At 34.4% G+C, this 72089-nt stretch overlaps 2 protein-coding genes across 3 annotated transcripts; both read left to right on the top strand.

Moving 5' to 3' along the window:
- The first annotated feature begins 20389 nt into the window (after nt 1-20389).
- LOC120075057 (polyadenylate-binding protein 2) lies at nt 20390-23849 on the top strand. 2 transcript variants are annotated; one of them, XM_039028249.1, is made up of 6 exons: nt 20390-20550; nt 20661-20763; nt 21343-21413; nt 22892-23083; nt 23406-23527; nt 23612-23849. In XM_039028249.1, exons 1-6 carry the CDS (start codon nt 20449-20451, stop codon nt 23658-23660), a joined length of 639 nt encoding a protein of 212 aa, XP_038884177.1. In that variant the 5' UTR covers nt 20390-20448; the 3' UTR covers nt 23661-23849. The 2 variants fall into 2 exon arrangements, with proteins under 2 accessions (XP_038884177.1, XP_038884252.1); XM_039028324.1 differs by lacking the exons at nt 20390-20550; nt 20661-20763; nt 21343-21413 and adding an exon at nt 21420-21943.
- Nucleotides 23850-64000: 40151 nt separating this feature from the next.
- LOC120086693 lies at nt 64001-66543 on the top strand. Its single transcript, XM_039043458.1, has 3 exons — nt 64001-64839; nt 65763-65873; nt 66131-66543. The coding sequence occupies exons 1-3, from the start codon at nt 64195-64197 to the stop codon at nt 66284-66286; spliced, it is 912 nt and encodes a 303-aa protein (XP_038899386.1). The 5' UTR covers nt 64001-64194; the 3' UTR covers nt 66287-66543.
- The last annotated feature ends 5546 nt before the right edge of the window (nt 66544-72089 follow it).

Genomic DNA, 72089 nt, shown 5'->3' with positions numbered 1-72089 from the left:
TAGAAGATGACAGCAACGAACGGTCACGAACAATAGTAGTCAGAAAATATAACCTACAAAAAAGAAACCCGTTACAGGATGAGTCGCGGATCTCACTCTCTCTAAGATGTTTCACGACTCTGCCCAAATGTATAAGCAGTTATACAGAATTTTCATGTCGTCCCCAGGATAAAACAATCCAAGAAGAAAAAAAAATTGTATCGATTGGAGTTGTAGGGTAATGGATCAGAAAATTCACACCCTTCAGGACTGATGTGCTCGGAAAACAACACACGTGAAAGAAGAAGAGGAATATAGAGAAGAAGGATTTTGTGAAAATGTGTTGTAAAAAGTTGATGAAAGACTCGCACCTTTTATAGGCCTCGAGGACCAGTTGCGGCGTACAACTAACGAGGAGAGAAGTGAACACAGCCGTGGAACGTGCGCGAGGACCATGCATGAGATGTGGAAGTTCAACGGACCACAAAAGACTGGAACGACTAAAGGACCTTTTCTTTTATTTAACAAAAATTAAAATAATAATTATTTTTGATAAAAAAAAAATAATAATCGCAACATACGCACCTTGCCTCGCCACGCCATGCCTAACTGACCGAATGGATGGTGGCGGTGGTATGGGTATGGGATGTTCACTATACCCACATTAGACTATCTCCTACATATATATATATAGTACTACTAGTGACAGAAGTACAATACTCTTTCTATACACATTATAACTTTGTCTTCATAAATACTAGTAGTTCTCACATTAATGTCATTGCTTTTTGCCCTTTTAAAAAATATGCTCATGCCAATACCTCATGGTTTGAGGTTCGATTCTCCCACCCCACACTTTAATTACAATACCTTTTAATATATATATATATACACACATATACATATGCTCATATGGCACATAATATATGGAGGGAGTGTGAAATTTGTTTTCTATTTTTAAAGCCCTTGGTAACCATTTCGATTTTTGTTTTTGGTTATTTACTCATTTTCTTATCATGGTTTGCATTTTTCTAAGTACAAGAGTTGAATTCTTAACCAAAATCTAAAAACAAAAACAAATTTTTAAAAATTATTTTTTAAATTTTTTAAATTTTGGTTTGACTTTTAAAATATGAATATAAAGTAGATAACGAAATAAGAAACTTAGAAATAAAAGGGATGTTTGTAAATTTAATTTTCAAAAATTAAAAATTAAAAGCCATAGGGTACTAAACCGGTCTGAATTTTTTATACTAGAGATTATCCTATATATAATTCTATAGATGAATATTAAAATTGAGGTTCCATTTACTTTTCTCCAATTGTAATTATGGAATTGATTAATTGTGGGATTCTCCATTATAATTGTGAAGGTGTTAATCTTAATTGATATTTGCAATGGTAATGGAATGTGGCCCCCACAAATTTAGGTTAACTAATCTCAGATTATTGTAATTTTTTATCGGACTTCCTATAAATTTAAAGTAATAGTTAGAAACTTTACATAGAAATTTTTTTTTTTTTTTTCAAAATTTCTGTCGCACTCACCTAGTATGAGTAGATCTCTAGTAAAAAATAAGCTTAATTTAGTTATATTGACATTCATTTCGATCTAAGAGATTCGAGGTTAAATCTCCTCCTTACATGTAAAAGAAAAAAAAAAGCTTATCATCTTTAAATAAAATTAATGACTATATATTATTGAAAATTTTTTACAAATAAAAAAATATCAAACTATTTACAAAAATGACTAGAAAAAATATTGACAGACACTAATAGACTTCTATTAGCATCTATTAATGGTAGACTTCTATCAATTTCTATTATTAGTAGACACTGATAGACTTCTATTCGTCTCTATCAAAGAAGATTAAAATTTTACTATTATATGTAAATACTTTCCCTTATTTTTTATTTTTGAAAATTTTCCTATATTCTTCCTATTAATTCCTATGAGAATCCTATTTAATGAGAATATTCTTAAATATTCAAATAAAAACAAAAGAGTCTTTTCATATAAATCATCTAATATCTATACATAGATATGTGTATAAAATTGTTTGAACATACGGTTTTCACACATCATACAATCCATACGATATCTCATTAAAAAGTTTTGATTCATGTCTTATTTTACAAATTTTTAAATGGGTTATATTTTGATGTCAAAACTTTTAAAATGTTTATTTTGATTTTTAAATTCTTAAATTTGTTTTTGTTTTTCCTCCTAAGCTTTTGAAATATTTGTTTTAGTTTTTAAACATTTAAACAATTTTGATTATTACTACGTTACTTTTCTATTTCAAATATGATTGGTCTAATATTTGTTTCTAACTCATTTAGCTTAAAACCATATTCTTATTTACATATTAGTACACATAATCGAAACTATATCATTAATTTTTTTATTTTTTAAATCTTGAGGACTAAAATACACATTTTAAAAATTTTGAGAACAAAATCATTTAGAAAGTTGAAGGAACTAAAACAGAAAAATAAATATATAAATAAAGTTGGAAAGCTAAAATAGAATTTAAATCATCTAAATTTTAAAATTTATATATAGTACTATATAGAAATGGGACAAAGACAAAAACAGGGACAAAGAAATTTCGCTCACGAAGATTTTTCTCCCGCTCATGGCCAAAAAATGTTTACAGTACTACTGTAGTATGGGGAAGTTTCTAATTTTACCGTAATTTAATTTATTGTTTATCACATCAACGTTTTTCTTAAAAATAGTTTGAAAAAAAAAATATATAATACTCTGTAGTTAGAATTTTTTTCATTCATGGTATCCAATTCTGTTGTTCCTCTACCTAATCAAGGGGCTCTATTGTTGCTTAAGAAATTTATTCTGCATGAAATAAAATATATTCAAACTTGTGTTTTTACCCAAAATGAATTATTAAAAATGGCATATATGTTTTAGTTTTTAAAAGTTACTTATAAGATTTTCATCCATTTTTTTTCTTAAACTTTCAATTTCATTGTACTAACCTTAAATTTAAATATTTGTTATAATTTTTTCACTAAATTCACCCACCAATTTAAAATTCTTTTAAAACACAACAAATTCAACTAATTTTGTCCAAAATTGAGTTAAATTGACGACTTTACTGCAAACGATAAAATAAATCTTTCCATTCATAATTTTCAACAAAAATTTGGTCTTAGTATATTTTTGTTTGGAACTTCATTAGTTTTGTATAAAACAAAAATTTATATCCATGAGATACATATAAATAAATGTCAAATTTATCAAATGGTGGAGATTACAACACTTATTAAACTTAAAGTATATTTTGATGAAATTGAAAGTAAATTCCATAATTAACTATACTTTTAAAATCAAACATAAAGAAGAATAGGAATATTATAAATACATAAAGGTAGAGATTTTAGTTTAGAAGTGTGGAAGAAAGTGAAGTTTGTTGTAAGTGAAGGAAGCATAGCAAAGCAACTGGGCAAAGGAAATTAATGGGAAGTGGGAAGAACCATAATTCACATTTCATGGTAGTGAGTTGATGTGATGTCCACTTTCAAGATTCCTTTTGCCTTTATTGTAAAGGTCAAGGACGATCACATCGGAGTCTAAGATATAGGGCAATAAGTAATATTTACCTTTATACCTAGGTGTATATACTCACCTATACATTTTATGGTGTGTTTGGTGCGTGATAAAAGTAGAGAGTTTAGTTGAGTTGAATTGGTAATTATTATTCGAAAAGTTAAATTATCTGGGGGAGTTAAATTATCTGTGTTTGTTTACAGAGTTGAATTGAATTGGTAATTATCTGTGTTTGTTGTGCAGAGTTGAGTTGGGAGATTTGATGTAGTTTTTTGTGAACGAGATTAGTTCTATTTTTTTCTGTTTGTTTTTTATTTCATTCTTTTATTTTTTTTAGTTTTATATTTTGCAATATTGATTAATTTTCAAATATACACGTATTTTCTCAAATCATTTATGACATAAACTGGACAATCTCAATTTTTTTTTCTCAATTTGTAGAACATAATAGATTATTTTTCATATATTCTTTTCAAAAACTGTAATAATTCTAATTCTCTTCAATCGGTAAAACATACCAACAAAATATATTTCATATTGCTGCTCAATTAATTAGTATATTGTGTATTGTATGTATATATATTGAAGGTAATTATCTCAATTACTAATTGGTATATTGTATGTATATATATTGAATCTTGCTAACTTAACATTATTATTTCACATATCATACAGTTTATTTTTATATAATATGGATAGTATATTTGGAATTGAAATTGTACATAGGATAATTACCTTTCATTTGATTATGATGATGAGAATGTGATGTAGTACAGTAACATTTTTCATAAGATCACAAAAATAATATGAACCGATCGAACATGTGGCCGTTTCCAAAAAAAATTCACAAAATATATGTTCTTTTCGATACTTATAATATCCGTGTCATAATACAAATACAAAAATTACATGTCATGATGTATGCAAAAATTATCATTCTTTTGACGATAAAAGAAAAAAAAAAACAGATTTGGGGAGAATCCAAATGGCAAAGATGAGGGAAGAGAGAAAGAAATGAAAATATCACTGGTTTTTAGGGTTAATTTTGAATGGGTAAAAAATGTGGTTTTAATAACCCACAGTTTTTCTTTATAGGCTTAACAAACATGGGTAATAAATACTCACCCAACCCAACAACTTATACCCATTTATCAAACACTCCCTTAATGTTAAGTTTTAACACTATTCGTATGAGGTTTCAAAAAACAAATTGTTTCGTGGAGTGAAACTTGTGTTAATGTTGATGCGATATGGGTCGATCTCTAATACTTGATTCTCTGATTCTCTCCCAGTTGAATCCGTACGCTTGACTGAAGAAGTTGTGCACGTGATTTTCTTGAAGTTGAAGTTTTGAAAGAGTTCTTGTATCTTCAATAGACTTGTGACTTCAAGAAATGTGCAACTTCGGGAGTCTAGGGGGTATTCTAATTGTTGGGAGAATTCTTTCTAGACTCTCTGGAATTTAGAGTTGTTGATCCCATAAATGAAGAGAGCTCCTCTATTTATAGAATTCGCTAGTGGGTTTTGTGGGCTTGGATTTGGTTGCTAACACTTGAGCCCAATAAGTTGGACTTGGACCTACTTTGGCCTTTGGGCAAAATTAAACTCATTTTTGGGCTCAGGATTTTAGCCTCAATTATAATATCAAATTGGGCCAAATTAATTTGGTTCAATCCAACGTTTGTGATGAAAACACGTGGCATCATCGGACTTTGTCAACATATGTCTTCAACTTCAATTTGAGGACACATGTCAACTTCTAATTGGTCCCAAGTTCAATTATTTGGAGTTTCGTCATTAAATTAGTGAATAACATGATAATTTGGGATTGGTCCAAAATTTTTCTTTCAACAAATGCTCCATTTTCGAGATTTATGCACATATGTGGGTGGATGAATCTCGAAAAATATGAAGTTGGAGTCAAAATACAAGTTATTTGCTCTTGATCTAAACTCCATTTGATGTACCAACCAAATTATGAATTTTGTACTAGAATTTAGGATAAAATTTGCAATATGGCTAAATTTTAATTTGAGATTTTACCTCCAATTTGATTTAGACTGAGGGCAAAAGCTAAACTTGATTTAAATTTGGGATGAATATAGCCAAATTTAATTTGAAAGGAATTTTAGATCTTGCCTGTAATTTGATTTAGAAATAGAGATAAGAACATAAATTTGGATGAATTTGAGATAAAATTTGGAAGATGCCCAAATTTGAATTTTATATCAATTTGAGACTTTATCCTTCATTTAATTTTACTTGAGGATAACAATGTGTAATTTGAATTTTGGATAAATTTTGGAATATAGCCTAATTTTAATTTGAGATGAATTTGAGATAATATCCCTAATTTAATTTGGCTTTGGCCATAGGAAGCTAAATTTGGATGATTTGAATTCGGGGATGAAATTTGAAATATGTCCAAATCTTGCTTGAAAATAAATTTGAGAACAAAATATAAATAAATAAACCTTGACAGTGGTAGAATCCTTAATTTGATTTTTTTTTTTTAAAAAAAATTAATCTGAAATTATGATAAAATTAAATCAGTAAGTCTAATAAAATCTAATAATTGAGACCAAATCTTTATCTCATTTGATTTCCTAATTCGTCATGGAACCTGGTGAATCCTCTATAAATAAGACCTCAAACCCTGCATTCCCAACTTAAGCATCTTTGCACAAAGGTAAAGAAAGAAAAACTCTTTTGTTTTTTCTTTTTTTCAATTTTTTCTTTTCTTTCTTCAATCTTTTTTTTTTCTTAATTTCTATTTTTCATCATTTAGAATTTATTTTTTTTTACTAACTTACCCCCATTTTTTTTACAGGCTACTCGTAACTTGCATTCGAAGGAGTAACTTTTTTTTTAATCATGCCAACTCCTTTTTTCTTTTTGCAAAGAGTGATTTTTTTTTTTATGCAGCAATGCCCTGAATGTGACTGCCGCCTTGACACACATAGGGATGACCTCGAAAAGGTCTAAACAACCCTATTATATTGCCACTTCTTTATCAACATAGGGATGATCCCAGAAAGGTCTAACAACATTATTTGATCAACATAGGGATGACCCAGGAAAGGTCAAAACAACCATATTACATCACTTCTTGATCAACATAGGGATGACCCCGGAAAGGTTTAAATAACCCTATAACATCACTTTTCGATCAACAGAGGGATGACCTCGGAAAGGTCTAAACAACATTATTACATCGTCATTTCTTAATCAACATAGGGATGACCCCGGAAAAGTCTAACAATCTTATTTGATCAACATAGGGATAACCCTGGAAAGGTCTAAGCAACTTTATTACATCATCACTTGTTGATCAACATAGGGATGACCTCGAAAAGTTCTAACAACCCTATTTGATCAATATAGGGATGACCCCAGAAAGGTTTAAACAACCCTATTACATCGTCACTTTTTGATCAACATACGGATGACCCTATAAAGGTCTAACAACCCTATTTGATCAATATAAGGATGATCTCGAAAAGGTTTAAACAACCCTATTACATGACTTCTTGATCCACTATTATATCATGGTTTGGTTCACATAGGGATGATCCCATAAATGTCTAAAAAATCTTATTATGCCACTTCTTGATTTGACTTTGAAGATGAGGCAGATACGCCATTAAGTTTTAAAGATGAGGTGGATAAGGCATCAAGCTTTGAAGGGGAGTTGGGTAGATTAAACTTAATCTCGCATATGAGGTAGAGTCAGGCATACCATACTTAATCTCGTATATGAGGCGAAGAGGCAGACCAGACTTAATACCACATATGAGGCACAACCAGGCAGACCGGATTTGATCTCGTAGATGAGGCAAAACATTACAAACCAGACTTAATCTCGTATATGAGGTAGAACCTAGCAGATCAGACTTGATCTCGCATATGAGGAGGATCTAGTCAGTCTAGACTTGATCTTGCAGATGAAGTAGAGCCATGTAGACTTGACTTAATCTTACATATAAGGTGGAACCAAGCAGACCGAATGTGATCTCGCATATGAGGCAGAACCAGGCAGATCAGACTTGATGAAGTAAAGTCACACCAAACATGTCTTTCTATCAGTTTGCATCAGACGTGATTTTCCACCTTCCACATCGATCTTGACTTTTTGCCTTCCACGTTAAGCTTGACTTCGTGACTTAAGCATATAGATGGCATCACAAAGCCTCAAAACTTAATTATGAAGATGGAACATGGACGAATCCTCCAAACTTCAGCTTGACGAAACATCAGATAGTCCTTCTCACTTGAACTTGAAGAAGCATAGAGGAATCCTTAACACTTGCTTATTAAGAAAGCTTCAGCGAAATCTCCGAGCTTGCATTTGAACAAGCCTAGATGAAACCTTCAAATTTGAATTTTAGGAAGCATCAATGAAACCTCTAAACTTGATTTTGAAGAACTTCTAAACTTGAAGATGAAGTGTTGATCTTTAGTTAAGCAATTCCCTTATAAGCATCTAACTTGTAGTGTCTTGCTCCTAATGCTGCACTTCTTTGATTTTTTGGGTTGCCCTCAATAAGGATGGACATCTTCTATTTGTTGAATTACGTCTATTAGGGTCGCCCTCAATTCTCAGTGACATTCTTTAATACAGATGAACATCATCAATTTTCTAGCATCACACTTTAGGTGGTGACTTATATAGGGGCACGATGAATGGTTCGATAAGCCCACAATGTTTTACCAATATTCTCTTGCCAATCTTTCTTTGACTTAGAGACAATTTTCTTCAATAGGTTTCACAACATTTTGTTGAATGCCTCTGCCAACCCATTGACAGCAACGTTGTACATGGATGACTTGAACTGCTTGAACTTGAGCTTCTCACACAACCTGTCCATCAAGCCACTAGAGAACTGCTTTCCATTATATGTCACAATTCGATAAGGGATACCGTATCGGTAGATGATGTGAGTGTGGATAAATTCCACCGTGTTTTCTTTCTTCGCTTCTCTTAAGGTGATGGCCTCAGCCCACCTTGAAAAGTAATTAGTGGTTGCAATGATGTAAGAATGTCCTACTGATGGCTTAGGTGTTATAGGCCTAATAAAAACAAGTCCCCACGCTTTAAAAGACCACGAAGCTATAGTCGGATGTAGAGGTTTGGGCGATTGATGCATGAAGTTTGCATGGTATTGACAGGCCTCACACTTCTTTGCATACACCATCAAATCTTTGATCATTCTTGGCCAGTAGTAACCCATCCTTTTTAGTTGGAATTGTAGCTTTGGTTCATATTGATGTGCGTCGTAGACGCTTGAATGCGCTTCTTCTAAAGCCTTTGTTGATTCCTTTTTTCCAAGGCATCAAAGAAAGAGTCCTTCAAGGGAGCGACGGTATAAAATCCCTTTGTAATAAATGAAATGAGCAGCTCTTCTTCGGATCTCAATTTTATGGTGGGGGTCATCCGGAAGCCTTCCATGCTCAAGGTAATTTATAATGAATTGTTGCCAATCTTCATTATCAATTAAGCAAACTATTATCACATTTATTTCTTCACATTCAGTCTTGACCGGAGGTATAACCCACCTTCAAAAAAGTGATATACTTGGGGATACATCATCTAGAACTGTCAGGGCAGTATCTAAGTTTGCCAAGGCTTCCACCTTCTTATTTTCTGACCTCGGGACATGCTCCAATGTCATGCTGTCAAATTTCTCCATCAACTATCTGGCATAAATGAAGAAAGGCTTCAAGTCATCATGTTTCACACCATACTAGAGTGAGAGCTGATTGATTATCAACTTTGAGTCATAAAAAATCTCTATGCATGATACCCATCTCCAAAGCCATTTGGAGGCCGATTATCAAGGTCTGGTATTCAGCGACATTGTTCAAGCATAATTCAGTAAGTGTACAACTATAGGGCATCAAGTGTTTCTCCGGTGAAATGAGGTTTATGCCTATCCCCGCACCACTCCTTCGTGTTGCACCATCGAAAAACATGATCCAAGGTTCCGTGATTTCTGTGAAGAGAACTTCATCATCAGGCAAGTTTTCTCGCAACTTCCAATCTGATGGAATTAGGTGATCTGCTAAGAAGTCAGGCAATGCTTGTCCTTTGATCACCTTTCGTGGCACATAGACAATGTCGTATTACTAAAGCATGATTGCCCATTTGGCCAAATGTACAGAGATGATTGGCCTAGATAGGACGTACTTGATGGGGTCAACTTTCACAATTAGATGAACAGTGAAGGCCTGCATATAGTGTCTTAGCTTATCAATAGCGAAAAAGAGTGCAAGACAACGTTTTCTCAATAAGAGAGTAATTGATTTCAACTCCAGTCAAAGTTCTGCTTAGATAGTAGAGAACACGCTCTTTTCCCTTTTCCTCTTCTTGCACCAACATTGCTCCCAATGATCTTTCTTGTATGGCAATGTACAATATCAATGACTTGCCTACTACGGAAGCGCCTAAGATAGGAGGGCTAAGTAAGTACTTCTTTATGCTATCAAAAGCATTCTAACAGCCCTCATCAACCAGCCAAATTGGAAATAAACCTTTGGATGTAAGCTAGATGTCCCTGAAGACTTCGTAACTCATGTAAATTCTTTAGCCTCGACATCTTCTGAATGGCATCGATCTTGGATTGATCTATCTCGATCCCCCGATGCCTTACAATGAAACCAAGAAACTTCCATGAGGTTACACTGAACGTGTACTTGAGAGAGTTCATCCTCAACTTGTATTTTCACAGGAGATCGAACACAACTTTCAAATCCTTCAAATGATCTTGTTGTTTTTTGAACTTGACCACGAGATCAGCAACATAACATTCTACATGTTTGTGCAACATGTAGTCAAACACCTTATACATGGCGCATTGATAAGTAGCGTTAGCATTCTTCAACACGAAGGGAATTAACTTGTAATAATATATTCCTTTTGGAGTTCGAAAGACCGTCATTTCCTCATTAGCGGGAGCCATTCATATTTGGTTGTACCCAGACGATCCATCCATAAAAGATAGGGCCTCGTGCCCTGCTGCTACATCAACCATGATCTCTGTGATGGGCAATGAAAAATCGTCTTTTGGGCATGCATTTTTTAGATCACAAAAGTCTACACAAACACGAAGTTGCCCGTTCTTATTTCTAACAGGGACAATGTTGGCTACCCATGTTGGGTATTTGACTTCACAAATAAACCCTACTTCAATCAACTTATTAACTTCAGCTTCAATCTAGAGAATAAGTTCTGGTCGAAAGCATCGTTGAGCTTACTTAACTGGCCGACACCTCTGTTTGATTGCGAGATAGTGAATTGCTACCTTTGGATCAAGCCCTGACATTTCTTTGTACTACCAAGCGAAAACGTCCTTGTATTCTGTGAGAACACTCATATATTTGCCTTATTTCTCTCCAAAGAGAGCTGCACTGATGAAAGTCAGGCCTAGCTCCTTTACTGTTCCAAGATTCATCTCTTTAAAATCGTCCACCGTGGATTGACCACCATCCTCCAAACCTAGTGAAACATTTTCCACCTCCTCTTCGATCATTTCATCTTTAGACTCTTCGATGATGGTAATGTGGTGACATGAAGTTTCACCTTCCTTATGCTCTAAGCTTCCATTTTGAGGGTTAGTGAAGACAACATCGTGCCTCTTCATCTTTAAAAAGATTTTTCTCTTCATTCGTGAAGGAGCGGTACTACAAAGTTCCCTATCACTTCTTGCTTTACAAGATGATTTCTCACCTAATAGACTTTCAGTATCCTTATGGTTAAAGCACCGCCAGGTAGAGATGTTCAATTTTCCCATAGGGACGGGGCCTTGCCTCGAACAGAGTGGGGATTCCCTGATTAGACAAGGAATGTGGGAGGGAGTGGGGAAAAAATTCCCCGTGAGCTAAACGGGACGGGGAATTCATTCCCCGTCCCCGCCCCGACCTTCGCCCCGTCCCGTTCCTCGTCCTCGTCCGATTAACTTTATATATTTATTTAGTATAACTATTTAATGTTTGTTATTATATTATTATATAAATATTACATTTAAAATTTCAAATTGATTATTTATTAGGAAAGATAATGAATATGTTTAAATTTAGATTATACATGTGAATAATTTAATTTATATTTATTCTTTCTACTAAAAAAATTAATTAGCTTTTTAGGCCAAAATTTGAGTAATTTATCTTTAAATTCAATTGTCATATAAAAATAACATAATAAAAAATTTAGTGATAAAGTTAATTATTTAATACTCACATTAGTAATTTAAATTAATTGGCTTTTTACAAAGAAAAAAAAGAAGGTAACAGGGAAAAATTCCCTGTGGGAAACTCGATCCTTGCGATTTCCCTCGGGAATCCTCACCCCGATCCCCGTGGGAAATTTTACCGGGATGGGGAATGAATGAGGAGCGGGGATGGGAATGGCATCCCCGGCCCCGCCCCGCCCCATGGACATCTCTACCGCCAGGTTGACGCGTGATCGACTTTTTCTTTCTTATGGCTATATTGGGGATGACACTGCAAGTTTCTCCTTTAACCTTTATCTCACTAGAAACACGCTTGCTGAAGTGATCCTCAACACTCTCATGCTTAAGGTGACAAAAAATGGACACACGAGATTTTCCTTCGCTTTTCTTTGAAACTCCACCTAATCTTTCAAAGGTTGCATCACTACCAGAGATTGAAAGATGATTTCCTCTTCTCGTTCGTAAGGCAAAGTCAACCTTTGAAAGGCTTAGTGTCAAGTAGATCCAAGGGTCGTGCGTAGAATTTCTCTTTCTACTTCCGCCATGCTTAATCTCTCAAAGACCAAAGCACGCGCGACAAGCGGTCTGATACAGTCGAAGGCTAAGGTTCTTTTATCCTTGCCCTCATTTTCTCCTACATCATCGACTTCTTCTGTAGTTATATGATTGCTATCGACCACCTTTTCCTTCGGCCTTCTAGTTATGCGAACTGGCTCTAACGACTTATATCCAAGTCCCTTTTCGATGCAGGTACAGCATACCCTTCCCGCAAAAGCTTATTCTGGGTCGAAGAAAGCTCGGGTTACTCATAAATCCTCAAACTCTTAAATTCAGTGTGAGTTGTGAAGTCATACCCTACTTTTTCCAGCAATTTGTAAGCTTTAGGATGGAAGCCGTCTTTCATTTGTGTTTTGGGCAGATTTACCTTTGTCAAGTCTGCCTTAGGTTTATGGATTTCCTGCTTCGTTATCGGCGTATATGATGTAACGAAACTTTCTTTTAAGATCTTAAAATCGGTGTGTTTGTAACTCTGGTGGATGCCTCACCCCCTTTCAAGCTAGAGGCTCATGCCTTATCGCTTGTTTCCTTCCCTGCATCTGCTTGTGATTTCGATTTGGATGCTCCTCCATCCTTTATTAATGAAGTCTCCACAGGCATTAACTCATCAACACCCTCACTCTTCAAATAAAACTTTGGATCTGCAAAGTGAGACTCAACTTCTAAAAAATGGATTAAAGTATGCTTCAACTTTCTTAATCCCGTCTTAATAGAACTTGAAACATTGATGTTGTGTTGACGTTATCACCCCATTTCCATGAATCTAAGGACGTCTCAACAACAACTTATAGGTGGTCTTCAAGTCTATGACATGAAACAATGTGTTGGCCTTCAGGTCACCGATAAAAAGGTCTAAGCATATCATACCTATTGCCTTTTGACTGCCTTGATTAAAATGTTGAATTACCAACTTGCTGTTCGACAATTCTTTCATGAGGATGCCCAATTGCTTCATAGTCCTCTTAGGCATTATATTGATGGCTGATCCATTGTTGATGAGAATTCGTCCAACTCTCTATTCTCGAATGTATCCTGAGACATACAGAGACCTATTATACAGTTTTGATCCCAACAGTAGATCCTCATCTGAGAAATTTATGGACGTACAATAAGAGGCATACACACACGTCGTAAAGTTTGACACACTAGATGTGTTTGATACGATGTGTTGGACACTAACAACGCGTCGATGAGAGTCATCTTAGTTGCTTGAGGGAGTGACAACAGGTCATCTATGTTGGACGATAGTAAGTCTTTTGATTCTTCCATCACTTTCAATAAACTTAGAGAAGTATCCTCTTCTTCTGACGTGCTGACGGCGTGACATGCAACAACCTCTAGTGCTTTCCTCGAATAGTGGTCGTAGAAGTTCTCTGACAGGAAATCTGCTAACGTCACCTGTCGCCTAGGTTGAGGGAAGTCCTCATTTTCCTCCTCAACAAGCTTGGGCTTCAAGGCCTTCTTTTTTCCTTTCCTTTTTCGAGTCTCGTTCCCTCTTCTGTAACTCTGATAGGAGCGCGAATCTTTTTGGGTAGAACTTGAGTTTCTCTTCTTTCGACGTGTTATGAGAGTCCATCACTCATCATCGTCATCATCAACATGTTCTTCTTTATTTTGAAAGTCTCTCATTCGGACCACTTGTTGAAACTGAACGACTACATGTTCAAATGTCCCAAACTGGACTAAACTCTCTTTTTCATCATAACACACATCCGATGTTGGAGCACTCAAAGTTACTGCCACTGCAACATGATTTTTTTTAGCAACCTCGTCCAAATCCAACTCAAATTTTCTATTACGAGCCAACCTTAGAATCAGCTCCTTCAACAAAAAACATTTTTCAATCGAGTGGTTAACGACCTGTGATACTTGCAATAGTTAGGATCATCCATTTTTCCAGCTTGCTCCTGCCGTTTGTATTCCAGTAGTTGAATAAGCTACTTTTCTAGAAGTTACTCAAGCATATCTACAATAATGAGTCAAGAAATGGATAAAATTTTTCCTGCCTCTCCTTCAAACTAGGCAACATCTTTCGCCTCCATTGTATTTCTTCTCAATTTTCTTCTCTTTTTCTTTCGAAGAAAATTTCAGCGGGGTCGTATTAACGACCATTGATTCCTTCGTGATGCTTTTTACAATCTTCTCAGCATCCTTTATCTCTTTCTTGTACTTCTTCATTTTAGGGATCAGGAAATACTTCGTCCCCCTATTGGTGATGCTCAACTCCATATCGTGGATACAAGTTGCCAATTCCTTAAATGTACGGGGTTTTATTCCTTGCAAAATATAAAGAAGTCTCCAGTGCATATCTTGGGTGCACATTTCTATAGCAGACAGTTCGGTGAGTCGGTCTTTGCAGTCCAAGCTTAGAGCTCTCAATCGTTTGTAATCGATCACTGGTTCTCCTTTCCATTGTTTGGCATTTGTCAACTCTATCATACTGACAGTGTGTCTGGTGCTGTAGAAGTGATTCAGGAACTCTCTTTCCAGCTATTCCCAATTGTCGATCACCTCAGGCTATAAATCAGTGTACCAGTAAAAAAACATTTCCTTTCAGGGTTCTGACAAACTATTTGACCAGCATATCTCCTCTGATTCTCGTATTTTAGCATGTTTCAACAAAATGGGCAATGTGTTGTTTCGGGTTACCTTTTCCATCAAATTTTTGGAACTTTAGGGGTTAGTACCTAGCAAGCATCCTCAAGTTGTCAATTCTCTGAGTCGTACGACCTGGAATACATAAAGAAAGTCTGAGATGGGCCTCCATACTGAGCCCTTATGAAGGTCATGATCATATCTTGCAATTGTTGAACCAATAGAGAGGCAACGAAGTTTGATTGCTACAATTGAGCTTCTTTACGCTCTTCCCTTTATTGTTTGCCTTGATAGTAGGGGTTTGACTTGACTCAGTGGTTTCACGAGCCTACACCTGCTCTCTTAAGGCAGCGACCTCATGATCTTGCTCCTTAACAGCTTTCATAAAAAAATTTATCTTTCTTTCCATTTCAGCCATGGCTGCCTTGACTGTCATGTCTGCCATCATGACAGACATCACATCCAGGTATGATTCCCTCTTCGACTTATTAGAGGCAAAAGTAGAGTTGTCAAACAAGGGATTTTTCTTGATGACAACCCTGCCTTTAGAAGACTCTGTCATTTACTTCAGAATGTTATACGCGATGATGGAACTCTGCTCTTGTCCCTGTAAAACCTCCTTTGAGCTATTGCGGGTGATAGGTCCCATGTAGGAGTCACTTGCAGAAGTTACTTTGGATGCAACTTTCTTTGGTGCCATTGATTTGTTTGGATGTTGAAAGGGAGATGAGAGGTAGAGATGTCCCACTAGGCGTGTCAATTTGTCCACACGAGGTTTCTGGAGAAACTTGTTTCGTGGAGTGGAACTTATGTTGATGTTGATGTTAATGCCGATGGATTAAACAAGCATAAAATGGAAGCAAATAGAATTATTAAGTACTCTAATTATACTTAATTTGAGCTACAAAAACATGCTTAAAACAGTTTCAAGGGAAAAAGGGTTTCATATGATGTATACCTTTGAAAAATCTCTCTTGATCCTTGTTGTACTCCACGAATGTATCCTTCAAACCACTAGTAGATCACCAAGAGAGTATTCTCTACTATTCTTAGCCTTGGGTTGAGCGGTGGAAACTCTCAATTGAGAGAGAATTGAAGGGGAAGGAGAGAGATTGAGATAATTTCACAAATTCCCAGTTTTTTCAGAAAAAACAGCATGCAAAACTTACATCCAATATGAAATTGAAGTCTTTTATCAAGCTAAAACATGCAAGAAATCTTTGAGCTAATTGACACCTCAATTAGCACTAAGTGAGTGGGCAATGTATCAAAATATGGAAAACTTCATTACCAACTTCAAAGTTGGGTTTTTCCATTTAAAATAAAAAATCAATTTTTAATTTATATAATTTTAAATCTAATTAATTTTACTTTAAAATTAATTTAGATAAAATTAAAATTCAATTATAAAAATTTAATTTTCATAAATTAAAAATGATTTATTAATTAACTAAACATATTTAATTAATTAAAAAAACAATAATTTAACATCAAATATTAAATTAATAAAACACCTAATTCAAACCTGAATCCTATTCATGTACTAAATATTTAAATATTTTAAACTCTCCAATTATTTTTATTTTGATAAATTTAAACGTCAAATTATATCGAATATAATTATCCAAACCCTAAATTGAATTTGAACATTTCAAATTCAAAACCTTAATTTTGAATTTTGAACACTTCAAATTCGCTCAATTTTTTTAATCCTAGGTGTAATGTTTTATGAGCTAGTAGAGGGACCTTATGGACCTATAGATCATGAGCTCCAATGATTTGAGATTAATTGGTTAAACTCTTTAACTCGAGTTAATCAATATTCGTTAACCACCAAGACATACAGACCATGGCTCGATGGTTACACTCTCCTTGCTGTAGATATATTTTTATCCACTTGATTTAACCATAATTAGTAAGACGATCCTTCACAGGTTGTTCATAATAACGGTTGGGTCAAATGTTGTTTTACCCCCGAAATTGCATATTTCTCCTTAAGTCCCACTGATCCTCTAATGAACAATTAGTGTGTGATCCAATAACTAAACCGAGTCCCTCTCGGGCTAATGAGAGGGTGGAGCCCCTTATTTAAGACCTAAAATCAATACTTAGAAGAACAACCTATCTACTATCCCTAAAACGGGTAGGAATGAATTTCATCTTGCATCCTATGTCCTTAGCTATCTACCCAGTTTTACCCCTAAAATGGGAGGTTTATTGAGCCGGCGCTATTGAGCCAACCCTCACCTATACAAATATAAGGATAATCTCGAATAAATTGGAGTTCATAGTTAGCTCAAGATTTAGGTCGAGTTACCTAGGTCATCTATTTGAAACAGTTAGTCTTAAACAGTAAACAATGTTATAAAGTAAGAGTGACTTATTTCTTGGTCCTAGTCTTATACAAAATCTTTGCATAGGACGCTCCCACTCGCATGTCTCTACATGAATGATTTAGGATCACATCTTTTGTACTATTTACAAAGTGGACCACATTTCATAGTGTTATCAGAACAAGGTACCCAACCTTATTTATATACTATAGACCGTTTTAGTTATTTACTTGAACTTGATCCATCTTTATGTCTCCACATAAAATTTAAGTATTCATGTAATAGCCATGGATCTTAGTTTATTGGATTTAGTCTATGCAAGCACAATTATCTATTCAATAACAATTGAATAAATGTCAATAATATCTTTATTGTAAATAGAATATGTTTAACACTAAAACTACGAGTTTTAGGACATACAACCCAATAGATGCGATGTGGTTTGATCTCTTGTACTTGATCCTCTGATTCTCTCTCAGTTGAATGCGTACGCTTGACTTGAAGAACTGGAACATGTGATTTTCTTGAAGTTGAAGTCTTGGAAGAGTTCTGGAAGAGCCCTTGTATCTTCAGGCTCTCTAGGCTCTTTGGAATGTAGAATTGCTGACCTCTACAAATGAAGAGAACTCCTCAATTTATAGAGTTCTTTAGTGGGCTTCGTAGGCTTGGGCTTGGTTGGCTTATGCCCTGGACCTGGACCTACTTTGGCATTCAATCCAACGTTGTGATGAAAACACGCGACATCATCGGACTTTACCAATTTATGTCTTCAACTTCAATTTGGAGACACATGTCAACTTCTAATTGGTCCGAAGTTCAATTATTTGGAGTTTCATCGTTAATTTAGTAAATGATGTGGTAATTTGTGATTGGTCCAAAATTTCTCCTTCAACAAACACCATTTCGAGTTAATATTAAATAACTAAGTTGATTCCCTGTTTGTTATTCTTATTGTTGGTAGTCAATACACATTTTTATTGTTTAGAGATAGGTTTTATCATTTTTCCTTGTTTCATTGCATATGTTTTATTTATTCATTTATTTATTATTAATTTTTTTTAGTACAAATTAGGAGTGAGGATATGAACCAGGGATTTCTTGGTTCTCAATACATACATATACTATATGAGCTAAGCTCTTATTAGCATGTATTTATTTTTATTTGAGTTTAGGGTTCTATTGGCCTACATGTCAAAACATTCTACAAGTCTTCTGTTTAAAGTATATACTCATATATCCATTTTATGTTACCATTAGTTGTTCCTAGCTATAGATGTCACTTTCTCAATGATTATTGTGAACGTTTCTTTTAGCACAATAATCATAGTGAACGTCACAGGTTTGGTTCTAAAATGAATATTAATATAAATATCCACTTTCACTTAATGTTTGTTATTTAAATTAATTTGTATCAATTTTTTTCTTCCCACAATATGAAATTACTCCCCTAAAATTTGAAATTATATTGATTTAAATCCCAAACTTTCACAAATGTATTAATTTATACTAGTTTCTAGGTTTTCTTCGATCGATATTGTGTAAAACTTATGATTTAAGTTAATTGAACTTCTAAATTTGTAGGATCGTATGACAATACTAGATGTGGATGAATAAGGTTGCTTTCAAAAATTAAAATGAATAAGACTTTTAATTGAACTTCTAAAATCTTTCAAAAATTAAATTTTTTTCGGTAAATTTAATACCAAAATAAAGCAATTTAAATTAATGAAATAATTAGGAACACAAATAAATAAAATTGCATAATTTGAAAGAGTAGAGACAAAAAATGACACCCATAATTTTTGTAGTAGTTTGTAGTAGTTTAGAATGTCTACTCTACTCCTCAAGCTCATTCTTGGATATTTTACCAAACGGATTCTCTTACGGGGGAGAACCAAATTGATTTACCATTTTTTACGGGTTCAAGATTCAAACCATAACCGATTTTTTTGAAGGTTTAGGATCCAACCTATTTCAATACTTTTTGACGGGTTTAAGATCAAACTATTACAATTTTTTTTCTTTTTCAGGTTCAGAATTAAACGATTATGCTCAAATCCTTTTACATATTTAGGATTAAACTACTACGCTCAAATCAAAGTTACACCACACCTTATTACAAAATCCCAATTTGAATGTGTGAAATTGAGAAGAAGAAGAAGAAGAACGGAAAGTAGCCGTTGGCCAAGAAGAAGAAGAAGAAAACGGCCAAGAAGAAGAAGAAGAGAAAGAAGAAGAAGAAGAAGAAGAAGAAGAAGAGAGAACGGAAAGTAGCCGTTGGCCTTTCTTTCTTTCTTTTTTCTTTTTTTTTTTTTAATTATTTTTTCATTTGACCGTTGGTCGAACTTTTCAAAATTCCTTTTCTTTAGTTTTCTTTTTAGAAAATCAATTCTTTTGATTTCTTTTTAATTTTAAAAGGAAATATATGGTTGGTGCCACGTGTCACAATTCCCTTTGGACTTTGATTAATTTGATTCTTTCACAACATGCACACATCAATGTTGTCGATTTTTGTTTTCTGATTGGTCCACGTATGTCGCATCATTGTTATATAGAATTTTTCTTTCAAATATTCTTTTAATCACAACTTCTTTATGTTAAAGTCGGATTTGAGTTATTCAAAATATGTTGAAATCGTCTCTTCGAGTTCTATAGTCTGAAAACTTTAAAAATACTAAAATCATCCGTAAATAAATATTTGTTACCATCAAAACATATGGTAAGATTGGAGCCCATAAAACTAACAAAACTTTCATAAGCCAATCAATTTAAATATTTCATTACGATTACCTCTGAAAATCATCTGACCATTGATTCTCAAAATGTTTGCAGACTTCTTCAAATGTCAATTTTACAAAATAAACAATTATAGTAAATACAAAGATGAATCTACAAGAAAATTTCAAACAAAAGTTTAAATTAATCTATTAATGAAGCATAATAAAAAGTGTAAATTAATATAACTCAGGGTGTAAATTAATATTTTTAGTGGAAAATAAACCTTTTTTTAAACTGCAATACTCTACTAATTTGCCACCATCATTATGCCTAAATGGGCCGCTGAATGTTGTTGGGCCGTGAAGTGGAGTAACGTTTAAGGGCCCAACAATCTGATTCGCTGCAGTTCTACGCATCGAACGAGGAGATTTCTAGAAACGAATGCGAAATTGTGAGTGAACGAGAGATGGAGGAAGAAGAGCACGAGGTATACGGTGGAGAGATCCCAGTTGAAGGGGAGATGGACGGAGACGTTGACATGTCCGGTGCCGACGACGACGCTGTCAAGGTTTCCATTTGTTCTTTCTCTTTCTGTTTCTCGTGCTTGAGTGAAAATGAGAAGAAATGATTCTTATGATTCGTGTCTCTGTTTGAATTGTGATCGTGTATGTGTTTCAGGAGCTTGACGAGATGAAAAAGCGCTTGAAGGAGATGGAGGAGGAAGCAGCAGCTCTCCGAGAAATGCAGGCCAAGGTTGAAAAAGAAATGGGAGCCGTCCAAGGTAGTTTTCTTATGATTTTGTATTATTGTTTTCGTTTATAAGCATGTGGTAATGGAATTTTAAATAATCCATGGAATTTTCTGAATTGAATTGGTTTCGTTGCTGTGATATTTTAAGCGATGGTTTTGTGCTTGAAATTTTGATGTGTTGTTGTGATCTATCTGCTAATATTACCATGTATTATGTTTCTAGCATTAGAATTGTGCATTAAAAAAAGTGGCTACAATATACTGTTTCTGCATAACAGATGCAGATATAGTTACTGTTGCCTTGACATTTTGATTCATAATTGTTAATTTAAATTTTAGAATAGGTTTAAGCAGGGAAGTTTAGTTTTATGTAACCTTCGTAAGCAATAATCGTTTGTGCAAGTGTTTACCTGCCATAGTTTAGCCGATATGGCAAAACAAATTATGATTATGGTTTTTGATAGAAACCAATATTGAATTATTCGATCATGTTGGTTGAAAGTTTCTTAAACTGGGTGAATTTCAAAGTACGCTATCATAGTTTTTTCCTATAACTTTTCTCCAATTTGACCTATTTTATTTATATCTATGGCTGTTATGTTTGATGCAGATCCTGCTGGTACATCAGCTGGTCAAGCAGGCAAGGAGGAGACTGATTCACGATCAGTATTTGTTGGCAATGTGAGAAGACAAATGTCCCTACTGATGTTCTTTAGATTTGAGAAAAACCTTTTAGTTGTTTGATCTTTGAAAAGATGTTATTGAAATGAGGATTTTCTGCAAAAAATTCAAAAAGAAGAAGAAAAAGGAAGAAGAAAAAAAGAAAGAAAAAAAGAAAGAAAGAAAGAAAAAAGAAAATTGTGAATGATAGTTGAAGACTGGTTTAACCGGAAAAAAACAGTGAGAAAAAGAAAGAAAAAAAAAATCTGAAATATCAAAAACCATTAGTGAATTGTTGCATTTAGAAAATAAGGGCCTGTTGCTAGTTGAACTTATGTTGCTGAAAGGCATGCGCTTTTGGAGGCTGGGACCATTAAATGTGGAATAACGATGTCGATGGCTCAACTACAGTGTGCTAGGGGACAATTCAAATGTCTCCGAGGAAGCCAAGGCAAGTCAATTGCATGCAATTTTAGTTGCAGAGCCTTGTCAATGCTCGCACTATTGTCATTTGTGTCTCACAAATGAGACATAAAGAAGGAGGCGAGGGTGTAAGATAATCGCTTCTTTGTGGCATTACTTTCTAGTTTGTGCTTCATTTGACCCAGTTAGACCAACGATTGGATTTTAATGCATGCATTTTGCCTTAACCAGTGACCTCTGAAAGAACAATTGAGCCTTTTCTGCATATTAAGAAAATTTTACTAGATTTACTTATTAATCTAGACTTTTTCTTTTAGTTAGAAACTCAACCTGTCAACTTCCTGCATAAAGTCTGCTTATTTCATTGTGATAATTAGATTGCAAAACTATGTGAACTAGTAAGATTAATGTAGGAAATCCTCTATGTTGAAGAAGAAAAACCTCATTTTCAATCATATCTAATGTAGAACTGTTTTCTACTAGTTGTAATTGATCTCTTAGCAGAGGGAGGCATGCTTGAAAATGCATCTGCTATGTGATTCTGATGCCTCTGATTGACTGATATTCAATCTTACATATGTTCATTTAAACATGAGTTAGATCTTCGTGGTGATTTGGTAATTTTGGTTGGAGTTAATTTTTCTTGGCATAGTTTATGATTCTCTTGCCAGCCCATTGGAAGTTTGTTACTTCTCAATGTTGCTCTGGTGTATCTCATCCCCAAGCTTTGTTGATTAAGTGTGATGAAGTTTGCTTTCTTTTTTGTTTTTGTACAAAGCTTCTTGATATAAAACTTTATAAAGAAACCTAACAATTGACCGAACCATTGGTTCATACTAAAAATGTAGGTAGTATTTATATTAAAGCCAAATGACAATCATAAAACATTTTTCTTAACCATAACGAGGGATATAATACTAGCTTAATTATTGCTATCTGATGTTTTCTCATATGAATTACTTATAAATTTATATAAAGAACAGAGAATACACAGAATTTTCTATTCATTGTTGATAGCACTTTACTATTTTATGCTCAAAGCTCTGCTTCAACAATAAAAAATATTTGTTTTGAAGGTTGACTATGCATGCACACCCGAAGAAGTGCAACAGCATTTCCAATCATGTGGTACTGTCAACAGAGTGACTATTTTAACTGATAAATTTGGTCAGCCGAAGGGCTTTGCCTATGTAGAATTTCTTGAAGCTGAAGCTGTTCAAGAAGCCCTCCTTCTGAATGAATCTGAGCTACATGGACGGCAACTGAAGGTGTGTCTTTCATTTTTCTCGGTTTTCCATAAAGAAAGAAATGGTGCATCAAAAAGAAGAAATTTCTAGGAGATCCTTTCTGATTCATTTGTGTGGTATGAATATAGGCCACATTTACTTTTTAATCAATCAAGTGTAATATGAAAAGTGCGGCCATTTAAATACGTTCCTAAAAGATTAGTTAATAATATTCTGTGAATTATGAATGGTAAAAAAAATCCATTATGATTGTAGCAATTTTTTATTACGGAGTAGGGCATAGATATCAAGCGAACTTCAATGCCACTCTAACTATATTATTTGCTTGGTTGCTCCATACCAGGTTTTGCCCAAGAGAACAAATGTTCCTGGTATGAAGCAGTATCGTCCCCGTCGTTATAACCCATACATGGGATTTAGAAGACCTTATGCCCCACCGTATTTCTATTCACCTTACGGCTACGGGTACAGTTTCTAGTGTCTTAATCTTGCATCATTATGAAATTTTTGAGTCTGCTAATATATTGATCCTTCAATATCCGATGACAGGAAGATGCCTCGGTTTCGAAGGTCGATGAGGTACATGCCGTACTATTAGATGCTAACATTGTTCAGGTTTAATAAATTTTTCCTGAAAGAGTTGGCACATGCGATCCTCGAGAGAATACAGAAAGGACATATGTCTATATTTATGATATCTGCTATTGTTTTTACTATCTCGGATATTTACCATGATCAAATACTTTGCCATTTCAATAAGATTTTGCCCTATGATTCGTTCAGAATACACCGTCCAGTTTTTAGTCAATTTGAGTTTTAAGATAGACGTTTGAGAATGATTCTTCTAAATACTCGTACGAAGAGGTTGGGCCATTTTCTCAATGCATATGCCTATCTATGCTGAAGAAGTTGGAAATTGAACCATAAAATAAGTTTTATGTTTTCATTTATATCACAGCATGTGCACAAGTCTACCACATTTCCATGAAGAAAACTCGTAAGATTCAAAATTTCAACTAATTTTACAGGCTACTTGACCACATTTTCATCCAGAAAACTCATAAGATCTAATTTATTTTATTTAAATTGGTGCTTATTGATCACTATGCCAACATACCAGGGTTGCATGTCTGGTAAAAGGGTTTTTAAATTTCCAAGTAAATTAGGTTTTGTTAGGTACTTAAGCACCTTGGAGAATCACACCTCAAAAGCTAACTATTGAGGTGGGAGAGTCAAATCACTTAAGTATCATACCACATCGATCATCCAATTCTATTAAGTATGGGATAAGACATCTCATACTATCTTGGTTCATAACAGTATCCCATCCCTGAAAAGTTGACGTCTCGATAGATACTTTGATAGTACGTCACTTGGCCACACCTAGTCAGAATTCTCTGTCGATTCTACTCTGGAACGTCAACAACCAACTTTGATACCAAAATAATAGAATTTGATATTATACATTCACTATTTAGGCAAATTAGCCAAGAAAGTTGAGACTTCCTCCCTCAACAAGCTCTCTAAGCTATACTTGATACAATGCAAAAAGATAATCATTCCCCTCCCCCTATTCCTATTTAAGGGAAGAAAATAAATCTAATAACATAAACGATCACAATAAACCCAATAATAGAAAGATCCCTGATCCCCACATAATTCTCTATTTTCATTCTCACGTGGCATCTTTGCTCATTCATCATGCATCACATCATCTTGCCCATTTTGCCACTTCCTTTGCATATTCTTCTTGCGGATGCAAACCTTATTGATTGGGGTTCTTTCACTAGCCGCCTCCAAAAAACCACCTTGTCCTCAAGATGAAAATCAGAGAATTGCTTAGCAATAAGCATGCCATTCTCCCATGTCGCTTGATTTGGTGGCATGTCATCCCACTGAATTAAAACCTCAAAATTGGTAGGAGAGACCATAGTAGTCCCAATCTTACGAATGCCTAATATCACGATTGATTGGGGGGGGGGGGGGCTACGATCCTTGGTAACACAGATCCACTCACCTATAGTAATCGAAACACATGGAAAACAGGATGAATATTCACGTGAACTGACAGATCGAGTTTATACGCCTCGGGACTAACTCGTTTAATAATCTGGAAAGGGCCTATGAAATGAGGGGCCAACTTCAGATGTTTATGGATAAACAAAGTGCTTTTCCGATACGGTTTTAGCTTAACATACACCTAATCAGCAACCCAAATACCACCTCTCGTTGCTTAGCATCTGTGAATGATTTCATCTGTTGTGTTCGTTCCAGCGTGGGTTTCAAATTTCGCAACATTTCATCTTTTTCCTTAAAAAGAACATCAACCTGGGGAACTAGCCGTCCATACACCACTTCATAAGGTGATTTTTTTTTAAGGAAGTATGATAGGATGTATTGTAGTTATATTCCGCCCAAACCAATCATTTTGACCATTTAGCTGGGGTGTCCATTGCAAAACACCGTAGATAGGCCTCCAACCCTATTGACTACCTTCGTTTGGCCATCGCTTTGCGGATGATACGAAGTGCTCAATTTCTGTTGTGTCCCCATCAACTTAAATAATTCTTCCCAGAATATGCTAGTAAATACCTTATCTCTATCCAAAAGAATACTTCAAGGTACTTTGTGCAATCCAAATATCTCTTGAAGAAATACTCCAGCCACAATAGTTGTCGTGAATGGATGTCATAGTGCGATGAAATGAACATATTTTGATAATTGATCCACCACAACTATTATCGAGTTATATTCTTCTGACTTTGGTAGACCATCAATAAAATCCATACTAATGTCATCCCAAATCATCTCAGGTATGGGCAAAGGTTGCAAAAGCCCCACTGGTGCTAAGGACAGGTATTTAACTTACTCACAAACTGAGCAATCTCCCATGAAGGAACATACACTTGGTTTCATTCCTTTCCAAAAAAAAAAAAAAAAAAAAAAAAAAACTCCTTAAGGCGTCAATACATTTTGACCGTTCCATTATGTCCCCCCATCGGGTTGTTATAGAATTCTTAAAGTAGGAGGGGAATTGTAGGGGATGTCGAAGTTAGCACCACTCCTTGTTTATAGTAATAATTCCCCCTTCATAGCATTAGGAAATGGTTCAACAACCACAATAGCCCTTTGAATTTGTCTCAAATCCCCGTCTTGATCAATTTGGCTAAATGAAAACTACTAGATTAACACCGTGTACACAACTCAACACAGTCAACTCCATTGTTGTCGATACATGAGATAGAGCGTTTGTAGTTGAATTTTCAATCCCTTCTTGTATTCAATCATAGAATCGTATCCAATCAGCTTAGCCACCAATTTTTGATATTATATAGCGATTATCCATTGTTCTAACAAAAACTTGAGGTTCTTCTAATCTGTGCACACTATGAATCGACGCCCCAGTAAGTAAGACCTCCACTTTGCCATAGCCAACATAATGGAAATTAATTCGCGCTCATATACGACCTTCAACTAGTGAGTCAAGGGCAAGGCATGGCTAAAAAAGCAAATGGACGACCTTGTTGCATTAATACAACCCATACTCCCATGCCGGATGCATCCATTGTTAGGATTAGTGTCCTAATTCTCCCGAAGTCTCGTAGTTTGTAAACTTTGTACACATTGTTATTGATAAAATAAGTTATTTTATTTTGCATTTACTCATATCCAATAAACAAAGATCCGTGGTTATTGTTGTAAACTCAAGCATGTATATGAGATATACAAGTCATACATTAAATAATAACTTAAAAGGTCTGTAGTATAAAGATAAATAAGGGATACCTTATCCTTATGACACTACGGATACGACCCACTTTGTAGAGTTTTACAACTGTTGTGAACTACTACAAATGGTCTGATCCTGATCATTCATGTGGAGACATGCGAGCGGAGATGTCTTATACAAATAAAGAGTTTGTATAAGATCGGACTACGAGATGATTCGTCTATTTATATAACGTCGTTGATACTTGAGACTTATATCTCATTATAACGTCGTTGATACTTGAGACTTACATCTCATGACCTTAATCTTGAGTGTTTTGGGAACTCTTGCCTATGAGAGCGGTCCTTTGCTTAGTATGGATGAGAGTGGCCAGATTGCCAACTCAATAAGCCTACCTTTTTGGCGATTTGTCTGATTGGGGAGTTGGAAAATAGTTACACAAGATGGAATTCACTCATTCCCCAAAGCAGGGGTAAGTAGATAGATTGCTCCCTTAAGGGTTGATTCCAGGTCTTGAACATAGTGGTCTCATCCTCTCTTCCAAGAGAGGATCCAATCATAGTTCATTAGAGGAATTAATGGTACTTAAGGAGTTAGATGTAACTATAGGGAAAAAACGGTAAATTGGCCCAACTGTACTTATGAGCGATCTGTGAAGGATTATCGCACTGTTGATTGGTTGATATGGACATAGAAATACATTTATAGTGAGAAGAGTGCAACTATCGGTCTTTAATAGAGTGCCCGACAATTAACGGATAGTGAATCTCGTGATTAAAGAGTTTAGTCAGTTATTCATGCTATAGGTCCATAAGGTCCCTTTAGTAGCTCAATGGATTCAAGTTGAGAATAAGTTCTTGGGGTTAGTTTGAAGTATTCAAATTAACAAAAGAAAATTCAATTATATATGATATAATTAGTGTGATGTATGAGATACATCAAGTGGAGGAATGAATGTAAATATGATTTACATTAAGTACCATAAAATAGAAAAAGAACTATGGTTTGTATGTTTCATGAGATGAAATATTAAAACTATACGTTATAAATATAATATGGTAAGTTGGTTATCATATTTATTTATAATATATTAATTATATGATAATTAATTTCTTTTTCTCTAATAACCGATTGAGTGTGAGGTTATTGGTGGTTTTATGATAACCGTGAGATAAAAAGGAAAATTATTTTCCCAAAATTAGAGCGTTGCCTCATTCAGAAAGAGCTCACAGATAAACTATCAAGTGAAAAAGTTTCACTAAGCGATAGTTGTGCAGAGACTAAACAATTGCTTACCTTTAGTCATATGATAATCATTCAGCTGATCATAGCTACATGATCGAGTGGCTAAGTCTATACGATAGGCTACCATTTACTAAACGATCGAGCACATCGTACACGATAGACAGTGTATTATTTCCCACTTGTTCCATCGTCTACTCGATCGTAGACCTCCAGTTTCTTCCTCAAGCCAAGATCATACAGAGTCCACAACTCCTGGATTCTCACATCGAGAATACCAAGGTAACCATTGTGGTGGTGTCCTCACTCAGTTCGTGGATCAAGTTAGACTCGATTGGTTCGTGGAGGTTGTGTTTGTGTTCGTTGGCTGTACCGGTCGTTGTGTTCGAGTGTGTTGTGCTTGGACGCTTGTAGATTGATTGAGAGGCACTTGAAGAATGGTTCTTCAAAGGTATGCATCCTCTATCCCTTGTATCATTGTTTAGCATGTTGTAATTTCTTGTTGTGCATGACCTGTTAGTTTTCGTTTAGACTGTAATTATTTTGTGTTCAATTCAAATGGAATTTGGAACAATTCCTTCCGCTGCTCATAGAAATCCTCGTGCTTGATTTCCTCTATCTATCTCTATCACAAATGGTTGTGTAAGTCTGGCAATCCCAGCACATGAATTTTCGTCATGGCCTTCTTTAATGCCTCAAAATACTTATGAGCCTCATCATTCCAAAGAAATTTATCTAAATTTATCTTTTTTGAGTTTCTCTATGAGTGGGAATGAATGGAGCCGTAGTTGAGCACAAACTTTCAATAATACCCTCTTAATCCAAGGAAGTCTCTCAACTGTTTTATCAAGGTTAGTACTGGCCACTGTATCATAGCGTCAAATTTTAAGGGATCAACTGCTACTCCATCTACCTTTATCACATGACCAAGATATTCAATCTTTGAAGCTGCAAACATACATCTTTTTAAATTGGTCACTAACTGATTCTCAGCCAATAGATGCAGCACCAGAGATAAGTGATCTATATGCTCATGAGCCGAAGAACTATAAATCAATATGTCATCAAAGAAAACCAATAAAAATTTATGCAAATAAGGACGTAAAATATTATTCATTACTGATTGAAATGAGGGGGGCATTCTTCAGATCAAACGACATCACCAAGAACTCATATTGCCCCTTGTGGGTTCGAAAGGCTATTTTTTTAACATCCTTTGATGTGACCCTTATTTGATGATAACCCAATTTCAAGTCAATCTTTGAAAATATTACTACCCATTGGAATGGGATAGTTATCAGGGAAAAGTGCATGATTTAATGCTTAGTAATCGATGCAAAGCCTCTAGCTACCCTCCTTTTTTTTTCTTAACCAACAAAACAGGGCTGGAAAAAGGGCCGATACTCGATTGTATGATTCCCGCTGTCAGCAACTCGCCCACTAGTTGCTTGATTTCGTCCTTTTGAAATCGTGGATATCGATATGGCCATACATTTAATGGTTCCTCCCTTGATTTTGGTTCAATAGAGTAATCATGATGTCGTGTCGGTGGGAGCCCCTCAGTTGGTTTAATCACCGATTGATATCGCTGTAAGACTTCTTTAATTTCAGGATAGCCATTAGCCAGATTATAAATGGGAGATTCTTCTTTTGATTGAACCCCCACGACATTTAGTTCTAGGAGAATTCCTTGGTTCTCTTCCTTTACATATTTCATCATGTACTTTAAGGAAATATGAGATTTCATCAAGTGTTGCCCTTGAGGTGTACCTTCCATTCATCAACTTGAAAGTCCATTTCCAACGAGCTTCAATTACACTCGACATGCCCCAGTGTCATGTGCCGCGCCTAAAACCACATCGGCATTGCCCAGGGGCAAAGGAAAGAAAAATCGTTAATAATAGTCAAATTAGGAAGATTAAGATTGTTTGGTTAAAATATCATATTTTGGTCATGGTACCTTTTTATTGAATAAGATGTTTCTTATTCTGAATCTTTAAGATCCAAATTAGCAATATACCTAGGAAGTTGTTTCAAATACGCACGTTAGTCTAATAAGCTCATGATATGGACTTGTTCTTAATGATTAATGCAGATTACTTGAACTAAAATGGATTATCCAGATTATATATATGTGTATATACACGCTACACTAAAGTGGCAATAAGGGAATAATCTTTGAAAATTCCTATTTTGTCCTCACAACTCTTCATAATGTTTGTAATTATTCCTTAAACGAATACATCTCCAGAAGGAAGGATATCACATCTTTTCGGATTGATGCATCACTTCAATAATAACCAAGTTTTATATAGGCACATCCCTTTACATTATAACTACAAATTTTATAGACATATCCGTTCAAGTTGTAACTACCAGTTTTTCATAGTATAAATACAAACCAAGAAACACAGACACAAACACGGTTACAAGATACGAATACAGACGACGATATGCCAATTTTTAAAAAACTAAAATACGTATATGTTGAAGATATGTTATTATATATGTGTGTGTGTATACATGATAACACCCAATTAATTGTTATAATACTTATTTTAAGTTATATTAAAATAGATTCAAGAAGAGAGTGAAAACTTGAAAAAAAAAATCAATAACATGATTGAACGACTAGAGTAGACGGTAGAAAAAAAGTAGAGGATGAAGATTGAAAAATGAAGTTGAGCATAAAGGGGGTGTAAATCATGATTGGTGTGAGAGAGAAGAATAAAGATTTAATTACGTTTCCGATTTTTTCTTTTAACTTTTTATGTTTTTATCATTTTTAATTTATTTTGTTTTGGATTACTTGATTTAAGTAGACTTTTATGTTTGAGACTGATTTTAAAATGGTTAAAAATCACTTTTGTCATTTTTAAAATCACGGTGAGATATGTTTAATCCTTTAAAACTAATTTTCATGATATGAAAATTGCATTTAGAAGTCTAAAATTGAAAACTAAATTAATGTTGAGCAATTAAAAGTGGTTTTTGAGTGATTTTAAAACTGAAAAAAATGATTTTGATGATTTAAAAATCATTTAGAAACACACACTTAAATAAAATGGGTTATGAGTTAGGCTTTTTAAGTGATTGGGCTTAAATTTGAGGGAAAAAAAAGGACCCAGCTATCTCATTCACCTATTTGGAAGTAGATACTTGTATCTGAAAAGTAAAAAAAAAAAAAAAAAAAAAAAAAATCAGATACTTCACATCACGTATTAGACACATCTATCTGGATGTATTCGTATCTGACACGTATATGGATACTGATTCTCTGCACAATTAGAGGTATCTATGCTTCCTAGAATACAATCTTTTTTGTTATTCTTTGGTCCTATTACCATTTTCAAAATATCTTATGATAGAAAGAATTTTAGAATGATAGTATTGAAGTTTTCATTCTCTATTTTAAGATGGCCACAATCCCCCTCCGTATCTTCGTTTTATTGGTTTTTTCCAGTAGATTTTTGTTGTCACCATCACTCAAGACTCTAACTAGACGGTGAAGTTTCTACGGGAAATCTCTAGAGATCTTCCATTCATAATGGAAATTGGTGAGTCTACTCTCTCTAATTTTTTTTTTTTTTTTTTTTAAGAAAGAGAATATAATATATTAAGTAAAAAAATATTGAAAAGATGGAAAATTTTGAGGAGACCGTTTCTGTATATTATTCCATCAAAATTGAAAACAGATAATATAAAAAAACATAGATAGAAAGATCTAAAATACAAAAAGGAAGATACATGTGTCAAGATGACATTTAAATGATAAATAACGAAACAAAAGAAATCAAATAGTACATTAACTATGAAATAGAGTACAAAAGCAACTTTTATACTATGGTTCAACATTTAGAGATCCTACGGTTGGGTGGTTAAAATAAATTTCTACTTTTAAAATTTTTTTTTTTTATAAAAATTTTGATATAGTTATATACTAATATAAAAGAGTTATGAGAAACTGGGGAGAATCTTTACCTTCCTACTTTATTATTCATTTTAAAATAAATACATATTATATCCTCAATTTTAATTGTTTGTACCTTTTCTTCTCATAATTTTATTTTATTTTATTTACATGTATTCTCTTTAAAGGAGAACAAAAGGAGCATCTTTATGTAGCAAAGAGATGAGATGAAGAAATTAATACAATCATAAGATCAAAAAAATAAAATACAATCACACGTACCTATAAATAAAAACAATATGTGTACTTTTTTTTTTTTTTAGAAGATTGCATACCTTTCCGTTTTATTATTTATTGTAGTTGTTTCTTTACTCTTATTCATGTCAAATATTTAAATCTTACATTTAATTACAAGTGTATTCATTTAAAAATCTTATTTTTGCGTTATCCATTATGTTTCAAAATTTTGTATCACATTTTTTAATTTATATTTTGATTTGAGTGAAGAAGAAATAGTTATATTTAATTTTCACAATTTTACTCTTTTGTTTTAAAATATAGAATCATTATTAGTGGTTATACAAATTATATATATATATATATATTTGTTGTTTTCACCTTCCAATTTATTGAACCAATGATTCGATTGTTTTATTTCTAAGTTAAAATAAAATTCTTGCAAAAATTACATGATATAAATTTTAATATATATATTGTACAATAAACAATAAATATATAATTTTACATTCACAATAAATATATAGTTTTAGGTATTTTTTAAACTTTATTTGATGATAATTATTTACTCATAGAACTCAAAGAAAAATAAATTCTCAATCAAAATTTAAATTTTATCATATGTCAAAAACATTATAAATATTTTATGTCATAAACATTATAAACATTTTAAGCCACGTACATCGCACATATCTCTAACTAGCATATATATATATATACACACGCACGCGCGCAAACACACGTATATATGTGTCTTTGTAGTTTATAAACACATCCTATATATGTGTGTGTATGCACGCACGTATATATGGGTCTTTGTAGTTTATAAATACATCCGGTTTTCAATTAATTTCTTGAACTACATAAATCTTAATATTTTTCATGATAAGATTATAAAATTTAAAGTATCCAGACTAATTCATTACAAATTAGGACATCAATTACCTAAAAGTTTCAAATTTTTTGATGCTCTATCATTTCATTGCAATTATTGAGCTAAAATAAATAAATAAAGAAGAAAATAATTAGAACTAAACAAAGATGTAGATGTAGATGTGATAGAAATATTGAAGTCTTAATTCAATGAAAATGTCAATAGAGATAATAAATATTTTTTAAACAAGTTAACATATTTATTATTTATATTATATTTACATTAATTAGTGATATTTTGTTTGGAAAATTGACCCAAAAACCAAAAACTTCCCCATGATCGAACCTCTTCTTGAAAACATATATGTTTGTTTGTTTTTACCATTTTTACATGTGAAATACCACTTTTATCCTCAATATTAAAGATTTCCCTTCTCTCTATTTCCTATCTCTCTTTTGCTCTTCCCTTTCAACAAAAAAAGGAAAAAAAAAAAAAAAGAAAAAATGAAAATTCAATGCGACACCAATATTTTGTCCATTTTCTATCAATATTTATTCTAAACCAATATCGTACCATCAACATACAATATTATTGATATCAAGCATGGGACAAGTAATGCAAGATCATTTTCAGTTCTCCACTTTCAGTTAAACACTCTCACTTTTTGCATTGCTTTCTCACTTTCAGTCGATTTAACATTTTCAAGTAAGGGAAGATGTTTTAACATTTTGCTCAATTTGTTAGCATGGTTGAAAAGAACACCAAAAAAACGTATGAAAACGAATGGTCATTTAACTAAAACGGAGTTGTATTAGCAAAAATATAACTAAAACAAAATTATTGTTCGCGTAGCAAAAGTGTGTGATCGCCGATCTTAGGTGCATCATCTTTGAGTTCTCGCTTTGAAATTTTGTTTTGGTCATAATTCCCTCAATAAAATTATGTTTTGGCTAACTGACCACTCGTTTTTATATGGCTTTTTGTGTTATTTCCAAAAATAGTCCTTATAAAAAGAGCAAAATTTAAAAGAATATTGAATATAAATAGTCTTACAACGTTTAAACTTAGATATAATTTACTTTTGGAGTACTAAAGTCAAATATTTTTTAAGTTTTTATTCCGTTTACAAGCATGGTTGGAAAGAATACAAAAAAATGTATGAAAATGAGTGGTCATTTAGCTAAAACGAAGATATATTGATGAAAATATGACCAAAACAAAATTGTGAAGCGAGACCTTAGCAATCATGTCAACAATCATGCACTTGAAGTAAGCGATTGTGCACAGAAGGTCAACGATCGCATACTTATTCTACGCGAACGATAATTTTGTCTTGGTCATATCTTCATCAATGTAATTCTGTTTTAGCTAAATGACCACTTGTTTTTTTTTTTTTTTTTTTCGTGTTCTTTTTAACAATATTTATAAATTGAGTAAAATGTTAAAGCACCTTTACTTTTCAACCACTTTCACAAAATTTAAACTCAAACCATTCTTTGGTATGTGATGTTTTCGTAACATAAGAAGAAAGAATCTGAGGGAGAAGTGAAAAGAAATTCATTTAAAATGGGTATTTGACATCTTCAAAAGGTCAAAAAACAAACCTCTTTTAAAAAGGAGGTCAATTACATATAATTTTTTTTTTAGAAATAGCCTCTTCAAGTTTTCACTTTACAAAACTAGTATGCTTTTTGAAAACTCATTTAATTAGTTTTTCTCGATCCATCTCGGCCAAGATCGACAACGAAGCTTTAGTTAAAAAATCAATTTTTTTCTAATTTATCGATTGATTTGGATCTTCTTGGTACATCTCGGTCATTACTCACCAAGATCCAATTAATCTTTTCAAATATAATGTAAACTTCCTAAATCTTATATTTTTTCAAATATTCTCGTATGTAGCTTATCTTTACCAACAATTATAATGGAATTTTTCAAATATTTAGCTCAATTTATGTTTCCACGATTACATGAATTTTCAAATTTTCAAATGAATTTACCAATTATACAAATGGATCTCAAGTGGTTACATTTTAATTTTTCAAGTTTTGGGAAAGATTAAATTTTGAAAAAGAAATGGTATGATATGGAAAATATATAAAATCTCGGTATTAATCTCGGGTAGATTAATACCGAGGTTTTATGTATTTGAACTTTCTCGGTGAATTCTCAGATAAATTAATACCAAAATTTTGTTTATTTATCGTATTTTACTTCTTTTGCAAAATTTGATTTTTCCCCTCAAAATTTAAAAGAAAATTGCAATGAGTAGCAATTTAAAAGCATGGTTTTACAACCGTATCTTCAATATTTTTTTATTTAGCATATATGGCAAAAACGTCAATTTTAATCTTTCATTTATCCACTTTTCCAAAATTGTCCCAATAATTTTTTTTTTCTCCAACGGTTTTTTTTTTTTATTTTTTTTTATTTTTTTATCTCTTTTCATTTTTGGTAGCTTTCTTGGTCATCTCGCACGATTGTTGATCTATCATATTCATCTTTCCGATTTCGTTCTTGCAAGGTTCTTCTTCATCGCCTCTATTCTCGGTGGTTGCAAACATGATGGATGGGTTTTGAGAGAAGAAATCAAAATGATAAAGAAGAAGAAAAATAATTATAAATAAACAAATATAAAAAAAAACGGTGTAAGAACAACAAAGTCGGTTTTGATGTGCATGGTGACTGTACTACCTCCCACTAGTGGTAGAGCTAGAAATTTTATATAGGGGGCACTATATGCAAAAAAATATCTATAAATGAATGTAGAAAAGTATTCATAACTTCATAAATTAACTAACTTAGTACATTACAATTTTCTTTTTCGAGTTTTCATGTTTTGAAATCGAGCCATGATAACTTCAATATCTAACTTATCAAATAAATCATTTTCAATATAGGCTATAAGACAATCATTCATCCATTGATCTCCCATTCGATTATGCAATCGAGTCTTCATAATATGCATAGCAGAAAATATTCTCTCTATAGTAGTTGTGGCGATACGTAAAATCAGCGGCAAGGTGAGTAATCTGTAAACTAATGGATAGACCTTGTCTTTATTCGTCAGGACCATTATTACTGCAAGATCAAATATGTTTTTTAACTCAACAAACTCAATATTTGAACGCATAACAATAATATAATTTTGAAGTTGATCCTCAAGCATAAAGAGTTCAATAGCTAAACAGTCTCTTGGATAAAATTGAGCAAGTTGACTAAACTTTTTTCTATCAAAAGAAACAAATGAATTACTCGGATTTAGACATGCCCCACAGAGAAGCAATTTAGTATTTGTTTCAGTAAAACGATTATTTAGCTCTTGAAGTTGCATATCAATGATGACATAGAAAACTTCCACATAATAATGATGTAAATTTGTAACTGGGTGAGATTTTCACCTTTGTCATCCTCAAATTAGAAGTAGGTCATCCATTTTAAGGACCTCAATATCATGACTACGACAGAAATCAGAACCATACTCAATAAGGAATCCTAATCAGATTTTCTTGTTTTCTGCAATCTTTCTTTACAAATTTTGATTAAATTCATTGCATTCACAATATCTTGGTCTTTTCTTTGTAATGCTTGAGACAAGTCATTTGTGATTCTCAAGATAATTTTCATAAAATGTATATGAAAAACAAAGTCCAAAGATAGAATCGAACTTATTAAAGTATTTGCTTCATATTTTTGTCCTGAATTTGATCCATCTTGCATAATTGTCTCAAGTACATCAACTACTAAAAAGAACAATGTAATCAAACTCGTTAAAGTGTAGTAATGTGATTCCCATCGAGTATCTCCTGGTCGTTTAATCATTATCTCCTGATCCAATCCTCAACCACTTAATATTTCACCATTATTTAAAGCTTCAAAAATTTTCATTCTATGTTTCTCTCGTAGACCATCTCGAAGTTTTGTTGACGTCCCATTACATTTACCATATTTGTAACAATAAAAAACAGACCAATAATTTTCACATAACTTTTAGCAGTAGCTATAAAAGCTAATTGAAGCTGATGAGAAAAACTATGGATGTAAAAAGCACATTCATTTTCTTTCAAAATAAGTGCTTTCAATCCATTGAACCGGCCTTGCATATTACTTGTTGTATCATATCATTGCCTTTGTAAACTAGCAACACTTAACCAATGTTGAGAAAAAAAATCATCTATGGCTTTCTTAAGTGATAGAGAACTTGTATCATTGGCATGTTTGATTATGACAAATTGTTCAATCACATGAACTTTATCCATATATCGCAATACAATTTACATTTGCTTATTTAAAGATACATCTTTTGATTCCTCTATCAAGATAGAAAACTATTTGTCACTCATATCTTTTATAACCCTATTAACAATTTCTACTCCAATGGAATGCACTATATCTTTTTTGAATAGATGAAGTCAATTTCAAATTATCTGGGGCATTTTTCAAAGCCACAACTTCAATATTCTTATTATGATTGCATAACCATTGTAACAGTTTTAGAAAATTACTTTTATTCTTTGAATCATCTATCTCATCATGTCCACGAAATGTAAGTCCTTGTCGTAATAAAAATCGAATACAATTAATCAACGCACCTAATCAAATTTGATACGCAACTCGTGCTTGGTCAGACATCCTATTTAAAAAAGTCTCAATATGTTGTTTTTATTTCAAAAAAGCCTCACATTTACCAGAAGCCTTTTTGTGTGCACTAATAGAATTACTAACATGACTATGTAATTTCTCTTTTTTCTTCCACTTAGAAAATCCTTCACTAACAAAACGGTCACCTCCTGACTCTTCAATTTACTTCTGGTTTGAATAGATAGGAACATAAACAAAATGAGACATGTTTTGAAATTCTATACTCTAGCCAATTAGAATATTCACTAAACCAAGTTGGATTAAATCGTCTTGACTTTGTACCAAATTTCTTAAGTGGAAAAGTATAAGTTCGAGGCTAACAAGGATCTTTTAGCAAATATGCTTTACGAACTTAATCTCAAATATTATAATTATAATAATAAATTTTGGTTCTTAGACCAGGATCTGCGGGTAGTTCTTTTAGATTGAATTTTGTATAAGATTGATCAGAATCCAAAACATTTTTCTTTTTTGAAGTTGATGCCTTTATTGTCTCTATTGTTATTCTTCTTATCTCTCCATATTTAATTTTGAATTAATTCTACAAAAGTTAATGATAAGAATATTACATTCTATTATATATATTTGACAGCATAAAAACTTAAATTCGAAGAAAATTTTAAAACTTACTTGCCAAACTTGTATATCTAAACGAGTGACAACAAATAACCCTCTAACTTGAACTTTGAAATTAATTTTAAAAACCTATACGAGTAATGTGAATGTAAAATAACATGGAAACTAACAAAAATATATAGAGAGTAATGTGAATATAAAAATTATGTGCAAAAAATTAATGACATAATAAAAAATCTCTCCATATTGAATTAGAGTTAACTCTACAAAAGTATTCACAATAAAATATTAAAAACTATTATGTAGATTTAAAAATATAAGAACTAAAATGTCTAAGAAGAATTTCAAACTTATATCAATGATATGATACGTATAGCCTAATGAGTAACAAAGAAGTTATCTTGTACAACTCTAAAACTAATGTATATAACACAAAAATTACATAGGGAAAGAAAAGTAAGCATTACCAATTCAAGAGAACGTTGTTGAGAATTGAGATATAAAAAAGCTTATCTAAATTTTGAAGGAAAAAAACCTTTCACAAAAGATAAAGGAATTGCATTGATTTACTAATTTTTTAGAGATTGATTTACAATTGCAACCTAAAAAGCTAAAACCTACTTTATATTTTAATTTTATATTTAGATTTTTTTTTTTTTAAAATCCCACTTTTATTTCCATCAAATTGTTCTGCAACAAAATGCTCATACTAGGCAATGCAAGGGAAGCCATTGATAAGATACTGAAAGTCATAAAGATTTTTAGAATTGGGATAACTAGTCCTCCCATTTCATCGAGAGAAACCAAACGTATTGTCACATTCCCTCCCAGATTACCTTTTTAATCTAAGATGAGGTGTGAAGATAGCAGATGCCAACCCTCTTATGACATCTACCGCTAATTAAATTAACCTCACATCTTATGAGCCTGTATCATTGTGGGCTTAACTCTGTGAACCTGCTCATCACTAAATCTATCACATAACAAAACTTAACTCATCATCACAATACTCTAATTACAACTTCATCATTCAGGAGATGTCTTATTACAGACCAAATCCTGACTCTAACTTTGTAGGGATTATTTAATTATCGACCACTTCTATGCTAACATCTAACTAACAAACACTCTATTACAGTTGCAGACTAGACCTTCCTTGTCAAGCAACCCGCAATCTTGGAATCCTAGAACTCTTCTGCTACTTGGGGAGGAAGGAAAACAAAAACATTGGAAAGTGTGAGCTGGGGAGCCCAATGAATATCATATTTGAAAAACACAAACGTTTACTATGGAATCCATTTTTTTTCAAACAACTCTCTAAATCATTAGCATGTTCTTCCAACTTTAACTTAGGAAACTCTTTGAAATGCAAATAAAAACATCATACTCTCAACTAATTTAGTGAAAACCAGAGTTCAATTAAATCATAGACTTCCAGACTTAGAGCATTATACAAAACTGAAAGATTCATAATTCAAATACCAACTGAAAACATCCTCATAGTTTCAGGGTTTGGAATAGGCTTTTCATTAAGCTTGTCAAATAATAAAATATCAACTTATAATAATAATAACTTTAAAAACCCTGAAAGCACCCTATGAAGCCATCATATAAAATTCTTGTACCCTTTAAACCTTAGTTTAGTGGAGCCCCTTTTGCTCAACATCCCTAACATCGAAAACCTTAGCTGAGGTGGAATTTTACATCATCAACAACGTCGATAATAATCTTACATGCACGTAGAAATTTTTCCTAGTTATCTTCGTCTCCTTCAGTAATGGGGGCCTTGATACCTTCACAACCTTCAGTATCAAGTTTCATAGCTAGGGTACTAAGACATATTTCTCATAACAACTTTGAAATAACATTCCTCATTAACCCATCATTTTGAGGAAACATCATCAATAAAACACATAGTCATTAGAAATGCACACATTGAATACCTCATACTGAAAACATCATACGGTAAAACATTTGAGTTAACCATTTTTAGAAATCATGTATAAAATTTATGGTTTAATTTACCTTAGAAACATCAAACTCATATAACCTCAACCTTGCGTTGACATGCATGGTGTTTGACATTAAACCATGTGTTTTAATGAACAACATCTAGATTTCTTAAGAAATTCATATTTTAGCTTCCTTTTAAAAACCTCAATGCTTTAGATAAAACATGAGTTTAACACTTAATTTCATATGACTCTCTATGCGTTCAATTTTGACCTTTAGGAAAATATGTATATTTGAGTCCTAATTCATCTAAAACATGTTATGAGTTTATTTATCAAACATACTATATGTGATCATTTTCAAACATGCTAAAACATGAAAACTAGTAAAAGCAAAAACTTTACAATACTTTAAGAGTTAGAAGTCATTCACACTTAGTTAGCTCCCTTTCCTAGCCTTTTAGGCCTTGAGCATCCCTTAGGTCAACACACACTTCTTTATTCTGTAGCATAGTTGGCTAGCACCATTTGGATGCATGGTCTCTTCTTGGACACATGGTCCATTCTTGGACGCATGGTCCTTCCTTGGGCGCATGGTCCTTCCTGTTTTCCTTCATTTTCCAACACTTAAAGCATCAGTTCCAGCTCGAATTGGAAAAAACTTCCATCATGAAACTTGTTATTAATTATCTCAGGAAGCTTACCTCCAAATTGGAGTCTCTAATTTCTCATCTATAGCTCATAATGCTCCAAATACCTCAGCCTGCTCTAGATACTTTGAATTTTGACCTTTATCGATTTCTCTTCACTTTTAGGAATTTTTATGGTTAAATCTTCTCATGGCAACCCAAGGTTATATTCTACACTCAAAGAACTTCAACTTAGTTAAAAATATTCTTCTTTAGCACAAGCCAAATGCTCACACCGCTTGCTTCTTTCAATCCTTAGTCAATTGGTTGCTTCTTCATCACTTAAATCCCAGGTTCAACTTTTAGAACATATAACTCGAAATATATTCGTTAAAATTCAAAACCTCCTTCTATGGACCTCTTATATATTCTTTTAATTAACTTACCTCCAAATTGGAGCTCTTAATTCTTCTTGAAACGCTTGGAATTCATGACCACCCGATTGAACTTAGAATCTGCATTACTTTGATTTTCAACATCAAATTGTGGGAGTTTTCTTTCAGCAGCCCAATATTTTCTTTCTCAATCATTCAACTTTCTGATGGCTTTGAGATAACCTTTTTTTTTTTTTTTTTTTTNCAACGATCGCATACTTATTCTACGCGAACGATAATTTTGTCTTGGTCATATCTTCATCAATGTAATTCTGTTTTAGCTAAATGACCACTTGTTTTCATACATTTTCTCATATTCCTGTCTCTTATACACATCTAGATGTGTATAAGAGACAGTTCCACAACCCATATTTATAGAGAATTTTGCATGAATTCCAGCTTCCTCAATTTTGCCAAGTAACCTCCCTAGCTAGCTTTTTTCTCATAGCTTATTTCCTTGGTGATTCCTTCCTTTCAACGTATGGTTATTGCACACTTCTCAATGCATGAGGCTTGTTTGAAGTGTCTTGCATGTTCTACTTAGCTCTACTCCTTATGTATCCTTTACTCAATGCACGGTGCATCAATTTTATCCTTTCTAAGGCTTTTTTGGATGCATGGTAGCCCTTTCCATGCATTCAACTTCCCCTATTTTCCTTCTTCCTTAGTTTTTAAACTTTTCATTAATGCATGGTTTCTTTACTTGAATTCAAAGCATAGTTCTTGTGTTTCTCATTGTGCTATGTGTTCAAGTAGGCTATTTTCCTTAGCGTATGTGTTCACTTGGCCTTCCTTAGGATTTCTTGGTGTAACTCCTTCCAAGTGGTTGTCTCATGCTTGTTATGTTCCGAAGACAGCCTTCCCTATGCCCAAACTCCTTGATCCCTACCTATGCATTGAGCATCTTCTTGACCATGCCTTCAATGCATGATTGAATTTTCCTTATCTTTACTTAGCTTAGCCAACCATTTCTTGTCTTTTCCTTGTTCACTACTACACATGGCCTACTAAACTACCTCAAGGTGTGATGCACTCTCCTCCCATTGGACTACCTCCAACACATGGTTGCCCCCTCTTGGCAGAACTTAGCAATTTATTTCCATGCTAAGTATCTTTGTGTGCATCCACCTCTAGAGCATACCTATCCTTGACTTAGTCAACTCAAGCCTACCTCCTCAAACTCTCCCAAGACCAACGCAAGCCTTGCTTCCAAGCACCCTCCAAAAAAAAAAAAAAAAAGCGTAACACCAATAAATCCATGAGAGATTATTTATAAAATAACTTTATTCAGTCTTGTATCGCTTGGAAACTATTTTAAATTGGATTTTTCTTTCTTTCTTTCTTTCTTTCTTTTTTTTTAAAGATAAACCAAAGTTAAAAAAGAATCAAGCAAGAATCAAACTCAAGCCTTGTGCAACTTCAATCAACCCCTTAATCATTGAACTACAAAAGAGATTTGGTAATAAAAGCATATTTACTAATAATATTATTAACTGTTAATTAAAAATACGAAAATCGATAATTTAAGGGGGGAGGGGGGGAGGAGGGCACGTGCCCCTTGATCCCTACATGGCTCCGCCCTGGTCTCCCATGTGCCTTTATTTATCCACACCCTTCTACATTAATTTGCATTTACCATTTACCATTTACCACACTTGAAAAATATCTTTCTATTTTTTTTTTAAATTTATTTATTTTTCAAACTTGTGCAAAATGGTAATATTTTTTAGATTTTTTCTAACACATTGACATAAAATTTACATCTAAAATGTTGTTTGGAAACAAATAGAGAAATTTAGTTGATATAATTTGAAAATGGTATATCAATTAAATTATATACTTAAAATAAAGAGTATGACTTAAATGATATACATAAAAAATAATCTATAATATATTTCATATTAGATGTAAAGACTTCAAAGTTTATCAGTCAAATAATTGATATCCTAACTAAACTAGTTAAAATGAACTTTTATGTATATAATAACCAAAGTGTATTGGTAAGCTGATATATACAATATCAAAGTGTATTAGTCAGCTTATCTATTTATTATGAAAGCATATCAGTCACATAATTGATATACGTAAAGATAGTATATTAGTAGAGCATGTGTGTGTTTCATTTAAATGTATCGAAAATAAAATTTTGTAATCATGATATTCCAAGTCTATCAGTAATATATCAGGTCTAAGATATAGTGTATCAGAAATCAATTAGTAAATACTTGAGGTAAGATATGAGTGTATCAACAGTATATCTAATTTTAATCAACATTCCAAGTGTATCAATTGCGTATATCCAACAATAATCAACATTCAACTAGTAACTTATTTTAAAATAAAGCATGCATGTTTCATTTTATAAGCATAATATATATTCCATGTGTATAAAAATATATCAAATATAAGACACGAGTGTATATCAGACATCAATCAATAAATACTTGAAGTAAAAATGAATATATCACTACTATATCGAACAACAATCAGTATTCTATGTGTATCAACAATATATCTAATGACAATCACTATTCAATCAGTAACTTATATTTTTTAAGTAAAACATGAGTGTTTCATTTTAGCATGATATTCCAAGCAGAGATGCTCAAGGGGTAGGGTGGGGTCGGGAATGTCATTCTCTGTCCCCAACCCGCTACCCATTTCATTCCCTATCCCCATCAAATTCTCCACAGGGATCGGAACGGGGATTTTCCGGGGAGAATTCGTGGGGATTGGGTTCCCCACGGGGATTTTTTCCCAATTAATTTGTTTTTTTTAAAAAAAAAATCAATTAATTTAAATCACTAATGTAGGTAAATTTTAAATAAATAATTAAGTATATCACTAAATTGTTTATTATGGTTAGTTTTACCTAACAATTGGGATTTAAAGATAAATTACTTAAATTTTGGCCTAAAAAACCAATAAACTCTTTTGGTGGAAAGAAATAAATATAAATTAAATTATTCACATATATAATCTAAATTTAAATATTTAATTTAAACATATTCATTATCTTGACCAATAAACAATCCAACTTGAAATTTAAATATAATATTTATATAATAATAATAATAATAACATTACATTAACTAATTATACTAAATAAATAAATAAAGGCTAATTGGGATGGGGACGGGGATAAGAAATGCATTCTACATCCCCGTCCTTGTTTAGCTCATGAAAAATTGTTTGTCCCTATTCCCTCCCCCATTCCCCGCTCTGTTTGGGGCTCGTGCCCTGTCCCCATAGGAAAATTAGACATCTTTAATTTCAAGTATATCGATAGTATAGTTGTTATAAGACATGAGTGTATCAGACATCAATCAATAAATACTTAATTAACTGATATAATTAAAGTAAAATTATCAATAGTATATCATCTATATCACACCCCTCCCCAGATTACCCTCTTAATCTGGGAAGAGGCGTGAAGACAGGAATTGCCAACCCTTTAATGACAACCACTGTTCAATATACTCTTGAAAACCTGTATTCTTAGCACCTGCCTGTTTGGCAGTTTACAATTCTCTACAACTTTAACAAATAATTCCAGTAATAACTTTAAACATATGATTTACTGCTAACTAGAAATATCAACATAAACATATGCGACAGATTTAGAAACCAAATTTATATACAACACAAACTCCACTATGTTCTCCCCCTAACATGGATATAAAACTTAAGCAGAACGTTATGAGCTACCTAAACTTCAATCTTCCTAAGGGTTTGAGGAGTGACTGACTAGCAAAACCGCTAGGCCTCGGGCATCGATCGCTACTTGGGGAGGAAAACATTTTTAAAGAGTAAGTTGGAAAGCCATTGAGTGACTATCTTATGTAAAATATACTTTAAATCATAAATAACATAAACGCGCCTATTAAAGAAGACATTTCTAAAATCATAATTAGGGTTTTGGAAATGGAACTGAAATCGTAAAATACATCATGTAAAATCATGTAATAAAACCTATTAACATCATTCTGAAAAACTCCACTACTCCACTATCTGAACATGTAGGAGAGCCCTTTTTGCTCTATCCCTAATCACCTTAGTTTAGAGAGAGTCCTTTTGCTCAATCTCATCAACGTCGATAATATAGTCATACGTGCATGCAGAGTTGAATTAAGTCCTGACTACCTTACCATACCTTCGGTGTCCAGGATCTCTAACATCATTGAAATCTGGGTACCTTATCATACCTTCAGTACCTATAATGGAGTAAGGTTTGTACAAGGCAGAAAAATTTAAACATTTATGAACATACACAGAATATGCATCTTGGAAATAATCATACCTCATGGTTTCAAATCAATGCATAGTGCCTTATAAAACATGGAGTATACTTGATCAATTTCATCATGCGATAAAACATGGCATAGGCTACTGGAAAATGCATGCTAAACTCTTAAACAATTTCATCATTTAAAAACATAGATCATGCGATCAACATTCATTTTAAGGCATACATTAGAGAAAATCGTAATATAATAGCTTCATATAAAATTCCTATGCGTTGGAAATCATTCATAAACTTGCATTAGAAAAAATTTATTAAAATTTGTCACTTACTGTCTTAAGCTACTTATCCAAGGGGTTGTACACCTCTCCTATTTGAGTCTGCCTTGAAAAGGAAAGGTCCCTAGGTCAGTATACTTAGCTCATTTTTTAGCTTAATGCATAACTTATCTTTACTACATACTAATAGTCATCGCATCATAACTAAGCTTGACGCATCAAACCATGCTTAACACATCGATCACCCTTAGCCATCTTACCTTATAATTTAAATGACAATTGGGAATCCCTTTTCAAGATACTCAGGTAAGCATTGAAACACTATTCAGTCTATGCGACATATATTCACTATGTGATGTACTCAGATTGCCTTCGTTCATAACCTCATTGAGTAAGCTGCTTGCGTATTCTTCGTATGCAGCTGCATGCTTATTCATCCATAACACCGTCTCAAAATCAAACTTCCAGATTCCATAACTTTAATTTCGGCATTTGTTTAGCTAAATTTCTTTCAAAGAAAATGCTCATAAACATCTTAACTTTTGCTTACATTAGAATTTGAGCATTATTTCCTCCAGGATTGATCAAAAATTCCTCAAATTCTCCTTTAGTTGATCGAAAATCCCTCAAATTCTCCTTTAGTTGATCGAAAATCCCAAGGTACTTTGACTTTGTCTATGTCTTTATTGTGATGAAGAGACTTAAGTTTAATTAGCTATACTAAGATGGAGGATGAGAATTTGGAGTTTAAAAGAAATGTCAACTTGTGAAAAGTACCCTACTAAAAGTATGAAGGTTGAAATTTAATTGTAGGTTATAAAAAGGGTTGGAAATGGTCACATATTTTTGTATAGAGATTATGTTTCACTTGGAAAGTGAGAAAGAGAACCTTTAACTTATTGGTCTTAACAAAGATAAGTGGGAGGAAAATCAAAGTATTTAATGAAGATTTTATTTTTTTGATAGGATAAAAGGAATTAATATTTTGAAGTCAAAGGCTAAGTTTAGTTTGGCGTTCTAAGTTAAGAGTTAGATGTTTGCGAGCATTTGAGATTGACTTCAACTAGTTTTCCGTCGAAAATTTGGAGATGTTATATGAAAGGAGGTATAGATCTTTATGGGCAACTAATGTTTGAAGTACTATTCACTTGGATTGATGAAGCAATTCGAAAGCAAACAACAAGGTGAAGATTAGTTACCAAAACCTTTCAGGAAGTGAACTTTCGAGGACGAAAGTTATAAAGGTGGGAAGAATGTAACATCTTAAGTTGTAGAAAGTTTTTAAGTTAATTATCTCAAATTATTTAGTTTTAATTTCCCTTATGTTCTAGGAACTTGGGATTAAATTGAGATAATTGAAAAGCTTTTATTGGTTAAGTTTAACTTAATTGATCTAGAGGTTTGAATTAATTATCTTGAAAATGTTAGATTTTATCTTCCTTTAACTTTAGATTTTGGAGCAGCAATTAAATTAATTGGAATGGATAATTGAACTATATGGAGAAAATTTATATTTGAGGAGATTTTGATTTTTGTTGGAATTTAGAGTGTTTGAAGGAATTGAAATTTAGGAAGGAAAAGGAAAAATTTGTGGTTTTAAAAATTTTATCCTTTTTATTGGAGCTTGGATCCAAAATTAAATTAAAAGAATTAGGAGAAGATAATTGGTTTATTGGAAATTCATTAAAGGAAATATTTGAAAAGATTTAAAAATTTGGATTTAGTTTAAGGAAAGTTGGATAAATTATTTTGGAAACTGAATTTATTTTTGAAGTTTGAGAAATTAAAATTTTGTGAAGAGATAATATTGTTGGGATGATATTTTCTCATGTAATAATATGAGATATTTTCTTCACTGTTGTCTATGAAACATGAGATGTTTTATTTGTATTACCACATACCAATAAACTAAGATCCCTGATTGTCGTTGTAACTGAAGCATGAGTGTGGAGACATACAGGTGGATCATGCCATAAGTGATACCCAAAATGGTTTGTAGTATATGGATATAGGAGGTAAACCTTATCTTGGTGACATTACAGATGCAACCCGTTTTGTAGATAGTTACAAGTGTTGTGACGTACTACAGATGGTCTGATCCTGATCATTCATGTGGAGACATGTGAGTGGGGACATTCTATACAAAGGAGTTTATATAAGACCGGACTATGAAGTGTTATAGTCTCGTTATATAACGCCGTTCATGATAGAGACTTCATTTCACTAGGATGACCATAGGTAACATGACCTTAATCCTGAATGAGTTGAGAACTCCTGCCTTTGAGGGCGGTCCTTTGATTTGCATGGGTGCGAGTGGCCAAATTGCCTACTCAATCCTACCATTTTAAGGTTTCGTCTGATTGGGGAGCTGGAACTCAACTACACAAGAAGGAATTCACTCCTTCCCCAAAGATGGGATAAGTAGATAGATGCTCCTTTAAAGGCTGATTTCGGGGCTTGAACGATGTGGCACCACATACATTCTCATGGCCTGAGACACGATTGTTCTTCCTCCGACCTCGTCCTCTAACCAAGTCCACACAGAGCCCACACTTCTAAATTCTCACATCGAGAATACCAAGGTAGCCATTATGGTGGTGTCGTACTCAACTCGACATTGTCGAGGTTTTTAGAGGTCGTTCACTGTGTTCGTGATCTTGGTGTTCGTTGTGTTTGTGATTGTTGTGATCATGCTGTGTTGCAATCGTAGTGTTCAAGTGCTCCGGTTTGCAATCTTGCTGATTGTTCGAGCGTTCGTGATTGAGGGTGTTTGAAGATGAGTCTTCAAAGGTATGTGTGATTTTTTCCTTGATCTTATGTAAAGCATGCTATAATTTTGTTTTGTGCATAGCTTGTATGTTTCTGTTTCTTGACTGTAATTATGTACGTTCAAATACGTATGGAATTTGGAACGATCATTCTGCTGCTCAAGGAAATTCTCATGTCTGATTTCATTCAATTGGTATCAGAGTCAGTTTGTTCTGATATTCCATATTTCACTTCTGTTTTGAACTTCTTTTACAGTCGTGGTGAGTTTTCTGCATTGCGTTTAATTGTTAAATGCGTTTGTGGATGGCGTTGATGAATGTTTATGGGTTAATTGCCTCTGTTTAAAGCTTTCTTCAAATTACAAAGTATTAATTTGTAAGGGCCCCTATGTTTTTGGGCATAATAAACATGCAATCGAGTCTGTAATTCAAAGTGTTTGAGTTAGTCGAGTCATTCATGATGAAGTTTCGAAGCAAAGAGATGCAGTTCTCAACGAGGAAGAAGACCAAGAGTTGGTTGTGTCATGTCGTGTAGCCTCAGGTAAATGATCGTTGGGATTTAACTAAACGATCGTGTAGATTTTTCTATGCGATCGTGTAGTATTTACTAAATGATTGTTTTGTTAATGCTAAACGATGAGGTAAATCGTTTACTTTATTGCGTAGCGTTGGTTACCTGATCGTGTAGACTCTGGAGGTAGACAATCGAGTGGGAGCATTTGATGCTTATCATTTAGAAAAAGGTGTGCGCTAAATGATCGTGTAGTTAGCATGTTCATCGCATAGNCGTTGGTTGCCTGATCGTATAGACGCTGGAGGTAGACAATCGAGTGGGAGCATTTGATGCTTATCATTTAGAAAAAGGTGTGCGCTAAATGATCGTGTAGTTAGCATGTTCATCGCATAGTCACCGCCTACACGATCACGCGATATACGATACGAAGGCACTCGCTCAACAATCGTTTAGATAGTGCTTCACCGCATCATTGTCATTTAGACGATCGTATAATGCTTGTGTTGCGGAACGCGCTGCACGATCGTGTACCTCATGCTTCATCACATAGTAAAAGGTACACGATCGTTGCTAAACGATCGTTTAGCTCTGGAAGCGTATGTAAACGATTGAGTAAAGCGTTTACTCTTTCATGTAAACAATCGAGAGGTGTTTGTGCACGATTAGTGGAGATGCAGTCTTCGCTCGGACGGTTCAAGACCCAGTTCGTTTGTTTGAACCAGAGACTCTTTGCATTTGTAATAGTTAGCTTTTAATTTGAGGATTTGAGGCAATTTTTCCCAGTTCAACAACTTTTGTTTAATATACATGAGATGTATGTGGTTTATATAGCATAATGTATGACATATAGATTTGAAACCCACCTTAGGTTGTGCAATTATTCATGCATCATGTATTATAAGTGTTATAATATGGCATGAAGAAATTACAAGAAAGCATGCATATGCATTATGGAAATATAAGAGTTATATTTGTGCATACAGTAAGCATATTCATGCATCATCTTTATATTATAAGTTTTATAGTATAAGGGTGAATAGAAGCATGTTTTGCTTATTTCGTTGTTGTTTTGTATAAGTGTTATATAAAAAGTAGCAATGAATGAACAATGCATGAAGCATGACACTTAGGCTGTTTGTCATTGTTATGAATGCCTTATATGTGTTATCTTTACGTTGTGAATGGTTTTGGTTATTTCTGTTATAAAGGTTATAATAGAAATTAGAACTAATATCAATAAGAAAGAGTTGCATGCGGACTTAGGGTGAACTCGTGTTTTCAAAGGGTTTTAAAATTGGATTGAGATAAACCTAAGTTCAAAGGTTCTAATGGGATTAGTAATCTAGTTTAATCTTTTTAAACCGATTTAATAGGATTAAATTGATTGACATAAAATATTAAAATTGTATTAAATCTATCTATAAGGAACATTTTGTTTAAGGCGGGTTCTGTTTAGGCTGGGATACTTAAGCTGACGGAAACAGTACATCCCTACCTGGGAACCTACCTGGAAAGGTAAATTAGATAGATTTTCTGCAAGCATGCAACATTTGGTCAAAGACTCCGTTAAAGAGTTTAATGGATGATGATCAAAAGTTGTTTAACCATCCAAGGTAAATGTTACCCTTGGGCAAACCTAAAAAGTCACTTAGTTAACCGTGTTTTTCTAAGTAAACTAAACCCTAGGTTATAAAATACTCCGCGGAAGGAAGAGATGTATCTAATATGTCAATGAGTCCATTCACGTTTCTCTTTGAATGTTCACACCGTGAGATTCATGCTTGGCCTCATGGTACCCTGGGAGCATCCCTCTTCGGATGGTGTTTGCATGAGTCAATATCAAGGTGGACAAAGAGAGTGTTTATAATAAGTGGGTGAAGGGTGTGTGTCAACATGTCCTCCACTCATTGGTTCACACCGTGAGATCATTCTGTACTCCCTCGTGGCGCACTGGGAGCATCCCTCTTCGGATGGATTTTGTGCAATTGGTCAAAATCAAAGTGAACTTTAGAAATGGACAGGGTCGTTTTAGTTTTTGTTCCAATCGGATTTTTTTCCTTCGGATTGGTTACTTGGGGAGGAACTCTAGGGCCTAAAATGGCGGGTCACACTTATGGGAGATTGTTAAGTAAGTTAATGATCTTTTGACCAAATCAATGATTGCTAGTCGTTATAGGAGTAAGAGTTGTTTTGGTATTAATGACTGGTTGAGAATTTCTCAATTCTGAGGATGGATAATTGACCTCTCTTCGGCGGTTTTCGTCCTAAACCTTTGAAGTGTCATTGCGAAACTAGATGTCACACGGGGTTCATGTTAGTTTTGCTAAACCTTATTGGATGTTATATATTTTTCAACGGGTATTTGCTTAAAACCTAACGTAGGTTAATGTGTTTTTGTTTTCAGCAACATATTTGTAATTCCGTTTAATGCCTCTAGTATGACCAATTACATATAGTGGAAGGAGTCTTGTAAAATTTATTTCGTGGTAAACGGCCTCGAATTTTTCATGGTTGAAGAATGTCCTCACGTCCCAACCTTTCATGCATCGTGAAGTGTTCGTAATGCATATGAGGCGTGGATGAAGGCTAATTCATTGACCCGACTTCACATATTGGCTAGCATACCTGATGTTTTGGACAAAAGGGTTGAGAACATGGTCATTGCACGTGATATCATGGACTCGTTGCAAGATTTGTTTGAACATCAGTTCTTACTTTTCGAGAACAAAGGGATGGAGAACAAAATAGTAGTGTCAGTTCCCAAGTTAACCTCTAGGAAAAGGAAGCAAGTGTTGCTGACTCTATTACAATTTATAGAAGAGAAGTGTTCTCTGACATGAAACTTAGAGCTTATTTAGGTTCTGATACTGATCCCACTACTTTCCAAAAGAGAAGGATGTCTAAAGGCAGTAAATCTGGTTTATTGGTTTTGAAGACGTGTTTGGTAGAGAACGATGATTCTGCCTGGATCCTAGATTCAGGTGCTACTAATCATGCTAGTTCCTCTTACCAAGGATTTAGTTTTTGGAAAACGTTGCCACAGAGAGAGGTGACTCTTTGAGTCGGTACTGGTGAGGTTATTTTAGCTATTGTTGTAGGCAAGCTGATGTTATTTTTGGACAAGAAAAGTTATCTGTTACTAGATAATGTTTTCATAGTTCCTCATATTAAGAGGAACTTAATCTCGGTTTCTTGTCTCATTGAATAAGGTTATACCATCTCCTTTTCTGAGAATAAAGTGTTTATTTTCAAGAATGGAATGGAGATTGGTTTTTGTTCAATGGAAAGTAACTTGTATGTATTAAGGCTATTAGTCATAAAAGCCTTATTTAATACTGAAATATTCAGTACGACAATGACACTAAAAGACCAAAGGATTCTCCTAAGGAAAATGCTCATCTTTGGCGTCTAAGGTTGGGTCACATCAACCTTAATAAGATTGAGCAGATGGTGCAAAGTGGACTTCTAAAGAGTTTAGAAGAAAACTCATTGTCGGTATGTGAGTCATGTCTCGAAGTCAAGATGACCAAACGACCTTTTACTGGAAAATGTTACAGAGCCAAGGAAGCCTTGGAGCTTGTACATTCAGACCTCTATAGTCTGATGATTGTTAGGGCTCTAGGCGGGCATGAATATTTCATCTCTTTCATAGATGATTATTCCAGGTACGGGCATCTCTACCTAATACAACATAAATAGGTACACCAGCAGAATGGTATATCAAAAAGGAGAAACAAAACCTTGTTGGTGTATTAGAAAGAAGAAACAGAACCTTGTTGGTCATGGTTTGGTTTATGATGAGTTATGCTCATCTTCCAAACTCATTTTTGGGGTTTTGTAGTGGAGATCGCATGCTATATTCTGAACAACGTTCCTTCGAAAAAGCGTTTCTGAAATACCTTTTGAGTGGAGAGGCCGTAAAGGTAGTTTACCACTTAAAAATTTGGGGGTATTTGGCACATGTGCTTGTGACTAACTTGAAAAAGTTGGAACCGCGTTTGAAAGTTTGCCTCTTTATAGACTATCCCAGGGAAACGAGGGGTGGATACTTCTATGATCTGAGTGAGAACAAAGTGTTTGTTTCTACAAATGCTATCTTCTTAGAAGAAGACCACCTCCGGGATCATAACCACGAAGTAAGCTTATTTTACATGAGATTTCTAGTGAGACTAAGAATACTGAGGGTTCAACAAGAGTTGTTGAACAGGCCGATAGATCAACAAGAGTTGTTGAGGTCTGTACATCTAGCCAACCAGCTCAAGAGTTGAGACTGCCTCGACGTAGTGGGAGGGTTATGAACCCACCGGAATGCTACATGGGTTTGACTGAAGCCTAGAACGTCATTTCTAATGATGGAGACGAGAATCCATTGTCTTTTAAGAAAGCAATGAAGGATGTCGACAAGGATGAATGGATTAAAGCCATGAACCAGGAGATGGAGTCTATGTACTTCAATAACATCTGGGAGCTTGTGGATCTGCCTAATGGGATAAGACTTATAGAGTGTAAGTGGATCTATAAGCGAAAGGCAGGTGTAGATGGAAAGGTGCAAATCTTTAAGGATAGACTCGTGGTAAAGGGTTATACCTAGGTTGAGGGAGTGACTATGAGGAAACTTTCTCACCTGTTATCCTGCTCAAGTCTATCAAGATACTCCTGCCATACCACATTTTATGATTATGAGTTATGGCAAATGGACGTCAAAACTATCTTTCTTAATGGTAATCTTGAGGAGACCATCTACATGACTCAACCAGAGGGGTTCGTAGTTCCAGATCAAGAGAAAAATGTTTGCAAGCTTAATAGGTCCATTTATGGGTTGAAACAAGCGTCTAGATCATGGTGAAGGAAATCAAACACGAGGATTTCCATGAGCAGCAGAAAGATCATTCCAAATTACAATCATATATGACTGTACAATTACAGTTGCAAACAAAAACACACGGTTATGTATTAAATACAAAAACTATAGCATGTAATACATAAGATCAAGGACAAAAGCCACACACTTTTGCAGACTCATCGCCAAGTTCCTTGATCACGAATGTTCAATCACAATAGCACAACAACACAGCAACATAACAACCATGAACGTTCGTCTAACACGATCGATACACAGCATGAACCGCGTGCTCGAACTCAGCGATCGCCTTGGTCACGAGCACCCCGAACAACACGAACGGCCTCCACAAAATCTCGATGGTGTCGGGTTAAGTATGACACCACCAAGAAGGCTACCTTGGTATTCTCGGTGTGAGAATCAAGAGGGTCGACTCTGTGCGGACTTGGTTTGAGGCAGAAAGATGGAGGAAATATAATCGTGTAAATGATTGAGCAAGTGGGAGATGGCAGAACCTATCGTATAGGTCGATGCCTAAACATTTAGGAAAAGCTAAGCAATCGTCTAGGAAAAGCTATGTGATCGTTTAGCTCATCGCTTAGCTGAGTGTTTGTCGCCTACTAACACTCCACGATTGTTTAGCTAGCTTCAAGCTATCACTTTGTAAATCCGATTTACATGACAACTTCCGTGAGAATATTTCCGAGAGAGGAAATCTCAAATTCACAAAATCTAAAGCTTATTAAAATTAGGAAAACATTTTTCTTTTTATCTCACGGTTACCATGAAACCACCAATAACCTCCCACTCAATTGGTTATTAGAGAAAAAGAGTTAATTATCTAATAATTAATATTATTATAAATATAAATGATAACTAACTTACCATATTATATTTATAACCTATAGTTTTAATATTTCATCTCATGAAACAATAAACCATAGCTCTTTTTCTATTCCATGACACTTAATGTAAATCTCATTTACATTCATCTTCCACTAGATGAATCTCATACACCATACCGATCATATCATAGATAATCGAATTACCTCTTGTCAATTTGAATATTTCAAATCAACACCAAGACTGATCCTCAACTGAATCCATTGAGCTACCAAGGGGACCTTATGGACCTGTATCTCGAAGCTCCAACGGTACGTGAATAACTTACTAAACTCTTTAGTCACGGGATCCACCATCCGTTAACTGCCAGGCATTCCACTAAAGACCGATAGTTGAACTCTTCTTACCACAAATATATTATGTGTCCATCTTAACCAATCAGTAGTGCGACAACCCTTCACAGATCACTCGTAAGTACAGCTGGGCTAATAATTGTTATGCCCCTGTAGTTACAGCTAACTTCTTAAGTACCACTGATCCCTCTAATGAACATAAGTCATAGCCCTACTATGATTGAGTCCTCTCTTCCAAAGAGAAGCTGTGGCCACTATGTTCAAGCCCCGGAATCAGCTCTTAAGAGAGCAATCTCTCTACTTATCCCTGCTTTGGAAAAGGAGTAAATTCCATTTATGTATTGAGTTCCCAACTCCCAAATTAGATAAGTCCCCAAAAAGGAATGTTGAGATGGCAATCTGGCCACTCTCACCCATACTAATTAAAGGACCGCCCTCAAAGGCAGGAGTTCCCAAAACACTCAGGATTAAGGTCGTGTCACCTATGGTCATTTAAGTGAGATGTAAGTCTCTAGTATCAACGACATTATATATAGAGTCTAGTCATCTTGTGGTCCGGTCTTATACAAACTCTTTGTATAGGACACCCCCACTCGCACGTCTCCACATGAATGGTCAGGATATACCATCTATAGTAGTTTACAACACTTGCAAACCTCTATAAAGTGGGTCGTATCCATAGTGTCACCAAGATCAGGTATCCCACCTTAATTCTTATACTACAGACCTATTTAGGTTATGACTTAAGTCATGATCCACTTGTATATCACATATACATGCTTAAGTTTACATAAGATAACCATGGAGCTTTGTTTATTGGATATGAGTAAATGCCAGAATGAAATAAAAAATATTTTATTCATAAAACAATGTGTATCATTACAAACAACGAGACTCCGGAAAAATTAGGACACTAATCCCAACACATGGAACATTAGATTTGACAGTGCGGTCAAGTCATTTGGCTTTGATCAGAACGTTGATGAACCTTGTGTTTACAAGAAGATTATCAACAGCTCAGTAGCTTTCCTGGTATTGTATGTGGATGATATCCTACTCATTGAGAATGATGTAGGGTTTCTGGCTGACATTAAAAAGTGGCTAGCTGCCCACTTCCAAATGAAAGATTTGGGTGAGGCACAATATGTTCTAGGGATCCAGATCATTCAGGATTGTAAGAACAAAAGGTTAGTCTTGTCTCAGGCATCATACATCGATCAAATGTTGAATAGGTACAGGATGCATGATTTCAAGAGGGGTTTGTTACCCTTAAGGCATGGAATCGTATTGTCTAAGAATCAATGTCCTAAGACACCTCTAGAAGTTGAGGAGATGAGATGGATTCCCTATGCTTCAGCTGTTGGAAGCTTAATGTATGCAATGTTGTGTACCAGACCCGACATTTTCTATGCAGTAGGGATTGTCAGTCGGTATCAGTCCAATCCAGGATTTGATCACTGGACGGCGGTGAAGACAATCCTTAAGTATCTTCGAAGAACAAGAAACTACATGCTGTATGGAGATAAGGATCTGATCCTTATAGGATACACAGACTCTGACTTTCAGACTGATAAAGATTCTCGTAAATCAACATTGGGGTCAGTGTTCACTCTAAATGGAGGGGCTATAGTGTGGCGAAGTATCAAGCAAGGATGCATCGTAGACTCCACTATGGAAGCCGAATATGTAGCCACTCGTGAAGCTGTTAAGGAGGTTGTCTGGCTGAGAAAGTTCCTTACAGATTTGGAAGTTTATCCAAATATGGATTTGTTAATCCCTCTTTATTGTGATAACAGTGGGGCTGTGGTAAATTCAAAGGAACCTCGGAGTCATCGTTGGGGCAAACATATAGAGTGTGAATATCACTTGATCAGGGAGATTGTGCATCGCGATGAAGTGATAGTCACGAAGATCGCGACGGAGCACAACATTGCTGATCCATTTACAAAGGCTCTTACAGCTAAAGTCTTCGAGCGTCACCTGGAGAGTCTGGGTCTGCGAGACATGCAACATCTTATCTAGGGCAAGTGGGAGATGATACTGGGGTATGCCCTAGTTTATTGTATATTGTACTTGTATTTATCTTGTATTGTACATTAGTCTCCCGAGGCATTAGGACAAGTGGGCAATTATTGGGATTGTTGTCTTAATTCTTCTGGAGTCTTGTGTTTTTAATTTATGCACATTGTTATGTTAACATAAGAGTTATTTTATTTGGCATTTACTCATATCCAATGAACAAAGCTCCATGGTTATCTTATGTAAACTTAAGCATGCATATGAGATATACAAGTGGATCATGCCTTAAGTGATAACCTAAATAGGTCTATAGTATCAGGATTAAGGTGGGATACCTGATCCTGGTGACACTACAGATACGATCCGCTTTGTAGAGGTTTGCAAGTGTTGTGAACTACTACAGATGGTAGATCCTGACCATTCATTTGGAGACATGTGAGTGGGGGTGCCATATACAAAGAGTTTGTATAGACCATAAGATGATTCGTCATATAACATCGTTGATACTGAAATACTTACGTCTCACCTAAACAACCATAGGTGATATAACCTCAATCCTGAGTGTTTTGGGAACTCCTACCTTTAAGGGCGGTCCTTTGATTAGTATGAGTGAGAGTGGCCAGATTGCCAACTCAACATGCCTACCTTTTTGAGGATTTGTCTGATTTAGGAGCTGGGAACTCAGTTCCACAAGATGGAATTCACTCATTCCCCGAAGCAGGGGTAAGTAGATAGATTGCTCTCTTAAGGGCTGATTATGGGTCTTGAACATAGCGGTCAAAGCTTCTCTTTGGAAGAGAGGATTCAGTTATAGTAGGACTATGACTTATGTTCATTAGAGGGATCAGTGGTACTTAAGTAGTTAGATGTAACTACAGATGCATAAGGGTTATTGGCTCAACGGTACTTAGAGCGATCTGTGAAGGGTTATCGCATTGTTGATTGGTTGATATGGACACATAATATATCTATAGTAAGGAGCATTCAGTTGTCAGTCTTTAGTGGAGTGTCTGGCAGTTAATGGATGGTGGATCCCGTGATAAAGAGTTTAGTCAGTTATTCACGTACCGTTGGAGCTTCGAGCTACAGGTCTATAAGGTCCCCTTGGTAGCTCAATGGATTCAAGTTGAGAATCAGTTCTTGGTGTTGATTTGAAATGTTCAAATTGACAAGAGGTAATTTGATTGTATATGATATGATCGGTGTGATATATGAGATACATCAAGTGGAGGATTAATGTAAATGAGATTTACATTAAGTGCCATGAAATAGAAAAAGAGCTATGGTTTATATGTTTCATGAGATGAAATATTAAAACTATAGGTTATAAATATACTATGGTAAGTTAGTTATCATATCTATTTATAATAATATTAATTATTGGATAATTATCTCTTTTTCTCTAATAACCAATTGAGTGCGAGATTATTGGTAGTTTCATGGTAACCATGGAATAAAAGGAAAAATGTTTTCCTAAATTTAGTAGATTTGTGAGAGTTGCGATTCTAAAAAACATCTCACGCAAATACTGTCAAGTGGATTATATTCACTAAACGATAGTTGAAGAGAGACTAAACGATTTTGGAGTGATACTACACGATAGTTCACTCAGTTGGCCTTTAGCTAAATGATCGCGGAGCTTTTGCTAAACGATGGCATAGCATTTGTTAAATGATTGGGCATCATCTATATGATAGACCTTATCATCTCCCACTTGCTCAATCGTTTACATGATTGTTCTTCCTCCAATCTCGTCTTCTAACCAAGTCCACACAAAGCCTACACTTATGGATTCTCACATCGAGAATACCAAGGTAGCAATTGTGGTGGTATCGTACTCAACTCGACATAGTTTGTGATTTTTGGAGGTCGTTCGTTGTGTTTGTGATCTTGGAGTTCGTTGTGTTCATGATTGTTGTGATCGTGTTGTGTTGCAATCATAGTGTTTCAGCGCTCGGGTTTGCAATCTTGCTGATTGTTTGAGTGTTCGTGATTGAGGGTGTTTGAAGATGAGTCTTCAAAGGTATGTGTGATTTTTCCTTTGATCTTATGTAAAGCATGCTATAATTTTGTTTTATGCATAGCTTGTATGTTTCCATTTCTTGACTGTAATTTTGTATGTTCAAATACGCATGGAATTTGGAACGATCATTCCATTGCTCATAGAAATTCTTATGGCCAATTTCCTTCAAGTTTGAAGTGTTCAAATTGAAAAGAGGAGTTTGATTATATATGATATGATTAAACTGGTCCAATTATATATGATATAGTGACATGATGTATGAGATACACTAATTGGAGAAAAATGATGTAAATATGATTTACATCAAGTAATGGAGAAAAGGACTATGGTTTAAATGTTGCTTATGAAGTGATATTAAAACTATAGGTTATAAATATAATATGATAAGTTAGTTATTATATTTATTTATAATTAAAACAATTATGAGATAATTGTTGGTTGTTTTCTCCTTAATCATGCGTGAAAGTGGAAGGTTGTTTTCAGTTTTGATAAATGAAGCATAAAATGAAAAATGTTTTCATTTTTGTAAAGAATTGAATAATCACTTCATAAGTTGTACACTGCCTATCGTTTAGCTCACGAGAGCCTACACAACAGCTCAAAGTGTTTTCCTAAATGATCGTGTACACGCACGTTTGTTTAAACGATCGTGTTGTTTTTCTAAACGATCGCATAGATCTATCTAAACAATTGTGTAGCTTTTACTAAATGATCGCGTGCCTGAGAGAGATTCATTAAACGACCAACCTGATTTACTAAACAATCGTATACCTTTTTCTAAACGATCAAGCACAAGTTTATACGATCGACACAAAACTTCTCCCACTTACTTGGTTATTGAGTGCGATCGTTCTTTCCTCCTTCCCTCTACCAAATCTAACAGAGCCTACACCTCTTGGATTCTCACTCTGGGAATACCAAGGTCACTAAATGGTGGTGTCCGAGTTGCTGCTTGTTTGTGGAGAAGACTATTCGTTTGCTAAGCGACAGCGAGAGGTGCTAATCCAAGCAAGAGCGAGAGAAGGATAAAAGAAAATTTCATCAAAGGTATGTCTCTCGTTCCATTGTATTCAATTTATTGAAAGCATGCTGTAATTTATTCTAAAATTCATAACATATATGTATGTTTGTGAATGCTTATATTTCTGTGACAATGAATTTGGAACGATCTTGCTTTTGCTAATAGGTTTTCTTTGATAAGAGTTCCTTCAAATATATATATATAATTCTCTCTCGAGAAGCGTGCTAAAAAAAGAGAGAAAAAGAAGAATTTTCATCTTCTTCTTCATGAAAGAATAATGGTCGTCATCCCTCTCTTTCCAGCCCATGCCACCACCGCTGATCGACTAAGTCTCAGCCAGCAACCGTTATTCATCCCGTCGTTGATGGAGTCGTCGTTTTCCGCCACTGCTTTGCGCCAACGCTGAACATGTCCCAATCCTCACGTTTGTCAGTGGATGACTGTCGTTCTGCTATGTGCGCACTAGATTTGAACCCCAGTCGTCTGTTTCTGCCGTTCGCGAGCCTGTCCGACGCTGTCTGAAGCCGCCGCATCAGTTTCTTCTTTACGACTTCCATTGCTCAAGCATCGTTCGCTTTTGCCATCACCGGATCTATCGATTTGGGTAATATTTCTGCTATTTGGGTTTGTGTTCGGTTGATTCTTGAATACCCATTTACTTTTGGCATCAATCGGATGATGCAAATTGTGTTTCAACTTTGGATTCAAGTTTGTTGAGGTATTGAGGTGCTGTTTATTGAAGTTGGAGTTTGTTTTAGCGAGTTTTGATAAGTTTTATGCTTTGACGATCTTCTTGTAGATTAATTTTGTTGTTGAGAAATTTTTGTAAAGTCATTTGGAAGTGATTTTTTTTACGAAGCTACATATGGATAATTTATTTGAGACATTGGTAATGAAGTATGTGTTTGATTCAAGCTTTAATTATATAAGCCTAATTTCAAATTATGATAAGGGGGATTGATTCAAGAATTTCATTCAAGATGAAGAAGAGTTTGTTTGCTAATTATTTGGGCTTAAAATTGGAGGTTTGGAAGGTGAATTAGAATTAGACCACATCTTAGGTAAGATTGTCTGGAAATATTTTGTAATATTTGGGTGTTTGGAATTTGGTCTTAGTTATTAATTTTTAAAGCTTGGTTTATGTTTAGGCTTGATTAAGGATTCAAGAATTTCACAAAGATTTAATTACTTTTTGGTTAGACCTAATATCAAGGTAAGTAAACTTACTACTAGAACTGTCTTTGTGACGGACGATAAATTTACGATTCATTTTGAGGATTTTAAGACTGGTTACAAGGACTGTTTAAAAAAGATATATGAGCATGTGATAATATGTCTGAAGCATGTTAATGTATGAGCATGATTTAGAATTTTATGAGATATATTAAAAGGACGATTGAGCATGACCCTAAATTATGAGTTAAACGACACTACTACTGGAATGTCTTAAAGCTAGATGAAAGTTGGAGCATTTGTTGATGTACATATTTATGTGATTTATTATGAAAGTGTGTAGGCTATATGATGTGTTATGAAATTTTGAATGTTTGATTATTTACATGAGTTAGTGCATGAAAGTGATGTACTAGAGTTGATCCATTAAAACTAGATTAAACATGTATGTTGAGGTTAATTAACATGACCTTGATGAGGAGATTTTAGAGGACTCATGATTGTATGAATGTTATATGTAGTATGAAGTTAGATGCAACCTTTTTTTCTTTCCGGACTATGTGACTGTATGAAAGTGATGCATGTCTGAGGGCGCTAGTACATGAAAGAGATGTACTAGGGCTAGTGTGTATAAAAGTGATAATACCTCTGGGGTGTATGTAAGAGGTGCACGCTCAGTGGGTTATGTGTATACGAAAGAGGTGTATACATAACCATGTGTACGAAAGAGGTATGCATCCTTACATTCATAGAGAGGATCTGGGATGTATGAAAAAGGTACACACTCAGTGGGTTATGTGTATACGAAAGAGGTGCATACATAACCATGTGTATGAAAGAGGTACACACCCAGTGGGTTATATGTATACGAAAGGGGTGTATACATAACTATGTATATGAAAGAGGTACACATTCAGTGGGTTATGTGTATACAAAAGAGGTGTATGCATAACCATGTGTACGTAAGAGGTACACATTTAGTGGGTTATCTGTATATGAAAGAGGTGTATACATAACCATGTGTACGAAAGAGATACACGTCCCTACATTCATAGAGAGGACTTGGGGTGCACGTAAAAGGTGCACTCTAGGGGAAAGGAAAAAGAGTGAGCCATGTAAGGAAAATCTTCAGATCCCACTAGTAGAGAAATTCAGTTCATGTTGCATTTATTAGAAATCAAATGACAGGGTACTCATGTGTTTAGTAACGATGTAGCTTAAGTCCTAGGAAGTCGGGTCGTTACAAAGTTGGTCACATAAACCCTACATACCACTTGCTATACTTAGCCACAATGTCATCCTTGGGTCTCTCGCTGCATCACTCATCAAGCTGGCCACATGGCACCTACCAGTTCCAACACATGGATCCCTCTCCTCTCTATAGATGTTAACTTGTTCCTACTTCACCTGAGAACCCAACGTTCCATACTTAACATATTTTCTTGCCCCTTTTTTTGTTTACCATTAATAGATTTCTCCCACTCTCTACGCGTCCACCATGTCACAACCTAAACGCATATAATCATAACACTTAGGAAGTTTACCTTCTCTTATATTTTAGATTATGCATAACTATTTTTCTATTGACGTTAATTCACATCTTAACTCATAATTAGGAGGTCTTAATTTGATTAACTAGTGAAACAAGTTCAGAGGTTTACAACCCATATATATTCAACATTAGTTATATCACTTAAGCTTAACAAATGTATTTGAGATTGAGTATAGCAATAACAGATGAGGTATTTTAGACTTTTAATTTTTCAATACTTGGGTTGGGCTGATGTTTTGCTATACATGCAATAGAAGAAAAAGTAAAGACACACTTGCAAATTTTATATATATATTTTTTTTGTTGTGCATGCAACTATCTCAATTTTTAAAAATCACAGGCCAATCATTTGAAAACCATTTCGATAATTTGAAAATTCAATATAATTGTGGAACAGAAATTGGACAAAAATTTTGAAAAGTTACATAAATATCTTATATAATATTTAGTTGAATTTCTTGAAATTTTGAAAATATATAAGATTTGGTATAAAATTTCGAAAGATTATATAATATTTGAAAAATTAACAAAATCTTGTGTGTAATGGCTGAGATGTACCGAGAAGGCCCAAATTAACTAATATAGGTGAGTGATCCCATCCTACTAGGATTGGAAGCTAATTAAACTAGAACCTCTTTCTTGTCTTTCTTTTCCTTAAGGATTCAATTTCTTAACGCAATTTAGTATTTAGATCCTAATACTAGAGTAATGGAGTGACTAAGCCAACCCATCTCCACCAGTCTTGACACAAATGGACTTTCTGAAAGCACTGTGGGGAATGGAAGTCTGAGGGGAGTCTTGGTAGCGAGTCTAAGAGCATTTAAGCTAAGAAATTTCTTCCTATTCGGTGACACGACCTTTGGTGAGAAACAAAATAGCTAGACTAAAAGGAGATAGATCGAGAAAAACTATTCTATCTTATTTAAAAAAATGATAGTTTTGAAAAGTGAAAAATTGAAGATACTATATCTAACCGATCCTTGATAATTGGGGTAATTTTCCATTATGTTTCCTTTTTTTTTTTTTTTTTTTCTTTTTTCATTTTTGGTGAAATCTCTTATGTCACTGTGTAAACCATTAGTATGGAGCTAAAATACTTTAAGTTAGAGCTAACTCGCCGAGCCCGTTCGCCACTCTCTCGTCGCTGAGTTTCACTGTAAGCACCCGAGTCACCAAAATTCTCCATCAATGGTATCGACGCTCCTACCCATTTTTGTTCTTCAGAAGAAGCATTAAGATCTCTTCATCAAACTCAAATTTTCGCTCCTGTTTCTCTACAAATGTCATTGCCTTCTCAAAATCTCTTCAGATGTTCCAGCCGTTTCAAGTTCTGTTGCTTCACCAACTCCCTTTCCAGAAACAACAATCTCTTCTCTCCCCCAATTTCATCTCCATCCCTCCACAACCTCCATCAATTCCACTTTCATGCTCATCGGCTACTGACCACTCATAACAATTCAACCTCCCGCCACCGGAGTTATTGCCAATATGGCATTGGAGTTTACGAATCCGAAGACGTTGCGCGGAGTGGCGATTTCAATTTAGAATCGGTTCTTTTGCTTTCTGAATTGCTTTCTCTCTTTTCTTCCGCTGTTTTCTTGGTTGTTTTTGCTGTGAATTTCGTGGGTTCGAGTTCGAAAAAGGCGCTTTGGGTGTTGATTGGGGATAGGGGCTTGGTGTGGGGGTTTCCTCTGCTAGTGGCTACGGTTGTTCTTAACTCGTGGATTCGAAGGCGGCAATGGAGACGAATATGTTGGGGGAAAACAAGTGGTGGGTTGAAGGTGAATTTGTTGGATAGGATCGAGAAATTGGAGGAGGATTTAAGGAGCTTGATGACTGTGATTCGGGCCTTGTCTAGGAAGCTTGAGAAGTTGGGCATAAGGTTTAGGGTTACACGAAAAACTCTGAAGGATCCAATTGCTGAGGTATTCTTATGTCTCTTTATTTGTTTGTGATCTGTGTTGATACTTACAACATGTTCGTAAAAGTTGAATTGAATTGGTTAATTCTTCTTCGGGTTTAAACCTGTTTAATCCAGTCTCCTTGAAGAGAATATGATATGTTTTGTCCTTTTTTGTTTGTTTAAACCTGAATTGCATTGAGCATTTCTATAATCATGCTGATTTTCTGTGGGTTGCAAGTAGAATCTGAGAGACTTGGTAAAGATTCAACTAATGTGAGTTGACTATATGAAGGTTGAGAAATGGAATTTGATCTATAAGCTCATCTCCTTGCTGTTGAAAATTAAACATGTTTTTACTCTAGATACATTATACGTGTACATGAACAAGCATTTAATCAAGTGTTCCTGTATATAGTTTTTTAAGATGATTAATTGTGGGTACTGGGTACATATAGCCAACATGAGTGTAGATAAGTTGTTAGCATTTATTCTTTCCCTTGGGGTCAGGGTTCAAATCCCCAAACACTACATTGTTGTAGACAATATAAAAAATTTTTGGGTACATATATATTGATACATGGTATGGATATTATTGTATGGTTTAGATTTTTCATTGTGCTCCTAAAAACAGTAGGGTTTGTTGTGTTTGAAGCAAGTGTGTGAAGAACAAGAAAACAAAGATAGTTTGAAAGAAAGTGGTGAACTAAATTTGAAGTTTGTTGTAAATTTTCAATATAAGTGACTTTGTTTCCTCTCAAGTAAGTCTTATTTGATTTCCTTTTATGAGCTCACGCACTTCCAACACTGGCTGTGTCCAACTTCTATCAAATTTTGAGTGGATGTTATGTTTTTCTTGTGTTTTTGTGTGTTTCTAGATTGAGTGTGAAATCTGACTTTTAACCAACTCTTTTCCACAAACCTCTAACCAATTGCACGCTATTAAAGACTGCAGCTTTAGCTCAAAGAAATTCTGAGGAATCTCGAACTTTGGCTGTGCAAGAAGATGTGCTTGAAAAAGAACTCCTTGAAATGCAAAAGGTCTTACTAGCCATGCAGGTAAAAGTTAACATGATTATTATAACCGATAAACAGAACTCTGTAGTTACTTGAAAATTAATACCCTTTATATGCTGTTTATTGGATGGATGTTTGATAGAGCATGAAGGTTGCTTGGCTTCGATATGCTATATATTTATATGTATATATATATACTGATTTCAATTAATGGGCAACTGTAGACAAGCTTTTATAACTTGAGGAATTCTTAATTTTGTTAAAACTGATGTGACTTTCTGTAATGAATTCATGTGCAGGAGCAGCAACAAAAGCAACTGGAGCTGATTGTTGCAATTGGAGAAAAAAGGAAGCTCATGGAAAGCAAACAGACACTGGATCAAGAACGATCAAGAACTGAAAGACACAATTCTGCCAATGAGGAATCAAAAGAACTGGAAGCTTATGAAATCTGAGTTTGGATCCTCATCAAAATTTTCCCATTCATTAATTATTCACTGTTTCTTCTTGTGATTTTAAGCTAAAACTTGACTCTTAAATTTATAATTGAATGAAGTAATAAAATAATGAATAGGAAGATCAGGAGCATCCAAACTTATTAGGACTAAGTTCTCATGAAAACCGAAGACGACAAAAATTTAAGGTCCATTTGATAACCATTTAGTTTTTTGTTTATGAAAAATTAAGTCTATAATACTTCTTTTACCTTCGAGTTTTTTATTTGTTATCTACTTTTTATCAATATTTTGAAAAACCAATCAAAATTTTAAAAGCTAAAAACAACGAAACTACTCTTTTACCAAATGGGGCCTAACTAAATGGTGGCTTTGCTCATGTAGCTTTCACTGGGACACAGAGATTCTAGCAGATCCTTTTTCTTTTCCTTCCTAACTTCTCTAAGAAGGGATTTCTCGTTAAGAAGTTGGTTTTGATATACAATGAACCTCTGGTAGGGATGTATCAAAGTTTGCACGAAGAATGCTGTCTTTTCTTATTTTGCTTGCTGACTTGATTTTAGATAGGTAACAAACACGTATAAGAATGCTTGGCTTTAAACAGCACTTGGATATTTATTCTTAGAGCAGTAATCACAACAATAATATAATAAATGCTTGATATATTCTTTTGCCTTTTAAATTCAACATGGCTACAGTATAGGTGCAGCAAGAAGGATTTCGTAGATGAGATGAAACTGAAATGGAATGGTTAATTTGATACATTATTGAATAAATTAGACTACATAATCAATCTTCTATAAGGTGAACAAATAGACATCAAGAAATCACTAAAGAAAAATACATAAATGGAAAATATTCAAAAAGAAAAATAATAATGGAAAATAGTAATTAGTAATAAATTCCAATTTCCTTTTAACATCCTCTCTCAAATTCGGATAGATTGGCAAACAACTTGAGTTTGTAAAGATAACTTCCGAAACAAATCGAAGAATGAAAACAAACTTTTGGGCTGGAAACAGATTCTCATAGAGAGATCGATAACAAAACCTGCAAAGAACTTCTAAGTCGAAAACAAAGATCCTTATGAAGTGATCTACAACAAAACTGTCGAGCAATCGATTTGAAACGAAATAAAGACTCGGAAGATCTTAACATAAAATCAACTAAGCAGCGGATCAAATTGGTCTAACTAAATCGAATCGAACTAGATTGGACAAACCAGACCAAATAGATTGAACAAAATCGGTCTGAATGACATGAACCAAACCAGGGTGGTTGAAATAAACCAGACTGAGTAAACTGAATTGAAAAGAGTGAACTAGACTGGGGAAGAAAATAAACAACCCTTGCAGTATGATGTACAATCATGAGCAACACAACTTTGATGACTGAGGGCACAAACGAAGATGGTGACGACGAAAGATACGAATGGTGACGGATCGAGACTAGAGCGATGGGAGATGGTTAGGACAGCACCAGCAAAAACTTGGTCGATGGACGACAAACTTGAGCAGTGGAGATCAAGGATGAGTGCTCAACAAATCTGAATGGCAAGATCAGTCGATGGGGTGCGCAGTAGTTGCAGCGGCAGATGGACAACTCTGGTCGGATATGGACACACAATGGTCGATGAGAACTATGCGCATGCGGATCTAGGCCACGAGCTAAACAAAGGACAGGACGTCGATGGGTAGAGTGCGATAGATCTATGCATAGGTCTGGGCATGACAAAAAACTATACTAAAAACCCCTAATGGGCGATAGGTCTGCCTCCATCAAGTCGATGGAGGCAGAGAACGGACAAGGCTTTGGCGGGTAAAGTTCAATGAGACAAAACCTAATGCTCTATATCATGTTAATTTTGTATATTATTGAATAAATAAAAGTACATAATCAACCTTTTACAAGGTGAATAAATAGATATCAAGAAACCACTAAAGGAAAATATCCAAAAAGAAAAACAATAATGGAAAATAAACCCTAATTTCCTTTCTAACCATCTACACAGTAAGGATAATTGTTTCTATACTTGTGATCTTGTGGCTGTTGTTTTCAAGTTTTTGTTTTTGGTAGTTATAGACCTGTAAGAGAGTGCTAGAGATATGAAGAGGATTTGAGCCTTTCAACAATAGTATGTATGGAATTTGGAATATTCATAGGACATAATGAAGAATTTGAATTGTCTGATAGTCGTAGTGAAGACTTGGGTGAATTAGAGTCAAGATTTGGTTGATTATGAAATGTTGGATGTACACAACCATATAAATTGGAAGTGACGTAAGCAAAATGCAGGAACCAATGGTAATTCAAAAAGAAAAATAGTTTCTAAAATCAATTTGAGCATAGTTTAACTAGTCTTAATATATGCTCTCGATCAAAGGGTTAAAAGTTTAAATAACTCACCTCTACTTGTTGAACGAACAAAACAATTAGGGTCTGGTTGGAGATTGAAATGTAATCAAAATTATGATGAAATATTAAAAACGGTGTTGGAATGAGATCGCAAAAAATAAAAACGGTGAAAAAGAGGGGTAGGCTGAAAATGGTGGGAAGAGAATGTAATATTAACCACAAACCGGGTCCAAAGTCTTCAAATCCAAATGTGGGCTTGGGTCTAATTCAAACTGTAGCGGTAGAATGGAACTTTCATCTTTTAGTAAACGCGTCAAGGATGATAAATGTAACTTTATGTCATTGAGTTTAAGATGTATGATTATTATGAGGATGGTAGAATCATTTTTATAGAAAAATATCAATTGAAGTGTTTGAGCAAATGTGTGGAGAGTTATAAATGAGTAGCGTGGCTCTAAAGTGCAGGATGAAACCTTTGAAATAAATTTTTTATGAATGAATATAAATGTTCCACCAGCCTAAAAAACTGATGGCTGACATCTTTATGGTTGAGCAAGTTGTTGAAAACATAGCTTCATAATTTGAAATTTACTCATTTTCATAAATCCCTACCATTGTACTAATTGTGAAGGCTAAAAATTTAAATATTTAGACCTCTGTGGAATTAAATTTGAAAAATAGTCTATTTACCAAGTTTTTTTTGTAAATATGCCCGAGTTTGAAGAATATGTGTGTCGTTTTTTTTTCCTTGTCTCATATAAGGAAATAATGTGGTAAGCCCTCAATCATTCCTTGTTCGTAGATTAAAAGTTGTTAAAAATAGAAAAATTGTCAAACTATTTAAAAAAAAATAGTAAAATGACACTGATAGATATAGATAAATTTATATCAGCATCTATCAATGATAGACTTTCTATCATTTTGTATTATTGATGAACAATGATAAACTTCTATAAGTTTTTATCAATCACTATCAAAGAAGATTAAAATTTTTCTATTTTGTGTAAATAGTTTTCGTTATTTTTCTATTTTTGAAAATCTCCTTAAAAATTTAACTTAATCTATGTGTTTGGTGCTATGGTTCATCTTGAATGGGTTAAAAACGGGTGGAAATTCAATTACATTAAATTACTTAGATCTAAAATAATAACATCACATCACCTTTATATGATTCCCTATAGATACCTACATCCATATAGATATATTGATTTGGATAGATGGAACCAAAGAGGAGCTCTCCCTACTTAGCGCAGGCTACATTGGACCCTTACCCTTAGATCATGAAGAAGGTGTCCCCTGAAAAGCTCGAATAACCTTCAACAAAAGGGTACCTATACCCAAAACCGACACAGGTGGGTAGGTAGAGAATACCTAGGGGCGCGAGACAACTCTCTCTAAGGAACTCAGCAAAATAGCCCCGTAACTTTGGGAGAAGGAGTGCCTCCTCACAAAGGGGGTTGCAGTGACCACATCATTAATATGTTTGCTTATGGTAATTGTGATCTCTCGAGAGAATCGATGACTGCATCAAAGATGCACTTGCTAGTACTAGTACATCTGAGAATTCTTAATTGACTAGTTGTAAATAGACTCAGACTGTGGAACAACGGATTGTCCTTCGAAATGCTTCACTTCATATGAAAGAATAAAAAGAAATCTTTTTTTATTCATTAACAGATTGATTATCAGTTTCAAATTAAAAAGAAAAAAAGGGTCAATTCTTACCTACCATGCCATAAGTGTTTAAATTTTTTTTCCCACTTAAAATACTTTTTAAAGCAAGGTCATTTTATCTAAACTTGGTAATTTGAGTTTTGAAATTTGATTTTATCTCTTCAATTTTTGAAGATACTAAAAAATGTCAAGCTTACCACACCGGAGTATACTAAAAATATATGCTTTATATTTTTGTTTTCATATATGTAAGTATATTTTATGTTCTTCGGGAGTAGGACTCTACGTGTGGGTCCTATATACGAAATTTGATAAATACCAACTTTATTTGTAAATTTTGATTCCAATACTAGCATAAATTAGAAGTCGTGATTGAGGGTAATTATTTTATTTTTTAAATTTAGCATATAAATATTATGACAAATATTAATTTATATCTTTGAACTTTGGAATTGTTCATACAAGATTTTCAAAGAAATTTAATTTGTAGAATTTGAACTTTGTATTTATATTAATTTCTTTAGAATAGTGAGTACAATCTCTAATGCATAATCCTATGATACTTTCTCTTGGAAAAATAAATTTTAATCTTTGGGTTTGTTGATCTTCTTGGATGATCGGCCTTTGGGTTTGTTGATTTTCTTAGAGTATCGACCTTTAGACTTGATGATCTTTTTGGAGGATTGGCCTTCAGACTTGATGATCTTCTTGGAGGATCGACCTTCGAGTTTGTTGATCTTCTTGGAGGATCGACATTTGTGCTTATTGATCTTCTTGGATGATTGACCTTGGCATCTAACTTGCTGTCTCTTATACACATCTAGATGTGTATAAGAGACAGGAGCGAGACCAGCGAGAAAGTGGGAGAGAGCGACACTGCCGAGAGTGGAGAGAGCGACACTGCCGAGAGCGGAAAGAGCAGAACGCCTATACACATCTAGATGTGTATAAGAGACAGAGCTAAGAGCGAGATCATTGAGATCGAGACCAGCGAGATCGTTGAGAGCGAGATCATTGAGATCGAGACCAGCGAGATCGTTGAGAGCGAGATCATTGAGATCGAGACCAGCGAGAGCATTGAGAGCAAGATTTTAAGCGAGAAAGTGGGAGAGAGCGAGAATGGAGAAAAGTTGGAGAGAAAGCTAGAGAGAGCGAGAGAGAGAGAGCGAGATTGGAGAGAGCAAGACCAGTGAGAAAGCTGGAGAGAGCGAGAGTGGAGAGAAAATTGGGAGAGAAAGTTGGAGAGAGCGACACTGCCAAGAGTGGAGAGAGCGACACTGCCGAGAGCGGAAAGAGCAGAACGCCTATGCGTTAGCCTTGCTTTGTCCGATTTGAACGTCACACCCACGCCTCGCCTATGCATTGAACGACCGAGCAAGCTTCTGGGCGATGTACTTGGACGCGTTGGGGTGGATTATGCATGTAAAAACCCTAATTTGAATACAAACAAAGCTTGAAGTTGTAAGGGCAAACGTCAATTAAAATTTAGGTATCCGATTAAGAGAAGTTCTTAAACCCTAAGAAATTGTGTTGGATGCGTTTGGGAAGAACACATTGAACCAAGGTGAAGTCAGCTTACATTGATAAAGGGAGGATTAAAAATTTGGTCATACAACCAAGTAGGTGCTGTCAATCCCGCGAGCAATTTGAACGCCTATAAATAGGGAGTTGGGATTTCATTTTCAAATCACATAAAAATCATAAATTTCGTAGAGAAAGTAGAGGGCAGTGAGGGTTCAAAGGAATATGTCAATTTTGGACGAGGATATATTCC

The sequence above is a fragment of the Benincasa hispida genome, chromosome 1 (assembly GCF_009727055.1).
Source record: "Benincasa hispida cultivar B227 chromosome 1, ASM972705v1, whole genome shotgun sequence".
In the NCBI taxonomy this organism is placed as follows: Eukaryota; Viridiplantae; Streptophyta; class Magnoliopsida; order Cucurbitales; family Cucurbitaceae; genus Benincasa; species Benincasa hispida.
The sequence above is the reverse complement of the archived record's forward strand: the minus strand, read 5'-3'. Positions and strand labels throughout refer to the sequence as shown.

Excerpts from the sequence above, each read along its gene's own strand:
- LOC120075057 (XM_039028249.1), top strand. The coding sequence starts at position 20,449 with ATGGAGGAAGAAGAGCACGAGGTATACGGTGGAGAGATCCCAGTTGAA. Across the intron at positions 21,414-22,891 it reads GATCAGTATTTGTTGGCAAT|GTTGACTATGCATGCACACC; the intron begins GTGAGAAGACAA and ends TTTGTTTTGAAG. Across the intron at positions 23,084-23,405 it reads TACATGGACGGCAACTGAAG|GTTTTGCCCAAGAGAACAAA; the intron begins GTGTGTCTTTCA and ends GCTCCATACCAG.
- LOC120086693 (XM_039043458.1), top strand. The coding sequence starts at position 64,195 with ATGTCATTGCCTTCTCAAAATCTCTTCAGATGTTCCAGCCGTTTCAAG. Across the intron at positions 64,840-65,762 it reads TGAAGGATCCAATTGCTGAG|ACTGCAGCTTTAGCTCAAAG; the intron begins GTATTCTTATGT and ends ACGCTATTAAAG. Across the intron at positions 65,874-66,130 it reads AGGTCTTACTAGCCATGCAG|GAGCAGCAACAAAAGCAACT; the intron begins GTAAAAGTTAAC and ends ATTCATGTGCAG.